The following is a 51537-nucleotide window of genomic DNA, read 5'->3' as shown; positions in this document are numbered from 1 at the left end:
GTTATTACTGGTAATGTCTTTACAATACTAAATAATTACCACATTATTAATGGTCCACTAGACTCTCATTTCTTTATTATTGCGCTCTACATTTCATCATTAATAATTACATAATAAACTTAAATTTAAAGAGTAACAAAGTTTTTGGGCTACAATTTCTACAAATTAACTACAGTAAATAGCTATCCTTTATATCATTCCGACCTCATCTTCTCCTTGTACAGTCACCTGGCGGTGGGAGCCTCACTCCACAATGATGAAGAAAAAAAAACTGTGACTGGTCACGTCACACAGACAGTCCACCCTAAATCTTAAAATAAGTGACTCAAAGTACCTAAAGTCATTCTGGATGTGAACTCTCAAGATCTCTTTCCATCACAAGGAATTAGGCCTACATTTTGAGGAAATGAATCATTTTGTAGTTGGGTTAAACTGTGCAGATAGCTACTGTAGATGAGATATGACATGGTGACAAGAACAACCAGGTTTGTTTAAGCTTTCTTTGAAATCTAAACTTTCAGGGTGTGATAGCAGGCCACTCTTTCATTTCCACTTTTGCAGACTAGGTCTAGGCTACTTTCTAAAATGACTTGCCCGACCTGCCTTGGTACAGTTCCTCTAACCAATACAGACTGAGGTAGGGTGGGGTCAGGGGGTCCTATGTTCTAGCAGAGAGTGAAAAGTGAAGAACAATGATGCTCTGATTTGAAACAGGATGAATGGTTACAGTCAGAGGAGGAATGAAATGTTATAGTACTGTATACTACATGTTTGAGGTTGCCTACTTCTCTTCTCACCTTCAGTCTGAAGTCTTCAGTTTAAGGCTAAGCTAAAAGTTACATTTTCAGTATGAGTCATCATGAAACACTTCCGTTGTGTTGTGACTTTTTGCATGTTTTTCACAGTTCTTCTAGGCTATTTTTTATTTATTTTTTGTGTTGAGCTCTCAGGGCCACTGTAACTACATTAGATATTAGTAGATTATCCTGGAGGGGCTGTGCTGCAGAAGCACTTTCAAACTTTGACTGTAAAAAAATAAACTAAATGTTTTTTTTTAAAAACTCTTTATTTAGGCTATATAGGCTACTTTTCAAAGGTAAAACAAAAAAACAAATAGCCAACAAAACACTTAACAATTTCACAAATTCTTGGTCCAGTTTAAGCCTACCATAGGCAACACTTAAACAGTCTCACTCATTGGCCAATTAAGTAGGCTATAGGCTATAGGTCATTTTCGCCATCGTTTTTCACCCAGATCTTTTTAAACCTGAGCACTTTTGAAGGGTTAATGTTTCATTGATTGGGAGCTTATATAATAAAATGTGTGTGTTTGAGTGTAAGGTAAACTGTTGAGGTGTGAGTGAGCCGCGGCTGTGTGCCTGTGCCTGACTGTTGATGTCTGTTTCCTGGCTCTGAGTGTGTTTTCACGTGACCGCTCACAGAGCCTATGTGCGCCTCTGGAGCAGCGGTAGACTCTGAAAGCAAAAGGAAACAGCTCAATAATTTGCTAAATCACCTTAAAACAGAGTGGACGCCTGAAACCTCCGAGGATGTTTTCACTCGGGGAGAAAATGGAGTTTCTCATAGGAAACCCCTTTTCAACGCCGGTCGGTCAGAGAATCGGTAAGTCGCTGTTTCTTTTTGAAACTAGCTTTGAAGTGAGTTGTAATGTGCACTGGTGGATTAATGACTTCATTAGTTCAACTTAAGTTATTAATTACACTTTTCGCAATTTTATGACCACGCGACAGTGGATGTAGCAACCTAAAGCAACGCAGTCGCGCTTTTAATTTGGTCATTCAAGGTCTGAAAAGTTAAATATTTAGCATCGAATTTGACAAAAACATGAGAAGAAAATTTCAGTGGCAGTGACGCGGCAGAGGGCGGGACTCAGCCTCCGCATCCTCTCATCTGATTGGTCGCTGCGACTTAGGCGACAACCGATGTAGCCAATTACAGAGCCACTTGATGTTTCCGCTCACTTCCTCAATGATGTGCACAGCCTCACACTTACTGCCTAAAACCTAACTGGTCCTCTGCAACAAGAAGGCCTATATGTCGGGTCACAGCAGCTTTAAAGCTGGAGAATGAGCTCATGATGGCAGCAGGGGACTTCCCTCAGTGACAACACTGAAGAAATGATAAAGCCCACACATCTTCCAAGAGGTAGCTATGAGGCAAGCTGCTGATGCGGGGAAAGATGTGTAATCAGGGCTGACATGAGCTGTGTGTGAGAAAATGTTACACACCCATCTCTGAGCCTTCCTTCCTCTTATCTCAGCCACTCACTTTCTCACACAGAAATGTCAGGGAGGCTTCAGCTGGGCCTAGGCTCCTTCTGGAGCGAAGGAGAACAGAAGCAGCTGACAGTCACATGAAGTGGAGGGAGCTGGAGAAGGAGGGGGAGGGGAGGGGAGGGGAGGATGGGGAGGGAGGGAGGGAGTAGATGGGAATTGAGAAAGGCCGTGGTGAAGATTGAGAGAAGTGTGTGTGTGTGTGTGTGTGTGTAGGGGTGTTGGTGGAAAGGAATGAAGGAGATTTAGAGACTTATGAGGAGCCTGTGAGGCACAGAGCACAAAGAAAGAAAGGCTTTGATTGCAAAACAGTTCAGAAGGGGAAAAAAACTGTTTTATTTGAAGTAGCCTTTCTTCAATATGAGTGAGAGTCCAGCATTGGTTTAATAGTTTAAATATGCACCAACCTTTGCCATTTGCTTGATAGCTAAATTAGCCTAAGTTATAAACTGAGGTCCCTGAAAAATGAAAATGAAACGGGCCAAAAGCTATAATTCATTTTTCTGGTGGGAAATGGCAGACTGACAGAGTTTGCTGGTGGACGTAGTACTTGGAATTTAGTAGCTTTAGTAGCCAGGTATTTCCTTCTGGAGTTGGTGGAGACCAAAAAGGGAAGTAAAAGGAGAGGGATTATCAGAGTAACATTCATCCCATAGAGAGAAACACAGCTCCACAAGAATGTTAATGATGATGTCAGATGTATAAGTCACACTTTACATACAAGTTGTTTATGTTCTGAAAAAGAGACAAGTCTTGGTTTATACTGCCCCCAAATGGCTAAAACAATCATTCATACCAGATTTACCTCAGATTGTTTCCTATTTTGTAAGAAATATTTAATTATTATTATAAATAATTAACCAATATAACCAATATACAGATATCACACAAACATGACAAACCTATTTCTGTCTAAATGGACACATTTCTCCTAGAATTATCTCAGCATTCAATAGTATTGAATGTATAAACTATAAATGACCTGTATGACTTCCTCCTATCACACAGATATCCTGATACTGGAAGAAGATCCTCTGGTTATTGTGACACCTGTCTGTTCCTATCATCAGTGTTACTCTAACTTCATTTGATTCTTTCTCTTGTTGACAGAACAAGCAACCAGCGGCTCGCTGCAGTCAGAGGATTGGGGGCTCAACATCGAGATATGTGACATCATCAACGAGACAGATGAGGGGTAGGGATGATCTTTTGTTCCACTCATTTTATTTCTTGTCTCTTCAACGGAGCATGAAAACCAGTAGCCACTGGAACAGTCCTACTTTTTAATAAATTCTTTTGACCTCTCAGCACAGTTTCATCACGTGTCCCATCTGGTGCTTTTTGCCCAACTCCTCATGTTTTATTTCTGTTTTACATTTTACTATCGCTTCCTTTATGGTTTGCTTCTTCCTTTTTTGTGCGGCCATACAGATTGTTTTCATTGGATTACTTAATTACGTTTGAGTCCAATTTCACATTATCACTTTTGCTATCACTCTGCAAGTCTGAAACACTGTGTTCAGACTTGTGTATGTATAAAGCTGTAATAAGATATTTATATATGTTTTTATTTTCCAAGTAGTGCCTCTATATTTAGCTCATTTAACATGGAGCACATGATCGAAACTAAAAAGACAAACAGGCTAACTTCATCTGATGTTAAGTTTCTCGTTCTCCTCCTGCCAGGCCCAGAGACGCAGTCAAAGCCATAAAGAAGAGGATCGTGGGAAACAGGAACGTCAGAGAGATCATGTTGGCCCTCACTGTGAGTTACCGTCTGTGGCTCACTGCTGTCAAAGCTCTGTTCACCAGATGCGGATCGCATTGACCCTTTATTGTGGAGCATCTTGAATTACTTGTTTTTTTTAAACTGAATTTGAGCTGGATGTGAATAATTTGGACTGCATCACACACAGGTTCTTGAGGCTTGTGTGAAGAACTGTGGCCATCGCTTCCATGTTCTGGTGACATCGCAGGAGTTTGTCGAAGGGGTTCTGGTTCGTGCCATTCTGCCCAAATACAACCCACCCACCAGCCTTCATGACAGGGTGCTCAGCCTTATACAGGTGTGTGGATGCACCCACAGACCACAGAATGATCAAGGCTGCATAAGAAGTTAATCTGCTGGTTATTGTCTTTAAAGGGATAGTAGCATTTTTTTTAAAGTGGGGTTGTATGATCTACAAATAGCCCCTAAGTACTTTAATTGCAGTAGAAGACTCTCTGCACTCCTCCCGTTAGCAACGCCAACCCATAATAGCCCTGCCCAGAGATTTACAACATACATTGTTGTGAATGGACCCAAAGAAACGGCCTATTTTCACGGCCTAAAAGAGGTTTAACCTGAAAAAAAATACACAGTTCCATTGTTCGCTATAATATAATTTTTTCCAGTTTCCTTCAAAGTGCAGGAAAAACACAGTTTTTATTTGGAGCTAACCAACTGCTGATCGACGGGCGCTAACCCTGGGCGGAGGGATACGTGAGTTGGTTAGGTCCAAATAAAAACTGTGTTTTTCCTGCACTTTGAAGGGCTGGAAAAAATTATATTATAGTGAACAATGGAACTGTGTATTTTTTTTCAGGTTAAACCTCTTTTAGGCCGTGAAAATAGGCCGTTTCTTTGGGTCCATTCACAACAATGTATGTTGTAAATCTCTGGGCAGGGCTATTATGGGCTGGCGTTGCTAACAGGAGGAGTGCAGAGAGTCTTCTACTGCAATTAATGTAGTTAGGGGCTATTTGTAGATCATACAACCCCACTTAAAAAAATGCTACTATCCCTTTAATAATTCATGTTTGAATTGTTGCATATCAATTGTTTCAGCAGTAGTCAGGACACAGTTTTAATCTCTGGGAGTTGTATTATTCACAGTGTCTTCAACAAAATCATGAGAACGTTCAGTGTGGTGTTGAAATCCCACAGCTTTTAAAGTTTACCTAAGTTCAACTCTATTGTGTCTACAGAATGATATATCCAACAGTGTTATCTTTAGTGTTCCTTGTCATTTAAATGGATTCATGCATTCCTGTGCTGGTCGGTCAAAAGCAGTTTTGTGTAATCTCAGACCAGCAGGATGATAACATTAGATAGGGTCAGGCCGGTAAATGCTGTGGATTGTTTCTGTCTGTTCTCTCTCTCCATGATGCTTTTTCTTGTCTTCTTGTTCTTTTCACATGTAATCTGTGTTTTGGACTGTGTGCGCTCTCTGTCTCATCGTATCTTCTCTCTGCCGTCTCCAGTCCTGGGCCGACGCGTTTCGTAGCTCTCTGTCCCTGGCAGGAGTCGTGTACGTATACGACGACCTGAGGAGGAGGGGTCTGGAGTTCCCCATGACAGACCTGGACGCTCTGTCCCCGATCCACACGCCAAACAGAGTGAGACTTGTTTGAAACTGATTGGTCTTTGGACTGAATTGTACCACACCAAATCAAAACATGTAACCTACTGTATATCTCACTGTGACCTTCTGCCTTCATCTCCCAGAGTATCCCAGAAAACGGTGCTATTGAGACGCCTGCCGTCACTCCTCCCACACATCAGCCACAACCTCAAGCTCCTCCAGCAGCCCCCACTCCGAATCCCTCACCTCCGGTCCAGCCCAGTGAGGGACCAGTGGCGCTCTCTGCAGAGCAGGTATCACAGACTAACTAACTGACACCTGTCAGCCAACAACCTGCAAAGACAGTTATATGTGGGATTGGTATGAGCTTATTTGTGGACAAAATACTCCTCGGACCCTTGGACAGATTTTATGTTCATTCAGTATATAACAAGTGTAACAGAATGAAATTTAGTTGCAATTTCCCATGGCCCATTGCCATAATCCCTATAGTCTTAGGAGTAGGTTCGTTACCTTTAATTGTCAGTGCAAGCTGTTTTTAGAACAGCAGAGCAGAGCCGCGAGCTGCTCAGAGCTATGCTACGGAGGCTAATGGAATTTCTTGGTTTCCCTCATCAAACTCATCAAACACACAATCCAACAACTCCAAAAAGTTGTGACCTGCAAATTCACCACGCAATAATAACTCACAATAATAACAAAACGTTACGAGATGGAGTTGTTTTCAAGGCAAATACAGAGACTGCTTGCCGAAAAACTGCCCCCGATGGGAACACATCAGAGGTTTTACATGAATTTCCCTCGAAAACAACTCTGTCTCGTAACGTTCCATTATTATCTCATAGCGTGTTGAATGTGCAGGTCACAACTTGTCCATGAGAGCGTTTTGGAGGGTTTCACTGCACCTTAAATCAAGTGTAGTGTTCAAAAAATTGTGTAAAATGTCAGCCACTCGAAAACCTTAGACTTAACTCGATGAACCGTTCATTGAAATGATTATCTGTTCATTTTTTATGATAATATAATTGATACACATTGAATTTTTAATGCTGTCATGTTCAAAGTTGAATAAACTCTTCTTTGACATGACTTTTTCTTGCAAAGCTCACATAACACCAATCGATCACTGTGAGTTTAGCCATTATCTACAAAGTCACTACAAAATGGATCTAATTGCGTGACTATTTTTTGTTGCAGGAACAGAAGCTGCGTGGTGAGCTGGCGCTGGTGAAGGGAAACCTCACAGTGATGTCAGAAATGCTGAATGAGCTGGCACCTGGTCAGACCTCACCGGATGATACAGAGCTGCTACAGGTGTGCATGTGTCACAGTTGTCTCTACAGAGTCAGAGTCTGCCGTGTCTGTTGTTTGTGGGTGTTGATGATCAGTGATGAAATCTGGCGTGCACCAAAAAAGTAAACGACATCTGATGCAAAACTCAAGTATAGCCTGTTGGTGTTTTATATCCAGAGAGTTACTGTACCTCAATATTTCTTCTACCCAGTAGTAACCAGTCCACAAGTGATAGACACGATCATTACACTAGGAATGCCAGCCTCCTATCCCAGAAACAAACCTCCTCAAACACACAGTTAACAGTATTTACCGTTCTACAACATCTTGGAACGCTTTGCTACTCCTGCTGCTACTCAAGGAACATCTGATGCCGTTGACCATGTGATAGAACAATACAGTTACTATTTTGTGCCGTCTTTTTCTGTTCTTTTACATTATATGAATATATTGGTGCTCTGACACCAGTACAGTTAAAGGGATAGTTCAACATGGCTAATTGGGCTGTTGCCATAATCCCTATAGTTTTAGGAGTAAGTTTGTTACCTTTAATTGTTGGTGCAAGCTGTGTTTAGAACGGCAGAGCAGAGCCGTGAGCTGCTCAGAGCTACGCTACGGAGGTTCATGGGATTTCATCAAACTCATCAAATACACAATCCAACAACTCCAAAACGCTCTGGTGGACAAGTTGTGACCTGCACATTCACCACGCTATGAGATAATAATGGAACGTTACGAGACGGAGTTGTTTTAGAGGTAAATACAGAGACAGCTGGCCGAAAAACTGCTCCCGACGGGAACGTGCATCAGCGGTTTTACATGAATTTTCCTCTAAAACAACTCTGTCTTGTAACGTTCTGTATCTATCTGTATGTATCTATTATCTCATAGCGTGGTGAATGTGCAGGTCACAACTTGTCCACCAGAGCGTTTTGGAGTTGTTGGATTGTGTATTTGATGAGTTTGATGAGGGAAACCAAGAAATCCCATGAGCCTTTGTAGTGTAGCTCTGAGCAGCTCACGGCTCTGCTCTGCCGTTCTAAAAATAGCTTGCACCGACAATTAAAGGTAACGAACCTACTCTTAAAACCATAGGGATTATGGCAATGGGCCAATTTGCCAAAATGTTGAACTATCCCTTTAAGAATTGTAATGTATAATATGTGCTTGCTAACCAGCAGCCTTTTCTTTCTTTCCTCTTCTTTCTTTGTAACTTCTGTGCAATCTTGTTATGTTAAAAACGTTTGTTTTCCATTTTTATGTGCTGGACCCCAGGAGGATTAGTTGTCGCCAAGGCATCAACTAATGGGGATCCATGTTAAACTATAAACAATAAACAATCTGATCACTAGTGTGAGGAGATTTCTGATGGTTTTCCCTCCTCTGGCCGAGCAGCAGCTGTACTCGGTGTGTAAGAAGATGCAGACGCGGGTGGTGGAGCTCATCCCTCAGCTGCTGGACGAAGGATTTGTCGAAGAGCTGCTCGTGGTCAACGATGACCTCAACAACGCCTTCATTCGCTATGAGCGGTATGCTGCAGTTTAGCTTTGCTTCAGTTTGTTTGTACGAGACTGTTTGGATTAAGACTGCAGCTGTATCCTGTTAAATTCCATCTCGGTTGTGTTGCGCTTGTGTTTTTAGATTCGACAGACTGAACAAGTCCCAGATGACAAACGCTCAGCAGGTGAGAAAGATCAGTTCTCTCTGTTGAGTTTGAAATCATAAATGCAGCGCCACATTCCTCCAAAAGGTGTGAGGTTTTTGTCTTTGTCATTGAAGCTGTGAGAGTCCACTCACGCAGCAGCTATGTGGTGTCGTCCTCTCAGCAGAGCTCCACCACCAGCCCAAACCTCATCGACCTCAGCCCTGAGCCCCCCGCTCCCGGCCAACCTGCTGTCATCACAACAACCAGCCAGCCAACAGTCAGCACCTGGGCCAGTCAAAGGCAGACAGCCAACCACAGTGAGTGAACTCTGTACATACGTGATCTCTTTTTGCAACACCAGAGCTGCATATGTGCGATATCTTGTGGCTGAGAATAGGTGTATTTCTGCTACATAACAGGACGTGGTGGCAGCAGGACACCACCTACAACAGTGTGTGTGTGCGTGTGTCTGTCATTCAGGTCATGCCAGTTTTTGTTTGTATCACACCATATCACAACAGAAGTTATCTTGAAGCACTTCAGATCTGGAGAGTATCAACTACAGAGTCAGACATCCAAAGAATTCAATTCAATTCAAAAAGGCATAAAAACACAACCACAGGCAGACAAACTGAACACATTCACACATGAAATATGGCATTGCAGCAACTGTAGAATTATTATAATGAGAATGATATTACTGTGCAAATAAAAAAATACACGTGCACATTATGATTTTTTTTAAAGCTGTATAAGAAGGCCATATTAGTGCACAAACGTTACATACAGTTATTCTGCATACCTGACTTATGAGGGATATAACCCTAAATAAATAAATAAATAACAGTGAGTTGAATTTTTTTTTTATTCCACTTTTAGTCACAAAAATGTATTTTACAAGTCAACAGTATAACAGAATTTGAAAGTCACTGTACCTACAACAGAGGTGCTCAGTGCATGACTGGACCGGGTGCAGTTGCAGTGGGTGTGTGTGTGTGGGGGACTGGGATGGTTGGGTGTTGAGCAGCTGAATGACCTTGGGGCCCAGGGTTGCCCTTCATGTCTGTGTCCTCCAGACATCAGGGCAAAAATATTTTTGAGAGCCTTACTGTAGCGGGAACTACCACTGAGGTGGTTTTGAGAACTTTGGCACAAGATGTGACTGTGGACTGATCAGCATCAGCATCAGCAGCGGACAGCATCACAACAGTGCAATGCCCACTCAGGAAACTTTACAGGTGTGTGGTTAAGACCAGAATAATAAAGGCTGAGTCTGGTGTGATCCCATGACAACATAGTCTCCTGTAAAAACAAAACAAAAAACATGCATTACATCATAACATGCACACATGTGGTGAAAATGGTTCATTAAGTTGTGTTTTCATGAATTAACCCTTTGCCTTCCAGAAGAGGAGGAGGAGTTTGACATGTTTGCCCAGACCAGAGGCAGCTCCCTGGCTGATCAGAGGAAAAGGTGAGTGTTGGTGACTGGTGACAGACACACGTCATGTCATACATGCTCTCTGTACATAGCTACATCTGATTTACATTATAGAGATGTATGATTGTATGTTGAATATAAATGGGTCAGTGACAATTTAGATAAGCAATTCAGATTTATCTTTAATAATTGTTTTAAAAGCATCAGATTTGTTAAAATGCACATTTTGTTTCATATTGGTTTTATGTCATTTGACACAACCATTATTAACAAAAGTAAGACTGAATGTCCTGACAATGTCAAATGGTGTAACCACAAAAGAATAATAAACTTTAAATATTTGATCCACCTACACTGGATTTTAGTGTACGTATAAAAAATTAACTTTCTTCTGAAACCATTACAGGGACAACAAGGAGTTTCTATTTGGTTATAAAAAAGTTTCACATTAATGTGGATGAAACTACGTTACCCACACTTGTTAATGACTCCATTTTCGACCCAAATATTGTGAATATATGATATCATTTGTAATTTTAATGTAGTTCATAGTAATACAGACTACTGTGCATGGTCCATGGTTTGAATCTCAACAGGACACACATACCTACATTGCATCATAATAATATATCCCTGATGTGTGTGTGTCCAGTGTCAGATACGAGGACCCGGGAGCTGTCGAGGGGCTCGCCGGTGCTCTGGACACAAGGTTGCAGGTCACAGGATCAGTGAGTGTAGCCTACCACTGAAACACACACGTGGATTTGACCAGAACCTCTTCTGTTTGTATAAAATGCTACAACACAATCATCTTATTCATCTCTGTTTACTTTTCCTCCTAGATGCCACCGGCGAAAAACTCTGTGCAGAATGACATCGACAAGTGGTTATCCTGTGATACGGTAAGACTGGAAAAAAAAAAGGTTTGTGTGTTGGAAGGAAGAATGTGTGTGTGATAAAAGTATGATATGATCAGCTGCCTTTGTGTTTTCTTGTGTTTGGAAATACAGGAAGAGCAGTCTTCGGTGTGTGAGGGAGTTTCCAGTGAAGGTATGTTGTTGGAACTTGAGCAACCCATTGCTACTGAGTGTAAATATTAGATCTTAAACTTAAACTTTATTATATTTGTATACATATTTGTGTCGTTATGTCTACACACACAAACACACCTTTAACTGTAACCGTCTCTGTAAGAGTTCGACAAGTTTCTGGAAGATCGGGCAAAGGAGGCGGACCACAGCAGTCAGGGGATTCGCAGCGTGGGGACCTCCACCTCCAGACCGCCGCCAAAGTCTACCCAGCAACAGGACAGGTCACATGACCAACTCTTTTCACTCTGAGTGGAAACCCACTGGAGGAATGGCTGGATGTTAAGGTCAAGAAACTTGTACTGAAATGTACAGTGCCTACAGTCAGAGACATGCTGTGCCAAGTCAGGTTTGCTCTGAAAGAACACACACACACACACACACACGCTAAACCTGACACTACAGAACTGCTGCCCTGCATCGTCTCTTAGTTCATTCTGCTGTTTGTATCTTTATGTAAGTATAAACAACTTTATGTGGATGTATTTATGAATTGTATTATTATAATGTTGAAATGTAAACAGAAACAAGTGTTTACAGTGAAGTAAAATGTTGAATATATTTGATATTACACCATCATGTGCCTTTGACCGACACGGCTGATTTTGTGTAGATGAGAATAAACGGGGCTTTGTCCTGCAAACATGACTCTGTTTTGTCGATGTCTAAAGTTTACAAGAAGTGAGTTCATCACCCCTCCGTTCATTGTCCAAGAGACCTAAGTGCAGTCTTTGTGTGGGAGAGCTGTTGTTTTTTTTATCTTGTGTCACAGCGAAGCCAAAACAAGGTCAAATTTATACACTACCAGTCAAAAGTTTGGACACAGCCTCTGTTTTTCTTTATTTTTGTTACTTTCTACATTGTAGATTTGTTTTATTTGTTAGGATCCCCATTAGCTGCGCTCTAGAGCACCGCTAGTCTTCCTGGGGTCCACATTTAAAACCAGTATAGTACATTTAAACATACATTTACAATCACAACACGAAAAAGACAAGACAAGTCAACAAAAACTTACATTCTGCACAATCGGATTGTCATCTACATCAAAGAGCAGATGTAAGATACTCCAATGCACAGTAGTTATAAAATAAAATTAAAATAAAAGGGTAAAACAAATGACAACAACAAGAAAACCTACGACCCTACACAAAGATTCATACTGGAGACATCAAAACCATGAAGTAACACATGGAATTATGTTGTAAACACAAAAATGTAAATTAAAACTTAAGTGTTATCTGACCTAAACCCAGCTGAGGTAGTTTGGGGATGAGTTGGACCGCAGAGTGAAGGCAAAACCTCTGAGAACTCCTTCAAGACTGTTGGAAAACCGTTCCAGGTGACGACCTCATGAAGCTGAAGACAGAATCAAAAGTGTGTAAAAAGCTGTCATCAAAGCAAAAGGTGGCTACTTTGAAAAATCGAGTATATAAAACATAATACATACAGCTTTGTGTAACACTTTTGTGTTTACAACATAATTCCATGTTCTTTCATTATTTTGGTGTCTTCAGTTTGGATCTACAATGTAGGAAACATTGAATGAGAAGGTTGTGTCCAAACTTTTGACTGGTGGCTAGTGTAATTTTGTTCTTGGTTAGTGCTCATTGTGAAATACATAGAACTGCTTTCTCATGACTCTGTGACTTAACTTGAAATGAACCCACACTGTCAGTTGTTTTTGCTCGGGGCACAAAAGTAGAAACATCAGAGCCTTGAATGAGAGGTGGGAGCTCAGGTATGCTCTGGTCATTCTCCATAATATGTCTGTTGTTTTAGTGAGAAGGCACCACTATGTTATTGTTTAAGCTCAAGGATGTCTGGCGTTGGGTACATAGAGTCCCCGGTGAAGCCGAGGGAGAAACTACAACCGAACAGGGTGAAAAGCAGGAGACCAGAGGAACAGGTTTTCACTCCTCCGTGTCACCTTCCAGACAGAAGACCATGTTTAGACTGTCCAGCCGTGTCTGTCTCTGCTGGATCTCCGTGTCCTTGTTTCTGTATGGACGTGAAGCTTTCCCTTCTAACGTATCGATGCACCATCAGCTTCAAAATGTGACGGTCGTTGAAGACGAGGAGGACGCAGGCTGGGACTCACCATTTCTTCAGCTGAAGGCCAGTCTACCATCCTTCTCGCAGCCAATCCGTCCATACACTCTGCTGACAAACACTGAAGACTACCACTACCTGCCCAAGCCCAGACATCGCCGGCCCTCTCGTCTTCTGCGTCTCCTGGGATCCTCCTTTGACCCGTTCTGGATGTCCATAGAGCAGCCGCCCGAGGCCTCGGGGGGTCACAGCAAAGCTCGAGGAGACACACTGCCCATCAAATTGCTTAGTTCTCCTCAAGAGCTCAGAGAGGCAGCCGCAGACCGTCGTCAGAAGCTGGAGAAGGAAGCTGCAGGTCTGGACTTGGGTTCACTGCCCTCAGATGTGGCCAGTTCAGTTCGATCTTGGTTTGTGAGCTTTGCCACATGCAAATTATACTACCAGTGGATGGATCTGGGCCCGGCTTTCTGGCCTCGTTGGTTACGACACACTGACTGCGAAAGATCAGACGAAGTGCCAAGCTGCTCCTTTCCTAGTGGGATGGAGTGTGTGAGAGCTCAGACAGCACACATAAACATTCTGGCTTGGCACTGCATGGAAATCAGAGATGGAGGCGATGGATTCAGGAAAATAAAGGGTGAGCGGGACGGTGGCAGCACTGAAGCGGGGACAGGGGAAGCAATGAAAAGGTGTTTATGGAGGCAAGTGCCATATCCTGTGGTCACAGCATGCACATGCTCATGTAAATGAATGAAACTCAGATTTGCAGTGTACTATAGGCTATAGGCTCCTCTTTTATTCTGTGTCTATTCTCCAATATTTCAAACTTTCTGATGTAGGCTATGTGTCTGTCTATAGCAGTCATTTCAGTACACTTTGGACCTTTCGACTTTTTTTCATTTTTTGAAATTGTGTGAAATAAACCTTATTAATATTTGCCAGAAGATTTGTTTCAATGTGTCTAAAATCACCTCTCCCATGTTAAGACATTTAAGATGTTGAAGAAATTCTAACTATGACAAATTAAAAGTAGATATTGCAAATGAGATGCTGTTTTCCTTTATGTTTTCCTCATAATCATTAATATTAGATGGATGTCTTCTAAAAAAAAAAAAAAAGACTAAAATAAAATATAAAAAAGAAAAAATAAATAAAAAGAAAAATAAATTCTCTGACAAAACAGTGGGGTTGTTTATTCATTTATTTGCTCTATTAGTTTTATTAGAAACAAATGTGAAATAACTAAAAGAGAAAAGAAAACAAACATTTGACCCATTACTGCCATCTGGACTTTATAATTGACCCTGTCACCCACAGCGGCCCCACCTGTAGGCTACTGGTACAGATAGATGTTCATAGATACTGACACCCTAGCTTCGTCGAGATACAATAACTAGTTATGTTAGACTCTTTTGTTGTTGTTGTTGTTCAATTTCAGATTTCAGTCAGTGGCATAGTCAAGAACAAATCCCCCAAATCCCGAGGTTCCCTGAAGGCAGCACCGTGGGCCCATCCCACCTGAGCTGTACGTTTCAGTGTACACAGACAAGATGGCAGCTTCATTGGAAGACGAATTTGAAGATGCGCCTGATGTGGAGCCTTTAGAGCCGACTCTGAAGAACATTATCGAACAGAAATCCTTGAAGTGGATATTTGTCGGCGGGAAGGGTGGTGTTGGTAAAACCACATGTAGGTGAGTGGAAGGAAAACGCTTGTTTGGATGCTGGTCTGGACTCACGCCGCTAGCTAACACAGCTGCTGCAGATTAGCCGTCTGTGGAAGTTGACGTGGATCACCGTCAGTAAACCGGTCAAATGCGTAGTTTCTCCGCCGTAACAGTCGTATAATATGCGCTGGCTCGTTATTTTCTAACGCACTACAGTCAAGAAAAACAATGAACATTGAAATAATATATTAAATCAGTACGGCTAAGCTAACTGTCTGTGCCGGCTAGTTTGGTGCCTTATAGCAGTGTCACAGGCTAACATTAGCCGGCTGACACATGGAGCCAAATCTCTCCCCGGCGGGTGACAACCTCCGTGCCGGTGGATATTGACCGTCCGCTCGTCCTCACATCCATTTCCACCTTTTTAAGGGGGAGATAGTTTATCTTGCGTTGAGTAACTTTGTATTAGCTTGTATCTAAGCTAAGCTAACGGTCAGCTGCTGCCCACTGCCCAGGGTAACGTTAAAGAGTAACGTTACATCAGCTAACTGTTACGGTTAGCTGTCAATGTTCAAGCAACTGAATGTGCCGCAGTGTCACTGGGGACACACTGTCAAAGGCAGTCAATGTTCATTTAATCATAATAATAACAAACTGTATTTGTATAGCCCCTTTCAAAACACAGTTACAAAGTGCTTTACACAACAAGTTAAAATAACACAGTTAACAAAACATAAAAGCAAAGATCTGATTGGCTTTACAGAGTGAGATAAAACAGTTAGGATAAGAGCATAAAGCCATAAACAACAAAATTAGTCCTGAAAACAAGGATCATAATAACAATAGAACAAATAGAATAAATGAAAAAAAATAAGATGGCAAACAACAGAGTTACTGTAAAAAAAGACATGATTTAAAGGAGGTCAGGGAGGGAGTTAATAGAAAATGCCTGGTCGCCTAGAGACTAGGCCGGCTGTGGGAGCAGATAGAAGGTCATATCGTACCTGAGGAGTGCAGGCAGTGGCTGGGCTCATAGGGTACAAGTAACTCTGTCATATTTTTAACTTTAGCTTACACCACTGCTCTACAACCGCCTGTCTCTCCTTTGTGTCCTCCGTCCAGCTGTAGTCTGGCTGTCCAGCTGGCTGCGGTCAGGGAGAGCGTCCTCATCATCTCCACAGATCCTGCCCATAACATCTCTGATGCTTTTGACCAGAAGTTCTCTAAGGTGCCTACGAAGGTCAAGGGCTATGACAACCTCTTTGCAATGGTAAGTCATTGAAGATACATAGATTTAAATCATTATCATAAAATTATAGGTTTTCCCAATGAATCTATTTTCTAGGAGACATTTTGTCGTGTCATTGCAGGTGTTGCTAATGTCATTCACGATTGCTCTTCTCTGCTCACGCGACTCAGTAAACCGTGACAGATTGTGACGGTGAACGTTCACAATACCAGGACAATGAAGCTTAAGCTGCTAAATGGAACTAATCACTAACTTTGTTAGTTTGATTATTTTCCTACTGGGACATACCAAGAAGTCTCTTTATATTCACATTTAACGTTTTCAGGATTTCAAAAGTTTCTTAAAATTAACATGACAAGTGTAAAACCACCACCACATCTGTTAACAAAGAGTTTTATTGATGCTGTTTTTAGAAAGTTAAATTTAGTGCAGGAGATCACTGTCTCCTCAGTGTCATGAGGGTGGTCAGTCCCACATCTGCGTCTCAGAAGCACAAACCCTCATTGTCTAACAGAGACACCAGAGGGCCTAAAAATGTTTGCAATTTACTGTAACCGTGTTTTATAATGTGTGTGTGTGTAGGAGATTGACCCGAGCCTGGGTGTGGCAGAGCTGCCTGATGAGTTCTTTGAGGAGGACAACATGCTCAGCATGGGCAAGAAGATGATGCAGGAGGCCATGAGTGCCTTCCCCGGCATCGACGAGGCTATGAGCTACGCTGAGGTGATGAGGTAAAGACAGGCTGCTCAGTACAAAGCCAAGCACAAGCAGCTCTGATCCACAACCTCAGAGCCCGTCCACACGGATACGGGTTTCAGTGAATCTGCACACGTTTTTATCGTTTCGACTTCCGTATTGGGGGGTGAAACGGGTCCCAGAGTGAGAAAATCTGAAAAAGCCATCCCAGCGTTTTCGTGTAGACACACAAAACAGATCTTTTGTAAAACAAGGATGTCGTATCCCCCACCACTCTAACCTGTAACCTGAGCCACACCACTAGATGTTACAGTCTATTAGGGCTGTAGCTGATACCCGAGTACTCGCTCGGCTCAGGCGGCATCCGAGTGCCATTTCACTACTCAGATATCCCCCTTCCTGAAGGGAATTAATCGGTTGGTCGCACAGTCGGCCGTCCTGCCTGGTCTTCAGGTCTTGAGAAACACCGTGTCACACAGCCCCCCGCGGTGAGAGTGAGAGTGTGATGGTCCGTCGGTCAACGCAGACAGGGCATCTCAGTCTCACTGTTTGTGCCGCAGCAGAACAACATTTTATGTGGTCTAACATGACGCCTCTCTTAGACTCACAGCATAAAGGCTAAATTAAAAACATTAAGGCTATGGCTGCCCGGTGTGAAATTGTTGTTGTGCGCCCCCTTCTGGTTAATAATTGTAACAGTTTTTGAAAATACACTGACAGATAGAAAAACGGCAAGCACCAAACCATCCACCAACGATGCCACACGATGCCGTGTTTATGGAAAACTTTTTCAGAGAGAATATTGAAAAACTTCATTCTGGATGAAGCTCCATTTCCGTGTGGTCACGACTGATATTTTCACTGTGCTAGGACAAATTTCATCACTATAAGTTTGACTAACTCATTACTGTTGTCTACTGTGGTGTCTCAGGTTAGTGAAAGGAATGAACTTCTCAGTGGTGGTCTTTGACACTGCCCCCACTGGCCACACACTGCGACTGCTCAACTTCCCCACCATTGTGGAGCGTGGACTCGGCCGCCTCATGCAGATCAAGAACCAGATCAGCCCATTCATCTCCCAGGTGAGCGGGGACAAGCAGATCCAATAAGTTTAATAGGTTTTCTGGTCAGGATGTCTAAATACTTCCTATTTTTCATGAAAAGTAGAATTTCCTGAAACCAGTCCATCACATATCCTGCATGTTTGAATCATCTACATGTTGTTCAGCTTCTCTCTGTGTCTGTCATTGTTGTAGATGTGTAACATGCTCGGCCTGGGTGACATGAATGCAGATCAACTTGCCTCTAAGCTCGAAGAGACCCTGCCCGTCATCCGCTCAGTCAGTGAGCAGTTCAAAGACCCTGTAAGTCCCACAGATGTATAACGCTGCAGTTCTAACAGAATCACACACCGTCTCTTTAAGATGGGAAGTGTTAGTGCAGTTGGTTTTATGGTATTTCCATTCCAACGTTGAAACTTTCTTTCACAATTTAAGCATTTAGAGAAACTCAGCACTTGAATAAGTGTTTTTAAAAGATTTCTGTCCCTGTTGTTTCTCACATCCCTCAGGAACAGACCACCTTCATCTGTGTGTGTATTGCGGAGTTCCTCTCCCTGTATGAGACAGAGCGGCTGATCCAGGAGCTGGCCAAGTGCCGCATTGACACACACAACATCATCGTCAACCAGCTGGTTTTCCCTGACACGGAGAGGCCGTGTAAAATGTGTGAAGCTCGCCATAAAATTCAGTCCAAGTATTTAGATCAGGTACGAGTCGCTTTGTTTTTACAGGTTTTACAACACGGCTGCTTTACTGAAACCAACGTTTCAAATTATATTGCTTTGAAATGTCACGTTATCGTCCTCATCCTTCCTTATTCACGCCCCCCCCTCTCCCCACAGATGGAGGACCTGTATGAAGATTTCCACATAGTCAAGTTACCGCTGCTGCCCCATGAAGTTCGAGGCGCCGACAAGGTCAACACGTTCTCGAAGCAACTTCTGGAACCCTACAAACCCCCAAACAAGTGATTGATCTCCCTGCAGGACTCCCCTCCTGCCCCCTCTACAGACCACACCTCTATCTACAGTTGAACTCTCCTCCTCTGAGAACCCCCGCCCACCCCCACCCCCACCCCAACCCCAACCCCCCCGCCAGCCTCAAACCCCCACAGCAACAGCCTCAAGATGATCCGCTCAGCCCGTCATCACAGCAGAGCACTTCTACGGCAAGACATGCCATTGACGAAGGGGAGCTGATGAACACACACACACACACACACACACCCACATACACGCACACATTCCGCTATATTAGAGATGAGACAGTGCAGGATTGTGCTGCCTCATCCCTTCACCCTCTCTTTGTCTTCATATCCTCCGTGTGGCAGTCGTACTATTCCCCCACTAAAAGCATTTAACCGTGTCTCAACAAAGCAACTCCTCCTCCTCCATCATACAAAGGTCCCAGCTTCGGTTGTGAAAATACAAAAGTGTTTCCGGTGACGGTGCTGTGTAAATCCATAATTCAGATGGTTGGTGTTTATGCCTTGTTTATCTTGTGTGGTTTGGTGGCTGCGTCTCTTCTCCACTTTGACTTTTTTGACTAAAATGTCAAACTCATCTCTCACACATCGGGAAATTTCCATCCAAATTTTTTTTTCTTACTGATTCAGGGTGTGACGGCAGGGCAGTGATTAATAAAAAAAACACTATCAAGGAATATGGCCTGTGGATTTTAGTAGTTTTGGTTCTTGACCAAGACCATCCGTGTTATTGCAATAAATAAAACCGAAGCAGTCAAAAGTGTGTGTTTTACCATTTGTCAAATCTTCTGACATCTCTTCTCCATGCGATTATGGCGTAAATGCAGTTACCCAATGTCAATGAGATTTTGAATCAAATCAAATTAGGAGCTGTATATCTTCTACGGCTATATTATTGTTTGAAGTGGACAGTCTTACATATGTTAGGCCTCTGCGGTTGCTTCAGGTGGTACAGTACACGGCTGGAGTCGGCACCAGTTTTTAGAAGACAAGGAAAAACTATGAGAAGATTCTTGATGTTTTAGTGTCTGGAAGTGAAAAGATCAACCATCACCACAGCTGAACTCCCAGTACAAGTTCCCACTTCTAATGCTCCTCTCTGTTAAACATGATGTGTCCACCGCGTTTACTGAGAACTGCAGCATATGGGAGTTGAAAGATATGAGTTAGTAGGCTCATTTAGTGCATTATGATTAAAACTATATTGAATGTTGCTTGATTGATCAAATGTTGAACAAATGAATGGAGAAAAAAAGCATCCTTGACCTGGTCGAAGACTACGCTCTGATTGGCTGGCCTGATGCTTGCCTCCCTACAGCAGATAGATGACTATGACAGATGAATAGATCCCCAAGCAAAAGCATAGTCCCTCCTCTCTGTTACTGAATGCTTTGGAGTCAAAAAGAAGCTGTTTTCTATCAAATTTCTTTAAATTATGTTGCAATTGTTAATTAAAACAAACTTGCCTCAGATCAGAGTCTGCTGTGGTCATTTCTGTAATCCATTTGAGATTAATGAAATTCATTATCTTGCCTGCAGATTACCTGACAGAGTATGGAACATTACTTAAAGGGATAGTTCAAGCTTTGGTAAATTTTGGAGTTGTTGGATTGTGTATTTGATGTAGGAAACTAAGAAATTCCATTAGCCGCCGTAGCGTAGCTCTGAGCAGCTGGCGGCTCTGCTCTGCTGTTATAAAAATAGCATGCACCGACTATTGAAGGTAACGAAGTATGACTATAGGGATTATGGCAATAGGCCAATTTGCCAAAATGTTGAACTATCCCTTTAACTCTAAGAAAAACAGATCAGACGAAACAAATGAGCACTTTATTATTTACTTTTTTATATAAAATAAAACATTTCTAGGAAAAACTAGGCCTGAATAAAAACCAGCAAACACCAGTTGTGGATGTACTTTAAATAGGCTACCACACCAGAAATAAATTCAGTCTGTTCTATCCAAGTATTTCCTCTGTTAAAAAATGTCCTAGTGGGAAACTGTATTTGGAACAAGTGGGATTATCTCTCCCCACTGCGATTTTTTTTGTATCTTTTATGAAAAGAAATAGTGAGTTTGAGAAGGAGGAGACACAGTGACATAAAACGCTTTTATTGTGAGGTAACCTGTTTGTGATCGAAGCCGCAACAAGTAGGTAATTACAGACTTGCAACCGGGTGAAAATGGTTGTTGTTTTCATATCACTTAACACGAAACTTTACCATGGTCCACTTGCTCCTGTTTCATAATGCCCTGCTGTACTGTTCGGTCCTGTGCGCTCCTTGTGCCCCGGCGCTGCGGCCTGTCGCTTGCGGTCCATCACCGAGCCGCGCTATCCCGGTCGGGGGCCGCGCTAACGAGCTCCTCCTCCTCATTTTGGGGGATTTACCCCGGGGCGCGCTGACCACTGGACGCACCGAGGAAGCTCCGAGGATTACTGCCATGCCGCCGACCCAGCCCCGAGTTGACCGTGCTGACGCCAGGGGATATCAGGGTTATGAGCTCTTTAGAGAAAAAAAAAACACATACACACACCAGTGGCAAACGCAGAGAGCGGCATAGCCTACTATAGTACTGCTATGTGAAAATATGAATTCACTTCTCCAGTGGTGCCAATTACGCACAGGGATGCGCTGAGGAACCAGCACCTCCATACAGAAAAAAAAAACAGCCACTGAAGGTAAGGAGGAGCTTTTTAACAAGATGGGACACATGGAGATATTTGAATCATTGTTATGCAGCAGACTGACTGACTGACTGACTGACTGACTGACCAGCTCTCCACGGCCTCTGACCCGCCACAAGCTGTTGTTCAACATCAACAGGTGTAACTGTGACACAGGTGATGCTTTCTGTCCCACAGCTCTTTCATCCTATAGGACCCCGCAGCTCCAGCCGGCACCAATGACTGTCACCTACACGGCCAGAGTTGCAAACGCCCGATTCTGCGGCTTCTCCAAGCTGCTTCTGGTGTGGAAAGGCAGCATCTACAAGGTGCTGTACAAAGAGTTCTTGGCTTTCTTCGCCATGTACACGGCCATCAGCATCACGTACAGGTGAGACAGGAGTTCTGTGGAGAACTGGCTGCTGAGGAACAAGCAACGTTTTCACTCGGAAATCATTTTCTATATTTTTTCTTCTTTTTTTCCCCTTTTGACATTATAGATTTTTCCTCTATGACGACCAGAAGAGGTATTTTGAGAAACTGGCAATTTATTGCAACCACTATGCCAGTCTCATCCCTATGTCCTTTGTGCTGGGTAAGCTTTAATGACAATGTATGACAATGTATGGTAGATTCTTATGTCAAGAACCTTCATAGACAGGACTTTATTGCTCTAGAGTTATTATGTAAGTGATTTTAATGTTTCAATTTACTAATCAGAATATTAAAGCAGATATCAGTGGAATGTTTTTGTTAATATAAGTCCTAAATAGTCCTATTTTCCGTCAGCAATCACTTACATGAAGTATTTCAGCCTAAACACGAGTCTCTCCGTCACTCTGCTCTGCTGTAACCCGAGGAGAAAATTTTCCTTGTGGGATACAAGTGTTATCCAATGAGGGGAGAGAACGGCATGAAGGGCTGTGTGTGCAGCCAAGGGATGCGCGTGAATGTGGTGACGTAGCACGAGGACCAATTGATGCCTGACAAGGGCGGGGGCTGCTAACTCATGGTGCGTTCAAGGAAACTCGTACTTTGTGTTTTTCCTTCCTGTGAAGTCATACCAGTTCGATCTGGTACGAGTTCACGGGTCGGAAGTTACGAGTGGCCGTTATAGGGAACTTTCACAGACAACAGGACGGTAAAAACACGAGCTACGGGTTACCTGGAACGCTACCAAGTCGTAGTTGTGACTTGAAGCTGTAACTTACGGTTTCAAAAGCCTGCCTTGAACACAGCATTAGCCGAAACGGCCGTGCCACTGATATCTGCTTTAACTACTGCTGACTATTGACAGCAGAATATAGGCTAGTGGACAACATTGTTCCATTATCACAGTGTTAAATCTCAAGGCATTTTTTTTCAGCACGCTGTATTTCATCTTTTCTTAAAGCAGATATCAGTGGCACGGCCGTTTCGGCTAATGCTGTGTTCAAGGCAGGCTTTTGAAACCGTAAGTTACAGCTTCAAGTCACAACTACGACTTGGTAGCGTTCCAGGTAACCCGTAGCTCGTGTTTTTACCGTCCTGTTGTCTGTGAAAGTTCCCTATAACGGCCACTCGTAACTTCCGACCCGTGAACTCGTACCAGATCGAACTGGTATGACTTCACAGGAAGGAAAAACACAAAGTACGAGTTTCCTTGAACGCACCATGAGTTAGCAGCCCCCGCCCTTGTCAGGCATCAATTGGTCCTCGTGCTACGTCACCACATTCACGCGCATCCCTTGGCTGCACACACAGCCCTTCATGCCGTTCTCTCCCCTCATTGGATAACACTTGTATCCCACAAGGAAAATTTTCTCCTCGGGTTACAGCAGAGCAGAGTGACGGAGAGACTCGTGTTTAGGCTGAAATACTTCATGTAAGTGATTGCTGACGGAAAATAGGACTATTTAGGACTTATATTAACAAAAACATTCCACTGATATCTGCTTTAATACATAAATATGTATTTGAATTGTATTTTATATTTCCATGCATGCACATCAGCTGAAAATTTGCCATAGCTTACATGGGAAGTCAAGATATCGTGACAATACTACTGACTCTGCTCCGTACAGATTATGTAACGAATCAGGATTTTTTGTTTTGTTTTGCTAGGATGACCTCATCGATGCCTAACTTCACTGAGGTTAACCCCAACAACCACCACATCTACATCTCCACTGTGTTTGTCCTCCACAGGTTTCTACGTCACCTTGGTGGTGAACCGGTGGTGGAGCCAGTACACCAGCATCCCTCTCCCTGACAGGCTCATGTGCGTCCTGTCCGGGGGCCTCCAGGGGACCGACGAGCGGGGCCGCCTGCTGAGACGCACCATGATGCGCTACGCCAGCCTGTCGGCCCTGCTCATCCTCCGCTCCGTCAGCACGGCCGTCTTCAAGCGGTTCCCCACAATGGACCATGTGGTGGAGGCTGGTGAGTATAGGCAGCACCTGCAACATCCATGACGATTTAGCAGTGAGTCTGATAGGATCTCATACAGCAGAGTGAAACTAACATCACTTTAATATTAGTGATGAATCTTTTCCTCTTGTTTTGTTCTCTCTTATCACAATTTATCTCTTATTTAACTTTTACTTTTTTTTGGCTGCTGTGTCTTTCTTGTCTTGTGCTGTGTCATCTCTTTATTTTTTGCTTTATGTTTGTCACTTGTATTGCACCATAAAAAAACAACTCTAAAAATAAACAATCAGTCATTACAATCTACTAATATCGGTCCAACTAGTTGACGTTTTCACGCTACATTCAAGAAATGACAAGAAGTGTTACACATGCAGTGATTCACACGTCAAATGCGCGTCATGAGTGTGTGCCGTTTTCCTCTTCTGTACATTCTCTCCAGCAGAGAGCACAGGAGAAATCACAAGGACAGGCACATCCTGAAATTCACAAGTGATAAAGAAAGTTAATCACTTATGACACTGGTGGAGCAATCCTCTGCTCAGCGGGTGGAGTTTTCAGTGGGATGGAGCTGTTTTCTATCTGATATAGCTACGGTGTCATTTCCAGACACGCAGACACAGTTCTCATTGAATATATAATGACTTATTAGGAAATCTGACTCAAAAAAAAGTTCAAACAGCCAAAGTAAAATCATACAGAGAGCTGATGTCTCATCTGGTCTTCCTCTGTCCTTGAGCTAAGGTCACTTGAGGGATTAATGAGTGTGTGAAGTTTAAGTTTTTGTGTCTGCTGTCTGTGCAGGATTCATGACAAGAGAGGAAAGAAAGAAGTTTGAGGGTCTCCACTCTCCTTATAACAAATACTGGATCCCCTGCGTCTGGTTCACCAACCTGGCTGCTGTGGCCCGCTGTGAGGGCAGGATCAAAGACGATCACACACTCAAATTGCTGCTGGAGGTGCACCATTACACACACATACACACATACACACACACACACACACACACATACACATACACATACATACTAGCCCACTGACTGAGATTCAGATGTTCTGATTGCGTCTCTTTCTGTGCATCAACAGGAGCTGAACGGCTTCAGAGGGAGGTGCAGCATGTTGTTTCATTATGACATGATCAGTGTTCCCCTGGTTTACACTCAGGTAGGTGCCATGCCGCTCAGGATGTTGGATGACTTTTTAGTTGTTGACACGCAGACAACACTTTCCTGTTGAGGTTTCACATTTTACCTGGAATTTTGGCCAGTTTATTTTTTTTACAGTTAAAATGACAAAACAATGAAGTTGCAGGTGACAGAGAGACTGTGTTGGCTGTGTTGGCTGTGGTGTAAATTATATTGAACTGTTAATCAGCTTTCTTTGAATTTATGAAGATGACTCTCACAGTTTCAAGTTGTTCAAGTTCGAGTTCACTTTTATTTATGTAGCACTATTAAGAAGACCTGTAACGGTCATCCAAAGTGCTTCAGAGAGCAGAGACAAAAACAAAAAGAACGCATGTACAAGAAACAAGAAACACATGCATATCATCACACACAAATGCATGTAGATACATATGTGCAAACGGTACGCACACATACACATACGTGCATGGTTACAGTATAGTCACAAAACAACAGTGCAAGATTATGTTAAAAACATAAACAAAAACAAAACTAGAGGTCCCTATAGATCCGAAGGCCAATAAGAAAACAGTTGCTCAATGTTCAGGGGAGGTGAAAAGTAAATGTTTATATTATGGGCAGTGGTTAAGAATTATTATGATCTGGCTGCTATGGCTTTAATACAAATAACTACAGTTCCCAAGAAGTGTAGCGTTACCTTAGTCTAATTAAAAGCCTGTAGCTCTTTCATGCTTGAGTGTTCATATTGGTCTGTCATCATGTAGTCATGCTGAACAGCTAAAATAGGCAGTGCACTGAAATGACTGAATGACCTTTTTTTTTAAACTAAGTTGTCATCTTTAGGTTGAATGATACTCTTAGGTATAAATTTAGTCCAACCAGTGACTGACTTCTGTCAACAAACACATTCTGACTCATCTTAGCAGAGGAAACAACTTAATGATGTTTATTTATTTATTTATTTGTTTGTTTATTCCGGGCATGTCAATTAGATCAATCATCATCACACTTCATCTTAGTTCAAATAATACAATACACATGGCCGAAAGGGAAAGCGGGAGAAGCAAAAGCTTATCTAGTCCTGCCCCCGTAATTATTAATTACATTAAAGGTATAGTTCAACATTTTGGAAAACTGGCCTATTGCCATAATCCCTATAGTAGGAGTAGGTTCGTTACCTTTAATTGTTGGTGCAAGCTGTTTTTAGAACAGCAGAGCAGAGCCGCGAGCTGCTCAGAGCTACACTACGGAGGCTCAAGGAATTTCTCGGTTTCCCTCATCAAACTCATCAAATACACAATCCAACAACTCCAAAACGCTCAGGTGGACAAGTTGTGACCTGCACATTCACCACGTTATGAGATAATAACGGAACGTTTCGAAGTAAATTCATGCAAAACCGCTGATGCACGTTCCTATCGGGGGCAGTTTTTTGGCAAGCAGTCTCTGTATTTGCCTCAAAAACAACTCTGTCTCATAAAGGGCCAATGGGCCAATTTGCCAAAATGTTGAACTATCCATTTAACAAGGAGCTAAATGGAATGCAGTTTAGTTAAGATTATTACCTATAAGTCAATATATTATATGAACATGCAATACATTTCCATATATGAAATATATGTGCATACACTTAAAATTATACACACACACACATATATATATGTATGCTTACATATATAGCTTAATATTATGTCTAACCCATACAAATATGTATTTATATGTAGGCCCTTGGTATGCTTATATTCTAGACACATTTTACTCTAATATCTATGGACCACATTCACAGAATGTAAAGATAAACATGTTTAATATGAAAAAATAAGTTATCAAAACGTACATAAATCTTTATAGGTATGATGTTTTAATAAACTATTATTAACAAATATGGTTGCAGGAAATATTAGAATCACAAGGCAAGTGTAAAGTGTGTTCATTTAGCTTCATCTGTCCCTCAGGTGGTGACGTTGGCCGTGTACAGTTTCTTCCTGGTGTGTCTAATTGGTCGTCAGTTCCTGGACCCCAGCCAAGGTTATCCAGGTCACGACCTCGACCTCTACGTGCCCATCTTCACCCTGCTACAGTTCTTCTTTTATGCAGGGTGGCTCAAGGTCCGCTAAAAGGGTCACACACTATTTTGTTCACTTTTAACATAATTTCCATAATCAGCTTGTTCAATTTTATTTTCTGTCCTGAAGGTGGCGGAGCAGCTGATCAACCCCTTTGGAGAAGATGATGACGACTTTGAGACTAACTGGCTGATTGACAGAAATTTCCAGGTTTCTTAATGCTGCCACCCCTCTGCTTCTTATATACATGCCTACAAGGCCATTTTATTGTAAACTGCTTCATCAGTATCCGGCTGCTATTATAAGAACAGCAAAACAACTAAAAACAGGTTGCAACCAAAGACCACACAGTCACAAGTGTCATGTTTCTGTTAAGTTATTTTCTCTTTCATTTCTTACACTTCATCTTTCTCTCTCACTCTGCAGGTGTCCATGATGGCCGTGGACGAGATGTACGGAGATCTGCCGATGATGGAGAGAGACCGCTACTGGAATGACTCGAACCCGCGGCCGCCCTATACGGCTGCCACTCTCTTTGTCCTCCGCAAACCGTCCTTCCAGGGGTCCACGTTTGACATGGCGTGAGTTTTAGGGTTTTACTTTTCCGTTGTATGTGTGACTGGGTGAATGTGTCACTTTCAGTTTGAGTGGCCCTGCTGGGGTGGGAAAATCTGGCTGGTGAAAATGAAAGTGTTTTGCACTCATTCAAAAAAAATGGTGTGAAATAGTTACAACTGAGAAACAGAAAATAAGATCTTCTGATCAATGACAGAAAACACCAAACACGACAGCTGAGTGTTTGGTACTTTTAGGAAAACTAAAGGTGAATTACCATCACTTCCTTACTTTCCATATTTTGCATTTTCTATGCTATAAAACTGTTTTCTTGTCTGTAACAACATCTATGTCACGTCTGCCCGTCCTGGGTGAGGGATCCCTCCTCTGTCGCTCACCCTGAGGTTTCTCCAGTTTTTCCCTGTTAACTCATTGAGTGCCAGCCCTTTTATAAAATGGTCAGTGCCATGTGCCAGCGTTTTGGGGCATTTTGAGTAATATTTCAAGACGCAGAGAATATTTTGTACTATAACTCTGAAAACACCAAATAGCTCAAAGGAAAGAGGAGACTCTCTATTTAACTAGGGAAAAAAAACATTTGTTTGTACCTTGTTCCATTCTTGATTTATCTTAAGTTGAATACAGCCTGGTTGCACCAAAAAGACCACTTTTTTTCTAGAAAGCTGAGAAAAATGCATTTTTGTGAAAGAGAGTCTCTCAAGAAAAACAGTAATTTATCCGTTTTAATTTTGGCTTCAAAAACATCTGACATCTGAAAATTTCATTTCACATGTTTTTTCATTGTAGCCTACAAAAAACCCCCCAAAAAACCCTAAAATACAACAAGTAGGAGTCCTACTCTGCAGAGTGATGCCTGCTCTCCTACTTCCCCTGCAGTTGCTGCCCCCTCACCCTCTCCTCTCCCGTATATGTACGTCATTGGCACTCAAGCGTTGGATTTTGATTGACGTACATATACGTCATTGGCACTCAATGAGTTAAAAGGGTTTCTGGGAGTTTTTCCTCAGTGGATGTGAGGGTCTAAGGGCAGAGGATGTTGTTATGATGCCATGTAAAGCCCTTTGAGACAAACTGGTGGTAAAAACAGGCTTTTCCTCACAGGATCCCTAAGGAGGAGATGCACTTCCAGCCTCTGGAGGACATCGCTGAGAACCTGGAGGAGTCTGGCAGCCGTCACCCCAACATGGCCCTTTTCAACCGCCTGCTCAACGCCGCGCCATCCCCCACTGGCTTCATGGGAGGGGCTCTTCGCCGCACCTCAGCCCAGCTCCAGAGGCTACGCCACTCTCCCAGCATCGACCAGTGCACCAGCGACGACGACGACGACGAGAGCGGCAAGATAGGAAAAGGGGGCTCTCTGCCGTCGGGGCTGGGCCAGGACACCCAGAGCACCGTGTGCAGCTTCAGGGAGGAGAAGAGCGCCAGAACGCCTCTGCTGGAGGTACAGTTTGGGGCCGAGCAGGAGAGGCGATGGGGGCACCCCGCGGTCACCGAGAAGCCGGGGGTGGGCGGAGGGGAGGGGAAGAGTGATGGAGAGTGGCAGATAAGGGAGGAAGAGGGGAATGCGGAAATGGCAGACTGGGAGATCCAGGCGCCGGTGTCGCTGCTTCCTCCCCCTCCCTCCCCCTCCTCCAGAGAGACACCCACTCGCCCAGCCTCCATCATCGCCTCCCATCACCCCTCTGCCTTCCTGTTTCACCCAGCCACCCACTCCAGTCTGGAGCACTGCAGCTCCCAGCCAGCCATCAACCACAGCAGAGTGGTCCCGGCCGTTCCCAAACCCTCCTTCGACGGAAGCAAAATGTCCTTCCTCACCGTGCCGTCCTACAGCGAGCCGCAGCGCTTCCGCAGCGTGAGCATGGGCTCGGAGCTCACTGGATCTTAGGTTCCCATGAATTTTTGACTGTTTGAAACTGTAATGCTCCATTCACTGCACGTTTTCATGAGTGCAATTAGTCATAGCTATGGAAGTTTGCTTCTACTTTTACTTTGAGTCTACAGTGCCCTTGGGTCATACAACAACCAGTTTTTTGGAAATAACATCAGAGGTACAGAAACCTACAGCTCACCATATTTCCAAAGTAGTGACCTACCCCACCCCACCACACCACAACCCACCACACCACACCCCATTGACAATGTGTGAAACTCAACACTGAACTGTGCTCAACCTCAACGCATCATCTGGGAGGTGGGAGGAAAGTCTGGTGTGGGAAGGAGGAGTTGAGAAGTGTAAAGAAGGACTTTGGAAGATCATGACTCTGTGTAAACAATAATATCTGTTTAATCTCTTCACATTTATACATCAACATAGTTGTGTTTAGCTAGGCTAAGAGTTTATCACAGGGTTAGCCTAGTTCAGCACAGCAGATGTTCATAAGAAGAAAGATTAACTGACAGTTTGTCACCAGTGCATCTAAAAAAAACAAAGTGAAAATCTACAAGTCTATGAAGTTCACCATCAGACAGGGCTTTGGAGGAGCCAGGTAAATAAGCTAGCTGCTCATTTAAGTCATGTTTGTTTTTCACTTTTACATTTGTTGAAAACCGAAAACACAGCATAATCTGAAAGCATTAAGTTGCTGCCGCCGGGCACCTTTGACTGGACAGGATGGATGTTTCCACGGACTTTCAGCCTTTGTGCTGAGCTAAGCTATGTGTACGATGTTGAAAGTGTAAGAAAGGATTGTGTATTTGAAATTACCTGCACATTTTGTAGAATATAGATTTGTTTTTACTCCTGAAGTCTTTGCTTGTATTTCAGCACTAGCCAAACAGAAATTGGTGACGAGACAAAATGAGGGACCATTTTCTCTGTTGTCTTAATTCACATTTGATTTGAAACAAACAAAAAACTGTAAATGGCATGATTTCTAATGCTTTATTTTGTGTAAGTTAAAAAAAATCTAATTTAAACAAATGTTGAATGAAATAACTCTTTGTTTTTAGTTTCAGTTTTACATGAATGACATTAAAAGAATAGTTATTGTTTTTGCATTACTTCTGATAGAAATTATATTTTACCTGCAAAATAAATTTATATAAAACAAAATAAAATGAGGAATGGAGCTTCTTGTGATTATTTACAAGCACACATAAAGTTATATTGCAGAACAGTCATCTATGACGCTATTTTGTTTTCACAGTAAGTCCCTAATGTTGCTACAGTACCATCAATGACCAGGTGGGGGTGATAACAGCAAACCAAACAGACCACATGATAGTCACATATTCTTCCACAGTCTTGCTCTCCATCCTGCCTGTGATTGGGCTGCACTGCTCCGTTCCTCCCTGGAGATGAAGCCGAGCTGCTACCTGGGCTGCAGCCGGGGGGAGAGCGCTCTGCTGGCCCGGGTGGACTGTCTCTGCTTGGCCAGGAAGGACTGTGCTGGTGCACGAGCTCCAGAGGCTTCACCCAGACTGTGCTGCTGCAGAGCAGAGGACTGTAAGAGGAACAAACCACTCTTATCTGTTAGTGGAGACATATTAAAATGAGGCACGTTAACAGCTGCTCCTACAGCAGATTCAAGCAATATCAGCTCTCTAAGCGAATACACTACATATTAAACACACATTAAAATACGCAGTATAGATAACAGATAACAGACTGGGAAGGTGTAGATCAAACAATATAGAAATTTTCCGCATTAATCTTGCAGTGGGAAATTTGACGCATAGCTGTGTGTACAGGGTTTAGGAGGTGTTGTGTGTATTTCAACACACTAAAGGTGACATTTTACCATTATCAGATAAGGTCTCATCTATATATCTGTTCCATTACAGCATTTTTGAATGAATGGAAAACTGATTGACATCTGACTGACACCTACATACAGGGATACAGGATTTTCTACGCTTGTGTCCTCACCATACGTTTCCAGGCTGTGAGGATCAGTTTCTCCTCTTGTTCCCGTCTAGACCTCGTAGACACCTGTGACATTTGAAAATCCATCAAGTAATTGCTGAACACAAACAACAAGGCAGTCCAGTGTGCGGCCTGACATGATGAACTCACCTCCGGGGCAGGTGTCGTCGTGGTACCAAACAGCCCGACATCCTTGCCAGCATTCATTATTCAAAAACGTATCAGCAGCACACACAAATCCAGCCAAAGAAATATGTGCGTGTCTGACCCACTTGTGCATGGACAAGCCCCCCTGACCTGCCTCATCTGTCTGCAGCCCAGCGCTGCTCTTGGCTGTATTTTGCAGTGGAGGCACTGGTTTTGTTGTAGAGCGGACAGAACAATATCTCCATATTGTTGTGGAGGTGCTGCAGGCTTAAGTGCTCTAGCTCCTCGCCACAGTCAAAGATGTGATCCTGCTGACTCGGCCACATTCCCTGTTTGACAGTCAGTCATCGGGCTGAGGATTAGTAGGTGACCGCCATAACACAACACTCCTAGCTTGGTTGGCTTCATGTTAAAAAAAATTAGGAGCATCTCATGTTTGAAATGTCAGAAATAAAGATTCATTCATGGTGCCAAGACGAGGATGGATCCATGAGTTAGTGTTCATGTTTGTCTGTTTAACTGAGTCATTACCAGTTTCATTGACCCAGAAATTCTGTAGTTCCCCTAATTATCACTTGACCAGCATCAAAGGCACGTAGTATCAGCACATCAGGCAACATCAAGCAACAGAGCTAAAGTGTGGCCACCTGAGGCTAGTTTTGTTCGATAGCTTTCAATTTCCTGTCTCCCAGAATCACTTTATACAAAGGTCAACAGATTCAGGTCTTTGCACTGGCTTCACGGGAAATGTGGTTCACGATTTTGTCATTAAGTGTGAAAACACAAGTGTGGGGGAGGATTTCATAGAACTGCGTGTGTATGTGTGTGTGTGTCCCTGCTTCTGTGGAAGCAGGAGCACTGAGGTCAGCAGCAGGCTTACTGAAACAGTCTAATTTAAGACTCAAATCTGCTCCGCTCCTCACGAATAACGCGACCGCACTAACCACATGGTAATGTGTGTTTGCTAGCGTGTGTGAGTGTGTACACGTGTGTTTTGCACATATTACACATCAGAACGGCAGCATGCATGAACTCTGTGAGTGAAAAAGAAATGTGCTCCTGAAATGGAAAAAAAGGTGAAGAAACAGAACAGAGATTTAAAAAAAAAAAGAGTGGTGAAGAAAAGGAAAAAAAAAACTTTCACACAGGCTCCAAGTTCCTTGGAATCTGTCTAATCTGAAACCAGCAAATGTTTACCTTGCTATGAAAGAGATGCAGATCACAAGGCCACAAAATGCGCAAAGAACCACAGATTCCTGTTAGTTAGCACTAGCAGGGGCTGAACATCTGCTGCCTGTGAAAGCTTTCTCCGTCTTTTGCAGTCTCACCGGGCAGATTTTTGCTGCATCACAACCAGTTTCTTGTATCAGGACTGTTACATTAATAGAACTCAAGCTGATTTTGAATATGCTTATAGATAACTAAAAGAGAAGTAAATTTTTATAACACCTTTTCTCTGGATCTACTAGAATTGTACACAGAAAAATAACTCTTGGAGTGGAAAATGTGGAAATTGTACCTAAGTCTTGTGAGGTGAGGAAAGTCATTCAGGCATTAAACACGCTGACTAAACTGACCCGTCTGCCTGGTTCTCCTCAGGTCTCTTTCCCTCTGTGTGTGTGTGCGTGTGTGGACTATAAGATGGCAAATTACAGACAGCAGACAGGCGGTTATGGTAATAATTGTTCACTTTGATTTTCTCATCCAGATAAATGTCCGACTAACCTGGAGAATGTTTGAAACCCGTCTGATCATCTGACTGTTTGTTTTTCCCTGCCCTGTCTGATGTTGCCTAAATCTCAACGTCTGACTGAACAAGTACAATGTTGTTATTGTGTAAGGACAAAATGGCCCAAACTGTGAAAATATGATAAAGAAATCTGAAATCTGAAATATCATTAAATGGGTTGTCACTGTTATAAGTAGCAATAGAGAGCTGTGTTACACTTAAAGACAGGTTGAAAAATATGCCTACAAAATCACAATTTAAGAGCAATTGCCATTAAGTACAAAAAAGAGCCAAAATGTTTTAAAGTTCCCATATTTTATGCTTTTCTAATCTTATATTAGAAGCTTTGATAACCATAAGATGTATTTGTGGTTTGAAGTACCGAAGAATAATCTCAGTATGGCTTTATATCTCTACTCTCTGTACTGAGTTATAACAAGTTGGTGAGTCACTCAGAGGGTGGTTGAATAAAAATGTAGCAGATTTCACATGACAATGAGAGACCAAATCCTGGCTGTGGGTGGTAACTGTTTTGTTGTGACATCACAAAGTTATATTCCTTGTTATAAGGTTCAGTTCCTGAAGACTGACTGTTTATTTCTCTGTGGACTGAACTCTTTGATACTTTCATAGAGTCCATAGTGTTAATATAGAGGCTAGATCTGCTTTGAAGTCAAAAGAGACATGGACATCTCCCTCCATATAGATTGGGACCTTTAACCCTGACTGAGGAGTTGGCCACAGGAGAACACACACACACACACACACACACACACACACACACACACACACACACACACACACACACACACACACACACACATGGTGACTGTACAAACACAGACTGAACAATGAAAATAAAAAACAACAAAATGAAAAAAATGTAAATCCTTGTGAAATGCAATGTAAAAACATAAGAACAAAGACATAAGCTCATTCATAAACCCAATCATTAAGTTGACTGCAAGAGTATTTGTATTGATCTGTTGATTTGTTGCCTTTGTTTGCAAGTGTTGCAATAATGGGATCTAATGTGCTTTTCCAACTGAGTAAACACACATGTGATTCCAGTCGGTGTTTATTGTACCATCTCTAGCCCTGTACTTTCACATTTGTTTTTGTCTGGTGTGTGTGTGTGTGTGTGTGTGTGTGTGCGCGGACACGTCTGTGTGCATGTGGGTGTTTCAGGCACTCCCTGTCTTACACACCCTGCTTCTCGAAAAAGTACCATGCATAAGGACCTGTCTGTCTAGTTCTCCCCAGCTCTGTGTGTGTGTGTGTGTGTGTGTGTATCTGTCTGTGTATCAGGCCTGTCTGTTACAGACCGGCCTTTTCTCTTTGTGTCTCACATACATACAGTACAGTATCTTCTTGGCTGTCTACTGTACTAACTTTGTTTGAACAAGAGCACTTTATCAGTATGGTCTGGCCCAGAATGAACCAGTTTTTTGTCAATCATCTGTCTGACAGTGTGATGTTATCGAGATATATGGCAGTACAAAGACCTATTCCTGGAGTGAACATATTTCCTTTTTTTCTCTCTTCTTCTTCTTTATGTAAATTATCAGTTCAACATTTTGGGAAACATACCTCTCCGGAGAAGATAGATTCCACTTTCATGTCTCTGTGGTGAATGTGAAGCTAGAGCAGGCTGGGCGGTTAGCGAAGCTTATCTTAGCATAAAGACTGCGTACTTCCTATTGAATATTAATTATTCTACATATTGCGTAGGCTGATGCAGGGGCACTCATTCAGCAGACACCTATAGGTTTTATCACAAGGCTGGAAAAAATGACAGATAGTATACAGTAGCTGCTTAGGTTGGAAATCTGTCTGTCAGTCTTCAGTCTAAGTGAATGTTTGTGTCCAATTTTAACATTTTCCCCTCAAGGATTTACTGAGATATTATGGTCAGAAGAATGGACTGTATGAACAGATGGACAGATGGATAACCTGAAAACATAAGGTCTCTGCTTCTGGCTGCCTTCATTGTGGAGGTATAAAAACAAGCGTCATTGTTACTGTGAGGTTGCCAGAGAACCAGCAGGCCCAACAAGAATGAGTCAAGCAGCCCATGAAACTACAAATTGTCATATGGAAGAAATATTGAGGTGTAACATACTAATTAGCAAATTTGAATTGCTAAAAGGTGGATTTTGTTTAGATTTTTTTTTTTTGACAGCGCTATGTTTCCCCATTTCCTAAACTAAGCTGAAAAAAGCTAAGTTAAGCTAAGTTGCAGTTTTGTATTGAACAGATGAAATTAAACAGGTGTTGATCTTCCCATGTTGATCTTGTCAAGAAAGCAATTATTTCCCAAAATGCTGTGTTAGCACATGTTATTCTGTGGTTTTCTATGCGCAGTGACAATGATAGGCTTAACCACAGCAGTCTTACTTTCAAAACATAAGTACGATATGTAGCTTCGTCTATAAAGACTGTTCTGTTCTTTTACTCTGCTGGCACCAGCTCACAGTTATATAATTCTGTACCAAGTTATATTTAACAACGACAATCTTCTCAGATGTGCTTCCAAAGAATGATTTCTAAAAAATCTAATTAAATGGGGCCATGGTCTAATGCAGATATATTTTTGGCAGGAGGTGATCTGGGGGTGGAGGTGAAGAGTCTTTGATATGAAAAGGCTTGAAACCCCCACATGCACACCGTGTTCAGAGCAGAGTCATTAGTTAGTTTGTTACAAAGTGAGCGCTGACATTGAGCATCACAGTGCAGGACACATGTCAGCTGCTGTCTATTTGACCGCCAGCCGCCACCTGCAGCAGCAGCAGCAGCAGCAGCCTCACAGCTTCCTCTGCCCGGCCACACCACTGTTTATGTCTGGGCTGCAGCCCTCAGCACAGGCCAGCAGCTGCAAAACATGTTTTTCTTCAGAGGATCTGAAGGGCAGACGACGTCTCCACAGGCTGAAGTTAACATCTTCTAAAGGCTACCTGAAGATGTCATTATTTCTGAGGGTGAGGGTGAGCCATTTCTATATTACTGTAAAGAACCATTCATGTGTTTTTTTGCCTTGGCTGTTTATCAAAATTGCCTATATTATCCTTGATTGGTGAGAAAATAATTTACCGATGGGACATTTAAACCCTTTGACTTCAAACATGAAGAGCCTTGTTTTGTTTGGATGATTCAATGAAAACCTTGTTTTAAGACAGAAACCTTCTGGACTTTAGTTACTATTTGTTCTGTAAATTGAATAAGTGGTGTTGTCTCACCAGTGCAGCTGTGTTTATGGTGTCTTATATCCATGTGAACTGAGCCCCAAATTTTAAAACAGAAAATTAGCCCTCACTACTTAAGCCAGAACAGTGTTTCTTATCTTTAAAAGTTGCATGTGAACTGAGAGATGAAGTTTGTACCAACAAACAGGGGCAGTTTCCCAAATCGTCCCAGCTGGTCATGTGACTAGAATGAAATTTTCCCAGAAATGAAGCAAACTAAATGTTCACAGTGACACCATACTTTACTTCCTAATTTAGTTTGTTTGTCTGTAGCCTACCTGAGGGAGCAGTCCAACATTTCTGGGAAATTCAGATGGGAAAATATGTAGACTAACAGCCTATTTATACTAAGCTAAAACAAAGCCTGTCATTTTTTTCCTCATCTTTATCTAAATAAGTAGACTAGTTCATTTGTTTTCTTACCAGGACTTTGATGAGAATAGCAAAACCACTGTCACGTCTACTCTGTACAATAAATAAAGCAGCAAGAGGCAGCGCACTACCTTAGCACAGAGACAGGGAGAAACAATTAGCCTGGCTCTGTCCAAAGGACAACGTTTTTCATTTTGCAAGGGACACGTGACGCACTTTGTCTTGGTAGGAAGCAGTTACTTTCCAACAGAAGTTTATGGCCTCCGCTTATAAAGTTCATAGGTCACAATTAGACATGCAACTATCAGCTTCTTTCAGTTTGAGTCATAGCTAACAGGCAGCTAACATAACCCCCTAACCCAAAATAGGAAGCTTTTAACTTTCAATATTCTCTTTATATTCTCTTTGTGAGTATTATGTTACTGTAAAGGGATAGTTCACCCAAAATTCAAATTTCACTCATTATCTAACCCTCATGTCAACTAAGAGCTGTGAGAATTTTCAGAGTCCTCCGTGCCTTCTCTGAGTTACGGGGGGTCCGTGCAGCAGTATTTGTTCATATAACGGTTGTCAATGGATATCAACTTTCTTCGTCCAAAAAGACACACCAAAAAACATCCAAATACCTCCATACTGCTCATGTGTAATGTCCCTCTTGTATTGAAGCCCCGACATGAGAAATTGTTCTGAAAAAAATCAAATAAGTCTATATTTTAAGCTTGTTTGTAGCGGAAGCTCCCAGTGTCTCAGTTCACTGCTTTGCCTGTGTCCGGCGGAACAATTTCTCATGTCGGGGCTTCAATACAAGAGGGACATTACAGACGAGCAGTATGGAGGTATTTGGATGTTTTTTGGTGTGTCTTTTTGGACGAAGAAAGTTGGTATCCATTGACAACCATTATATGGACAAATACTGTTACGCGGACCCCCCCGCCCCATAACTCTGAGAAGAAACGGAGGACTCTGAAAATTCTCACAGCTCTTAGTCGACATGAGGGTGAGAAGATAATGAGTGAAATTTGAATTTTGGGTGAACTATCCGTTTAATCCATCCATTTATTTAGGTTTTTTCTTAACATTTTCACACTAGCCTACATTAGCAAATAGCCATCAGTGATGCTAAGTGCCTATGATTTGGTCACGCAAACTACATGCAGAGAAATCCAGCAGCTGCAGGGTTGCACATCTGCACTGAGAACAGATGCACAGGGGAGGGGAGGGGAGGGGAGGGTAAGACATGGTGAGGGGTGTAGGACAGCAAACAAGTGCACTTGAGGGCTGAGGGGTGACTAGTTAAGGGCCAACTCCTGACCTCTCCTCCTCCTCATCCCTTTATTCCTCCTCTCTCGCCTGCTCCCGCGTCACCCCTGGGCTCCCTGATGGATCCTGACAGTAACTGCTGTCCTCCGTCCCCTAACTCATCACCCCCACCCATCCGCACCCTACCTCCTCCAACCCCCTCCCTCCTCTCTCCTTCAGTCTGCCCCCCTTGCTCTTGCCCGTTCAGCGCTCCCCATGGTGACCTCGCTTTGGAAGCTGTCGTCTTGCGGCTTGGCCCTGAGCTTCTTAGGGGCAAAGTGTCTGGGCCTGGCTGTCAAAAGCACATCTGGGATGTGATCTGCCACCCATCCATGACTATTAATCTCTTGTGGTTTTTAAATGCTACAGGCAAATCACTGCATGTCTCTGAAAAACAAAAATGGAGTTGTTGCATGTATCAATACTTGTCTCATGACTTGGCTGAAATGAAAGAGAAGGGAAATTTTTCAAGTCAGTTTGACACCTGTGTTCAGACAACGGTTGCACAATGTATCACAAGTCAAGTTATCACCACACGTCAGTCACTTGTTTTTTTTTTTTTAAAACTAGGGTGTGGCATTGACACACACACACACACACACACACACACACACACACACGCTAACGTGTACACATGAATGTACTTGTTCCCACTTCCTGTTGCGTAATTTCATAAACTACTATACGAAGGCTGAACTTGTTGAACTGGATTAAAGATGGCAGGTAATCAGCCCAGAAGCCGGACATGGACGTGAAAGTGGGGCAAACTCTACGCACACCCGAATCACTCACACACACGCACACACACACACACACACACACACACACACACACACACACACACACACACACACACACACACACACACACACACACACACACACACACACACACACACACATACACTCATACGCTATGTTGACATGGGTCAGTAATGATGAAGTAAACTTTATAAAACAGCAGATGAGAGAGGAGAAAGTGGAGGATGTCATCTTTCGGTGGGGACATGCATTATTCATGCTGTCAGCGGACACATTGGTGAAGTCACAGGAGTGTAAGTAATAGTGTGTGTCACATAAATCAACAGCAGTGATGACCTCATTTTACCGCATAACTCCCTCCGCCCACACACTCTTTAAGGAGCTCCTGATGCATGAGGATGCATACACACACACACACACACACACACACACACACACACCTTAGAGACATATATTTGTATGTTTGCTTTCTTTTGTTTTGTTTTGTAAATGAATAATTATGTTGGCACATACATATATGACATTAGCAGGGAGTGAACATACACTCACTAACCCCACAATTACACCAAAGCAATTTGCAATTTGCCCCCCCCCCCCCACACACACACACTACTTTGAAGTAATCTGACTCTTAAGTACCAATGCAACCAGTCTTGACTTAGATAATAACACACTCCCCTTCTCCTTTTGAATTTGTCAAAGCACACTTACATACATTCTAATAATAAATAATTATTATCTTTAGTCTCTTTTCAAGATTAGATGATTGATACAGCTTTTTTTTCTGAATGGTAAATGCAAAGCTGCTAGTGATACTCAGATCATAGTTAGCGTATAAGGCTATGTGGGTCAGAAAAAAAAAAAAAGATAAATATGAATTACTTTACAATTACATAAGATTTTTTTTTTCCAGGCATGAATTATGTTCGGACTGGTTCAGTTCTTGTATCAATTCATTTAGTATGAGTTTGTGTTTGGGACATTTGGAACATTTTATTGTCAAACTGTGAAACCGGATATTGTGTAAATACCTGCTGCCAGTTGAATTTTATTTCATTAAAACAGACAACTTTTATTCCAATTTTTTTTATTATTACAGTATTATTTAGTATTATTATGTAAAATCAACCTGTCAGTTCAATATGGAAGCGTAGTTAAGGAAGTAAAGCAGTAGAGGAGGGAATGTAAGGTTATGTGTCAAAGTCTCCTTGACCAAGATAATGAACTCCATGTTGCCCCTGATAGCTGTTCCATGAATGGATATGTGGCAACTGGCGAGTATTGCAAAGCATTTTGAGAGATCATCATGTGTAGTATGTACTCATCCTTATCTGAGCAGGGCCGCATGGAGCTGGAGCCAATCCCAGCTGACATAGGGCGAGGTGAGGTCATCCCCAGGTCACCAGTCCATCACACGGTCACACGTAGAAATGAACAATGCAGGCAATAATACCAATCAACCCTAATGTGCATGTTTTTGAATTGTGGGAGGAAGCAGAGCAACCTGGAGAGAACCCCTGCTGGCACAGGGAGAACATGCACACCACACCCTGAAAGGCCCCAGGCCTGTGAATGTTGCTGAGAGGTGACAGCGCCGATCACTGCACCACCGAGCCTCCATCATGAGGAGAATCCATCTGAAAAATGATTTGTGATTGCATACAAGTATCTAAATTGTTGTGGAAAATGATTTGTTCACGTGACATGTGTGGAGGGACATTATTTATGCAAATGCTGATTTGGATGACAACAGAGCTGGCACCACTAAAAAGTTCCAGTAACCTGTTAGCTTAGCTTAAAACCAGGCAACAAATGGGGGGGGGGGGGGTAGCATCTAGTGTAGCATGGAGTAGGCACTTATTGGACTAGCTTGTTTTCTCTTTAAAGGGATAGTTCAACATTTTGGCAAACTGGCCCATTGCCATAATCCCTATAGTCATAGCAGTAGGTTCATTACCTTAATTGTCGGTGTAAGCTATTTTTAGAACGGCGGAGCAGAGCCGTGAGCTGCTCACAGCTACGCTATGGAGCTAATGAGATTTCTTGGTTTCCCTTATCAAACTCATCAAATACACAATCCAAAACCTCCAAAACGCTCTGATGGACAAGTTGTGACCTGCACATTCACCACGCTATGAGATAATAACGGAACGTTACGAGACAGAGTTGTTTTAGAGGGAAATGCATGCAAAACCACTGATGGAGTTGTTGGATTGTGTATTTGATGAGTTTGATGAGGGAAACCAAGAAATCCCATTAGCCTTCGTGGTGTAGCTCTGCGCAGCTCGAGGCTCTGCTCCGCCGTTCTAAAAATAGCTTGCACTGACAAATAAAGGTAACAAACCTACTGCTATGACTATAGGGATTATGGCAATGGGCCAATTTGCCAAAATGTTGAACTATCCCTTTAAAGAAAAAAAAATGAAATATGATTCTGAAATGTAGTTTGACTGAAATAGTCAGATAATTGACCCTTCGCGTAAGCCCCGCCCCCTTGGTTACTGTTGCTACGGCGGGCAAGCTTTCACTCCCAGCCATGCTCCTGGCAGTATTTGGTATCGATTTCAAAGGAAATATCAGCTAATTTCTGGATAAACTGTTCTGAGATAATAGAGAGAAGAAGTCACAAAGATCATTCATAGTTTTCAGTGACGTGACTCGCGCAGGAGGATAAAACATCTGTTCAACGACACGACTGGACAATGTACAGAGCAGCAGTAAGGACCGGTAATTTTACCGTCTATCAACCCACAAAGACTTACGTCATCTCACTGGTCATGAAACGTTGTCAAACTGCAAGTTTTTGGGTGATTGTGAACCACATACAGCTTTCGCTGCTGTTTTTTTCTCTCCCACCGCTGTATCAGTCAGTGGAAGCAGTCCCTGCCTGGAGGATCCCTCGCCTAAAAGCCCAGGTAAAAGCCCTAAAAGCCCAGGTAAACGCCCTAAAAGCGGGGCCGTATTCCTAAAGATTCTTAGTGCAAAGAGTTGCTCCTAGTGGCCAAATTCTAAGAAAATTCTTAGAATCATGATGTTTTCTTAGAATTTCTCCTAAAAGTTAAGAGTAGATCCTAGTAAAGATAAAAGCTATTCCTAAAGAATCCTAGCTCTTAAGAGAGCTCCTAAGGTGGGATCTGTTAAGAGTAGGGAAGAGGACTTTTAAGTGGCTTAGGAGTTCCCTAAGCAGAGGACAAAATGGTGGACAGAAGAGGCAGGAGAGATATTCTCCAAACACTGGATGTCAGTGAATTAATGAAACGCTACAGATTGTTCCTGTTCCTCTGTCCAGTTGGGTTTCCTTGTTCTTTTCTTCTCCATTGCTGTTCATTTCAAAGCCAACCAACACTGCCATTTTACCCTTGTTAATACCAAATTGAGTTGGAAAGTTGAAAGTGCAAAAATGACCAGCATGGTAATTAATATAAGCAAATAAATCTAAGTTTCACTATGTGAATACTGTGCAAGTTTTCACACATTTTGTAGGATAATTTTAAAGTATAGCTTACTATTCATTTAACAGATATTTTCTTTTATGTGAAATAATTTTTACAATTACACAGTCTTCATAAGATTGGATTTTATGGTTAAATTTATCGATTTGAGGGTCCATCCTTTGCCCATTATCACCAAAAAGTATATTTTTTTATCTAGCTTTTTTTTAAAGTATATTTTTTGGGCATTTTGGCCTTTAATTGACAGAACAGTTGAGAGAGAGACAGGAAATGGGAGGCAGAAAGACATGCAGGATAGGACTGCTCGACACAGGATTCGAACCGGGGCCACCTGCAGTGAGGACTATAGCCTCAACACATGGGGCGGGTGCTCTTTATCTAACTTTTAGGATCAACCAATCACAGCATTTGAAATGATGACTCATACCAAGCAACGGGGGTCAACCACACCTCCTCACTAAGATAGGAGTTTCTGTCCACTCCTTGCTCAGAGTTCTCTGAGAGTGTTGTGGAATCACTCCTAAGCCAAGACTCCTTGCTAGGAATGTTTAGGTTAAAGGTGTACAGAAATGGCCGTTTGTCCCGTTTGTCGCGCCGAGTTGTCACGAGCTGCAACACGAGTTTACCCGAGTAAGGAAAATGAATTTGATTGGTCGTTATCGAGCGGGCGGGATATTCAAAGTTTGGGGCGAGCCCGAGCTCCGTGTGTGTGTGCGTGTCTCAGACGTTTGAATGACGGATTACGGATCCAATATCAGTGGCTAGTGAATCGTGTACAGGCTGACGTATAATCCGTGCGCCTGCATTATCCAATACGAGAAAAAAAAACTACACTAAAATACACACTTTCATCCCGGATTTACTCAAAAATAGAATTTTGCACAGAGTTTGGCCTCCATCGTCTGATAGATGAGTTATTACACTAATTTTATGACCCAGAGTGGGCTCAAATTCAATTTTCTTTTCTGTACACCTTTAAGTTAGGAGCTCTCTGAGAGGATTCTTAGAATCTTTAGGAATACGGGCCCTGGTAAACGCGGTAAAAGTACAGCTGTCATTTCGGAGGTGAACATATGGTTATCCCCATATTTACACTTGCTCAAGTCGAAAAAAAAGTCAGCTCGTATCTGAACATCTCTATATTGCTGCCGCCGCCGCTGCCGCCGTAGTAGCAGCAGCAGCAACAACAACATCCTTCTCTACAAACAAATGTTTTTCGTCCTAGTCTCAAAATGTGTCCACAAAAGCAAACGTAATGACTCACTGCGGAAAGCTTGCCAGGCCTATAGTTACGGTTGCTAACGTAGGATTGGACAATAGCCGTTTGTGGGAGGAGTTGGCGAAGGGTCAATTGTGATGGATTGAAATGTGAACTACAAACTATAAAATACCATAAAACGGAGATAGCAAAAGCTTAGCCAGCTTGACTTACAATACACAATACAATATAGCTCAACACACAGACACACACACACACACTACATGCTGTGCTCAGCTGTTGTCTGGGAGCTCATGCAGGTGTTGTACCTGGCAGCAGAGCCACCACACCTGGCTGGAACTGCAGACAACCACACAACAGTAAACTCTCCTTTGCACACGCACACAGGGGCATGAGTGTACATGGCAAAACCCACACCCACACACAACCACACGGTTACTCGTAGCCACTGATCAGAAGATAACTGCAGCACAAGTCATTCCAACTGCAAAAACTCAGACACACACATACAAATGCACACACACACACACACACACACACACACACACACACACACACACACACACACACTGAAGCAGCAAGATGAACAGATGTTCTCATCCTGCAAAAAGAAATCTACTGTTGTGTGCTCTCTCCTGACCAAGAAAAAAAACAAGCTGAGAGCGTCATTTTCCCATGGACTCACAGCCACACACTAACAAAACTAATGTGGCAGCAAAATACAGACGTGTCTGGTCTGCCCTGTGGCGAAGGCCCTAAAATACACCCAGCAGCTTTTAAACACATTTCTTCTTTTCAGCTGCACAAAAATGTCTTATGATCACAAATATTTCTTCAATGATTTACTTTCAGATCTTTCCAAATCTCCCCCCCACTTTTGAAGTAGACAGTGGGACAGGTTCTCTCCCGATTCCCTGCCTGAGGCCAACCTGAATCCAGGACGGGATGTCAATAATTTCCCAAGCCTTTATTTTCCGTCTCCATTCGTGGCGGTTCTTGTCTTGTCTTGCTGCCTGTTGTTTTGCTTCTCAGGAGCCTTGAGAGGTGATCTCATCTGTGTCTTTCTCCTCAGCCCCCGCTCCCAAGACAACATTGTATTTATCTGACCAAAATAGCCACCTCAGGCTGGAAAAACCCTAGTCAAGACAAACAGAAATAGGCCAAGAGTTTCCAAGGAAGCCAGTCTGGGCCGGAGGTGATGCTTTTGACTGACACAACAGAACAAAACTCTGCATTTACTGCTGTGAGGTGATGGTCAGAGGCACAAATTATTGAGCTGCTGAAAAACAACAGAGGTAACAGAAGTACAGGGTGTGGATGCACCGACAGGAGCGCCTTTAGAGTACAATACAAGAGAGAATAACACAAGTATTTGAGCTTCCAAAAGGTAGAACTGAGGGCTGATGTATTTGTTGACAAATATTTCATGTGTGCTTTCAGGCATGTTAGATAGATTCACTGTTCTCAGCTTTTCTGATAACAAAGAAGAAATTGATCAAGACCAGTCATTTTTATTATAACAGCCCAAATGCTTAAATACAACACAGTTCGTAGCAGGCCGCTGAAAAAGATGGCAGGTGACACATGATTTGACATCATCATCAGTTTCAGCAGTAAGTGACTGTGAATAAAGGGATGTGTTTCTGGAAAAATACAGTCTTCCTTTTTTTTTTTTTTTTTAATGTCAGCATTTTTTGATTCTGATATCCAAAAGAAGATAGTTGTGTTTTACATGTCCTATTAGGTGTCTCTCTGAAGGTCTCTATGACCTTGACCTTTATATGATGTGATGATTAATGAGTGATTTATGACAGATTTTGTTAGCTTGAGAGAGCCAGACAAGCTCCGCTCTTTCCCTATGTTTTGAGTATTTACACTAAATAAAATAAGCAATGCTAAACTACACTAAGCTAACTGATGGCTGTGCTATGTTGTGAAACAGAAACAGTTCTTGGAGATGTACTGTACACCAAAATGGGATACTGTCAAATCTGCTTTAATTCTGTCAAATCTGATTTTGAGACTGAGTTTCGATGGCACTGGATGTAACATCAATGGGCTATTGAAACTTGAGTTCTAATTGTGTGACCAATATATATGATATATGTAGACATGTATTGATATTATGATATGTAAATACTACGTACCACTACTGACCTAGGGAGCTATCTTGTATTGTCTGTGTATTGTTGTGTTGTGTATCTGTATTTTTTTGTGTTTTATGTTGTATTTGAACATGAATTGTATTGTATGGGACATAAATTGCATTGATACATTGTAAATATGTTGTATGGACCCCAGGAAGGATAGCTTTGGCATTGCCATAGTTAATGGGGATCCGAATAAATCAAACAAATACAGAATCACATCTATATAACATATAGACATGGGAGCTGTTTTCATTTCCCTGAGGAAATAAATGATCATATTTCCCCAACACATCAAATTACTATTTCATATCATCCCCTTGTTGTGTCTTCACATCTAAAGATGATCAGTTTGATTGATTCTAATATTAGCTGATGTTGTTTGGTAGTCGTGGTTAAGTCTCAGCAGACCACTCAGAAACCGCACGTTCTGTCTGAGCGCCTTTTACTAACTTTCTCCAGACACCAGTGATAATTTGGGCCAGCTGCCACCAAGCAGGAGCACATGAACAAACAGACACACCACGATATTCACACAAGACAGACAAACATTAACACACAGTATGACCCTCCACTACTCTGCCAAAGCAAGGAGGAGGAGGAGGAGGAGGAGGAGGAGGGGGGAGGAAAAAAACTGAAGAATTAAAAACACATTCCACTTCCCGTAAGGCCGGGAGAAGGAGCAGTGAGTCACAGCAGCAGTTTGAAACGGCTCCTTTTTAGTTTCAGACGTGTCGTGTTTGAACGTCTACACGTGGAGCTTTTAACCTCTGTGGGTCCTCTCAGTCCAGCGTTGTTGACGGTGCCCCCCCCCCCGCTATTTGTTTAAGCCAATGCTAAAACAACTCATTCACCGACTTTGAGACATGACAGCTCGTCTGCAAGTGATCGTCACTCTCTCAGTTCAACTGCAGGTCATAGAGACATTTTACTGTTTGAGTTTTTATTAAACACAGTGACCTTTTTAAGTATTCTTAAGGTTTAAACATTTATTCACACATAAAACCACAGAATTACACACACTGTCACTTATGAGGCATTCCCATCATGGAAGCCACATGTTTGATCCCAGTCCAGCGTCTGGAATCGGCCGCCATCATGTTTCCTTCCCCCACAACGCTGCCAGGAAAAGTCTTTTATTGTAAAGTCAAACTGCAAAACATCATCATTGTGGGAATAAACCCTTCTTCTCTCTTTCTTTTCATCTTTCCATCTCCTCCCATCAGTCCAGACAGAGCCCCCCCACCTCCACCCTCCTCCCCAGAAAACAGACTCAACCCCCTAAAATGATGCTGGTTTTCCATTTGGTTCACGGGCAGCATCCTGAGTCACAGACAGGAGGCCCTGCTCCGATCACACACACGCTGACAGCTTAATTGACTCCACCGTGGAAGACTCCATAGTATCTGTTCTCCGTCGACTCCCCTGCTGGTGGGACTGAGTCACATGCTCCAGCTCAGGTGGACCAGCTATCAGTCGAATCTGTTCACACTCAACAGGCGGCCTGATTAATGACAGATCGCATGATTTAGACCAGCTGGCTCTGGGTCTGGGCTGTTGTTTTTTTTTCTTTTGTGGTTGTTAAGTCATCATTTCATCCTTCATTTGCTTTTTCTTCCAGTTATCTTGTCTTATCTTATCTTCAGCCTTAAAGTCATGAGGGTATTACAACAAGTATTCACATTCACATTTCACCTGGGATTGCGACCAATTTTGTTGTGCTTGCACAATGACAACAATAAAGTCTGTCTATCTATCTATCTATCTATCTATCTATCTATCTATCTATCTATCTATCTATCTATCTATCTATCTATCTATCTATCTATCTATCTATCTATCTATCTATCTATCTATCTATCTATCTATCTATCTATCTATCTATATATCTATCTATCTATCTATCTATCTATCTATCTCTCTCAGGGGTTCTCCACTAGTCTCACTCTGGGACCCACATTTTCCCATGGTCATTAAGTCGCGACCCACTTTTATAGAATTCAAACCAATAATTTTTTAAAAAGCCTTTACAGCGCAGAGCACATGAATGAAACTGAGGAGGACCATGACAACTGCATGTACGGAAGTGAATAAAAAATATCAAACTGCACAAAATGGAGACCAACAAAACGATATATTTGACTTGTAATGCATCTCTGCATTCAGAGCATGTTCACAAAAGTGAATAACTATCAAATTCCACAAAATAAAGACCCACAAAACAAGGTATTTTAACAGCATTCAGGCCACATTAATAAGAAACTGATATCTTTGATGCATTCAGAGCAAATAATAAGAAAGTGAGGAGGACCATTACAACTGCATGTGTTCACGTGATGCGTGCCTTTCAATACAAGTTATTTTTCAAAATAAAAGACATGTCCAACATCAGATGTGCATTAAATATTTTACTTTTTTGACCCATCCAGAACGGGTCCGCGACCCACTTTTGGGTCCCGACCCACCAGTTGAGAACCACTGATCTATCTATCTATCTATCTATCTATCTATCTATCTATCTATCTATCTATCTATCTATCTATCTATCTATCTATCTATCTATCTATCTATCTATCTATCTATCTATCTATCTATCTATCCATCCATCCATCCATCCATCCATCCATCCATCCATCCATCCATCCATCCATCCATCCATCCATCCATCCATCCATCCATCCATCCATCCATCCATCTATCTATCTATCTACTCTCTATGGTATTTAGAATTTTAAATCGAATATGGATGAATGTCATTACGTAAACAGGTTGTTTTTAATGAGTACTTCCAAATTGAGAAAATACAGTACCTTTGTCTGGGGACTGTTTCCAGCTGTGAACTGATGCACATCTTGGCCTCTTGTGAGTTTTTTTACGTAGGCTAATAGCTGCATGTCGATCGGCTTTGAGTGTCTCATGGGATTTGGTGTCGATAAGAAAAATATACAACATAAACACAGTGTCCTCTAAAAGACGAGACAACAGAGCTTGATTTAATAAAGAACGTAATCTCGGACAGTTTGAAATAAAAGAAACAGGATTTGGTCCTGATGCCGTCCTGAGTCATCAAAAGAGGGTATTCAGGTCTGGGCAGCTCCATGGGACAAATAAACACACACATGCACACACACACAGATGTATGTATGCTAACATGCACACAGATATGTACACACTCTCCTCACTCTCTCTCTTTCTCAGACACACACATATACACACAAACCCTTCTGCATTGCCCTGGCTGTGCACCCAGGGGGACAACAGCAGTGAGTCAGAGCGAGTCATACGCTACACACACACACACACACACACACATCACAAACTCTCACGAAACACGCAAACACTTGCGCAAATGTTGAACTGTGGCAAACTTTATTGGCTGCAGCGTTCTGAGCTCCTGTAGATGGGAGTCGATCACATCGTAGAGGTGTTATATTAAGGTTATGAGTTAAACAAACAGGAAACTGATGACTTTTCTCCTCGTGATCTGTTATCACATGTCATCACACATTTTATCTCTGACATGTTTTTTCCCCTTGTGTGTTTTAAGGTGAATCAAACACATGCAGCTGATGAGATGATAAGTGATATGAAAATATGAACACTGAGCTAAAGTTTATATTTATCAGTAATTAAAGATATTAGTTTTAAACGTCTTTGAAGGTGGATTATGGATTAGTATTTATATTTAGCTATTGTTGTCATGTCAAAATTAATCCAGATTAGATGATACAGCCTAAAACATGCCAGGCATGTTGTTGAAGATCTTGGAGCATATTGACTCTTTATTTATGTGTGGGGATAATTATAAGACCAGCAATAATGAGATCCATGTCATGTGTAAAATATTAGCTGGACAGCCTTTCACTCAACAGTCAGATACAAAAATATGATTAAAGTTTGACGCCAGAGCCTGGTTGTTGTTGTATAAATGTAGGTTGTAGATGCCTCGGAGGGATGGAGGGTTTTGGCTGAGTTTCCATCCAGCCCCCATCCTCATGTAGAACCATTAATCAGAGACAATATGAAGTCATCGCTCCCTTATGGGATTTTACTGCCAGTAAAAATAAACCGTGTATGCCTCTTAAGCAGACTTGCTAACACTGATATCACGAACTAACAAGCTTTGGCAGCCTGTGGTGCATTCTTCTTTTCTTGGTGAAAATTTGTTTTCAGAAAATAACTTCCTAATCAAATCAGCCAAAATTAGCAGAATTGATTATCTATGTTTACACTGTGGTTTTTGTGAGGCTTAAAGCTACCAAAATGGGACAATCGCTAAGAACAGGGATCAATCAGTGGGTTAAGAGGAAATGTTTAATCCCATAGGAGCTTCATATTTTCCATGAAAAGGAGGGAGTAAATTTTCCACAACAGAGGAGAGGAGAGGAAAAGAAAAGAAAAGAAAAGAAAAGAAAAGAAAAGAAAAAAGGAATAGATGGGAGGACAGATGGATGTATGTTGTAACACCGAATGGGGAGGTGAAAGAAGGCGTTTAGCTGGCATGGTGTTTGAGAGCAAACGCATGCGTCACTGAAGCTATTCCAAGATGCACAACACACACACACACACACACACACACACACACACACACACACACACACACACACACACACACACACACACTTTTAATAGGTTTTGGCTGTTTCCTTGACAACAGTATAGTATTTTGGGGGATCAGAGGTGGGGCAAATCAAAGGAAAAACCTGAATACATGAGTTGGAGAAGACAACAGATGCAGATCCTGCTACACAAGTTCACCATGATAATTGTAATATTCAATCAATGCTCTGAGTGTGTAAGGATGATGAGTCTGATTCCAGATCATGACAGCATTGACGTGACTTTGAAGCTGTTGACGCAAGGGTGGAAAAGCTTCAGTCCCAAAGATGCTCAAGTGGAAAAAGGCAACATAGCCTGAAGTGGCATCTGCATTTAGATCTATGGTGAAGACATCAAGAAACAAGATGACGCGATGCTTGTTAGTTAGTTTGATATGTAGGACACTTACCTGTATGTTCTTACTGGTAGGGTTTTATAAGGCAGCTCTTCCTCAGGTGAGAATGTCAACACGTGATCAGTCTGCGTCAGCAAGAACAGTCTGTCCAAAATTACACAGAGAGGGGTGTTATAGTAGGGTTTCAGTGCCTAACCCTCTCATTAGGTAGATAAATGCACATTTGAGAGCTCAGCGGTGCAAAAACCAGAGGCACTGGTCGACTGAGGTGATGTAGTGAGATGAATCATCCTTCACCGTGTTCTCGACAAGTGGGCAAATGCATGTGTGGTGCACACCAAGAGTACAGAACAGGTGTGAATGCGTGACCTCTACAGTAAGTCTGTTTTCAGCGTGGGGGCATTTTGTTGGCATGGCTCAGTTCACTGCAAATCAATATAAAGTTGTTTTGAATGCAATATTTCTTACAGTAATAGGAGTTGTCTCTTCCAGGGTGGTTGATACCCACATCCATGAGGGTCACTCACTGAATGGTTTGATGGGTAAATATAAATAATGTAAAACATTTCATCAATAAACCACCACCAGGGCTTGGGATTTTACAGATGTGTTGGGCAGAGTTCATCAGTGATCCAGAGACTTGTAGTCCTGAAGCTGTTCTGACAGCATGTGGTGGCCCA

The 51537-nt window shown here is 42.3% G+C and overlaps 5 protein-coding genes across 8 annotated transcripts; 4 read left to right on the top strand and 1 right to left on the bottom strand.

The window, feature by feature from the left end:
* The first annotated feature begins 1440 nt into the window (after positions 1–1440).
* Positions 1441–11748, top strand: LOC146991328 (target of Myb1 membrane trafficking protein). Of its 3 annotated transcripts, none has more exons than XM_085758914.1 (15): positions 1441–1623; positions 3405–3489; positions 3981–4059; positions 4211–4360; positions 5538–5672; positions 5782–5931; positions 6836–6952; positions 8327–8460; positions 8573–8615; positions 8761–8893; positions 9984–10050; positions 10670–10745; positions 10860–10919; positions 11028–11067; positions 11212–11748. In XM_085758914.1, exons 1-15 carry the CDS (start codon positions 1551–1553, stop codon positions 11355–11357), a joined length of 1488 nt encoding a protein of 495 aa, XP_085615040.1. In that variant the 5' UTR covers positions 1441–1550; the 3' UTR covers positions 11358–11748. The 3 variants fall into 3 exon arrangements, with proteins under 3 accessions (XP_085615040.1, XP_085662495.1, XP_085662572.1); XM_085806369.1 differs by having other exon boundaries at positions 8758–8893; XM_085806446.1 differs by lacking the exon at positions 8573–8615 and having other exon boundaries at positions 8718–8893.
* A 1252-nt stretch (positions 11749–13000) lies between these two features.
* LOC146991327 (noggin-2-like) lies at positions 13001–13987 on the top strand. Its single transcript, XM_085760769.1, has one exon. It carries the CDS (start codon positions 13050–13052, stop codon positions 13902–13904), a length of 855 nt encoding a protein of 284 aa, XP_085616895.1. The 5' UTR covers positions 13001–13049; the 3' UTR covers positions 13905–13987.
* A 704-nt stretch (positions 13988–14691) lies between these two features.
* Positions 14692–20283, top strand: get3 (guided entry of tail-anchored proteins factor 3, ATPase). Of its 2 annotated transcripts, XR_015038204.1 has the most exons (8): positions 14692–14847; positions 15943–16090; positions 16652–16800; positions 17697–17847; positions 18022–18129; positions 18336–18533; positions 18669–18883; positions 18918–19115. XR_015038204.1 is itself a non-coding variant. In XM_085806203.1 (7 exons), the coding sequence occupies exons 1-7, from the start codon at positions 14705–14707 to the stop codon at positions 18795–18797; spliced, it is 1026 nt and encodes a 341-aa protein (XP_085662329.1). In that variant the 5' UTR covers positions 14692–14704; the 3' UTR covers positions 18798–20283. The 2 variants fall into 2 exon arrangements, 1 of the variants encoding a protein (XP_085662329.1); XM_085806203.1 differs by having other exon boundaries at positions 18669–20283.
* Positions 20284–21655: 1372 nt separating this feature from the next.
* On the top strand, positions 21656–29902 carry LOC146991325 (bestrophin-2a-like). The gene is made up of 9 exons (XM_085790089.1): positions 21656–21868; positions 21978–22072; positions 23665–23898; positions 24688–24842; positions 24970–25047; positions 26984–27136; positions 27224–27304; positions 27521–27675; positions 28772–29902. The coding sequence occupies exons 1-9, from the start codon at positions 21717–21719 to the stop codon at positions 29553–29555; spliced, it is 1887 nt and encodes a 628-aa protein (XP_085646215.1). The 5' UTR covers positions 21656–21716; the 3' UTR covers positions 29556–29902.
* A 1079-nt stretch (positions 29903–30981) lies between these two features.
* On the bottom strand, positions 30982–31742 carry LOC146991324 (protein Hook homolog 2-like). Its single transcript, XM_085788857.1, has 3 exons — positions 31686–31742; positions 31539–31601; positions 30982–31113 (listed from the first exon to the last, which is right to left on the bottom strand). Exons 1-3 carry the CDS (start codon positions 31740–31742, stop codon positions 30982–30984), a joined length of 252 nt encoding a protein of 83 aa, XP_085644983.1.
* Between the last annotated feature and the right edge of the window lie 19795 nt (positions 31743–51537).

This window comes from Trachurus japonicus, chromosome 1, assembly GCF_045865225.1.
Source record: "Trachurus japonicus isolate A0001 chromosome 1, Traja_1.0".
Classification (NCBI taxonomy): Eukaryota; Metazoa; Chordata; class Actinopteri; order Carangiformes; family Carangidae; genus Trachurus; species Trachurus japonicus.
The sequence above is the reverse complement of the archived record's forward strand: the minus strand, read 5'-3'. Positions and strand labels throughout refer to the sequence as shown.

Coding starts and splice junctions, on each gene's coding strand:
- LOC146991328 (XM_085806369.1), top strand. CDS start 1,551: ATGTTTTCACTCGGGGAGAAAATGGAGTTTCTCATAGGAAACCCCTTT. Junction 8,894..9,983: donor AAGGCAGACAGCCAACCACA/GTGAGTGAACTC, acceptor TTTGCCTTCCAG/AAGAGGAGGAGGAGTTTGAC. Junction 11,068..11,211: donor TGAGGGAGTTTCCAGTGAAG/GTATGTTGTTGG, acceptor CGTCTCTGTAAG/AGTTCGACAAGTTTCTGGAA.
- LOC146991327 (XM_085760769.1), top strand. CDS start 13,050: ATGTTTAGACTGTCCAGCCGTGTCTGTCTCTGCTGGATCTCCGTGTCC.
- get3 (XM_085806203.1), top strand. CDS start 14,705: ATGGCAGCTTCATTGGAAGACGAATTTGAAGATGCGCCTGATGTGGAG. Junction 17,848..18,021: donor TCAGCCCATTCATCTCCCAG/GTGAGCGGGGAC, acceptor TCATTGTTGTAG/ATGTGTAACATGCTCGGCCT. Junction 18,534..18,668: donor AGTCCAAGTATTTAGATCAG/GTACGAGTCGCT, acceptor CTCTCCCCACAG/ATGGAGGACCTGTATGAAGA.
- LOC146991325 (XM_085790089.1), top strand. CDS start 21,717: ATGACTGTCACCTACACGGCCAGAGTTGCAAACGCCCGATTCTGCGGC. Junction 23,899..24,687: donor GGACCATGTGGTGGAGGCTG/GTGAGTATAGGC, acceptor CTGTCTGTGCAG/GATTCATGACAAGAGAGGAA. Junction 24,843..24,969: donor CACTCAAATTGCTGCTGGAG/GTGCACCATTAC, acceptor GTGCATCAACAG/GAGCTGAACGGCTTCAGAGG.
- LOC146991324 (XM_085788857.1), bottom strand. CDS start 31,742: ATGAATGCTGGCAAGGATGTCGGGCTGTTTGGTACCACGACGACACCT. Junction 31,602..31,685: donor CGACGACACCTGCCCCGGAG/GTGAGTTCATCA, acceptor CAAATGTCACAG/GTGTCTACGAGGTCTAGACG. Junction 31,114..31,538: donor TCACAGCCTGGAAACGTATG/GTGAGGACACAA, acceptor TTCCTCTTACAG/TCCTCTGCTCTGCAGCAGCA.